This window comes from Zophobas morio, unplaced genomic scaffold (assembly GCF_036711695.1).
Source record: "Zophobas morio isolate AGI-343-1 ecotype UQ-CSIRO unplaced genomic scaffold, CSIRO_AGI_Zmor_V1 ptg000516l, whole genome shotgun sequence".
Taxonomy (NCBI): domain Eukaryota; kingdom Metazoa; phylum Arthropoda; class Insecta; order Coleoptera; family Tenebrionidae; genus Zophobas; species Zophobas morio.
In genome coordinates this window covers 7,894-76,131 of record NW_026972619.1, presented here as the reverse complement: position 1 = coordinate 76,131, position 68,238 = coordinate 7,894, and the positions used below count along the sequence as shown (strand labels likewise).

General features: G+C 35.1%; 8 protein-coding genes and 2 long non-coding RNA genes across 14 annotated transcripts in view; 3 read left to right on the top strand and 7 right to left on the bottom strand.

The window, feature by feature from the left end:
* Positions 1-2,250, bottom strand: part of LOC135121176 (programmed cell death protein 2-like) — a 2,705-nt gene extending 455 nt beyond the window's left edge. Inside the window, exons 1-7 of one of the 2 annotated variants that reach the window (XM_064045484.1) lie at positions 2,113-2,250; positions 1,937-2,020; positions 800-894; positions 480-562; positions 278-433; positions 117-218; positions 1-65 (exon numbers count right to left, since the gene is read on the bottom strand). The exon at positions 1-65 is cut by the window's left edge and continues 38 nt beyond it. In XM_064045484.1, the coding sequence (XP_063901554.1) occupies positions 1-65; positions 117-218; positions 278-433; positions 480-562; positions 800-894; positions 1,937-2,020; positions 2,113-2,217 (690 nt within the window). In that variant the 5' untranslated portion in view covers positions 2,218-2,250. The remainder of the gene's footprint in view (positions 66-116; positions 219-277; positions 434-479; positions 563-799; positions 895-1,936; positions 2,021-2,112) is intronic. The other variant, XM_064045485.1, reaches the window with a different exon arrangement.
* A 3,438-nt stretch (positions 2,251-5,688) lies between these two features.
* LOC135121180 (vesicle-associated membrane protein 3-like) lies at positions 5,689-7,400 on the top strand. The gene is made up of 5 exons (XM_064045490.1): positions 5,689-5,763; positions 5,923-5,966; positions 6,036-6,163; positions 6,220-6,299; positions 7,287-7,400. Exons 1-5 carry the CDS (start codon positions 5,731-5,733, stop codon positions 7,398-7,400), a joined length of 399 nt encoding a protein of 132 aa, XP_063901560.1. The 5' UTR covers positions 5,689-5,730.
* An 11,067-nt stretch (positions 7,401-18,467) lies between these two features.
* On the top strand, positions 18,468-22,018 carry LOC135121179 (uncharacterized). The gene is made up of 15 exons (XM_064045489.1): positions 18,468-19,373; positions 19,432-19,495; positions 19,545-19,681; positions 19,733-19,778; positions 19,835-19,957; positions 20,024-20,144; positions 20,195-20,298; positions 20,356-20,426; positions 20,481-20,574; positions 20,630-20,846; positions 20,905-20,960; positions 21,011-21,115; positions 21,169-21,332; positions 21,390-21,667; positions 21,730-22,018. The coding sequence occupies exons 1-15, from the start codon at positions 18,468-18,470 to the stop codon at positions 21,878-21,880; spliced, it is 2,637 nt and encodes an 878-aa protein (XP_063901559.1). The 3' UTR covers positions 21,881-22,018.
* Positions 22,019-22,101: 83 nt separating this feature from the next.
* On the bottom strand, positions 22,102-22,959 carry LOC135121173 (adenosine 5'-monophosphoramidase HINT2-like). Of its 2 annotated transcripts, XM_064045482.1 has the most exons (5): positions 22,892-22,959; positions 22,751-22,829; positions 22,576-22,689; positions 22,330-22,480; positions 22,102-22,235 (listed from the first exon to the last, which is right to left on the bottom strand). In XM_064045482.1, exons 2-5 carry the CDS (start codon positions 22,778-22,780, stop codon positions 22,144-22,146), a joined length of 387 nt encoding a protein of 128 aa, XP_063901552.1. In that variant the 5' UTR covers positions 22,781-22,829; positions 22,892-22,959; the 3' UTR covers positions 22,102-22,143. The 2 variants fall into 2 exon arrangements, with proteins under 2 accessions (XP_063901552.1, XP_063901551.1); XM_064045481.1 differs by having other exon boundaries at positions 22,751-22,932.
* A 4,981-nt stretch (positions 22,960-27,940) lies between these two features.
* Positions 27,941-30,396, top strand: LOC135121174 (DNA primase large subunit-like). Its single transcript, XM_064045483.1, has 14 exons — positions 27,941-28,073; positions 28,124-28,260; positions 28,342-28,465; positions 28,518-28,565; positions 28,618-28,690; positions 28,908-29,006; positions 29,071-29,208; positions 29,267-29,333; positions 29,388-29,566; positions 29,621-29,677; positions 29,733-29,827; positions 29,880-30,012; positions 30,087-30,155; positions 30,211-30,396. Exons 1-14 carry the CDS (start codon positions 27,991-27,993, stop codon positions 30,331-30,333), a joined length of 1,425 nt encoding a protein of 474 aa, XP_063901553.1. The 5' UTR covers positions 27,941-27,990; the 3' UTR covers positions 30,334-30,396.
* A 511-nt stretch (positions 30,397-30,907) lies between these two features.
* Positions 30,908-31,528, bottom strand: LOC135121170 (uncharacterized). The gene is made up of 3 exons (XR_010278878.1): positions 31,448-31,528; positions 31,046-31,174; positions 30,908-30,991 (listed from the first exon to the last, which is right to left on the bottom strand). It is a non-coding gene; the product is annotated as an uncharacterized LOC135121170 (long non-coding RNA).
* A 1,041-nt stretch (positions 31,529-32,569) lies between these two features.
* LOC135121178 (uncharacterized) lies at positions 32,570-35,361 on the bottom strand. Its single transcript, XM_064045486.1, has 9 exons — positions 35,233-35,361; positions 34,712-35,170; positions 34,386-34,465; positions 34,237-34,318; positions 33,935-34,179; positions 33,537-33,876; positions 33,283-33,454; positions 33,102-33,215; positions 32,570-33,045 (listed from the first exon to the last, which is right to left on the bottom strand). Exons 1-9 carry the CDS (start codon positions 35,359-35,361, stop codon positions 32,768-32,770), a joined length of 1,899 nt encoding a protein of 632 aa, XP_063901556.1. The 3' UTR covers positions 32,570-32,767.
* Positions 35,362-42,829: 7,468 nt separating this feature from the next.
* On the bottom strand, positions 42,830-45,041 carry LOC135121171 (uncharacterized). Of its 3 annotated transcripts, none has more exons than XM_064045478.1 (7): positions 44,967-45,041; positions 44,739-44,816; positions 44,426-44,604; positions 44,186-44,359; positions 43,817-44,129; positions 43,546-43,751; positions 42,830-43,490 (listed from the first exon to the last, which is right to left on the bottom strand). In XM_064045478.1, the coding sequence occupies exons 2-7, from the start codon at positions 44,809-44,811 to the stop codon at positions 42,840-42,842; spliced, it is 1,596 nt and encodes a 531-aa protein (XP_063901548.1). In that variant the 5' UTR covers positions 44,812-44,816; positions 44,967-45,041; the 3' UTR covers positions 42,830-42,839. The 3 variants fall into 3 exon arrangements, with proteins under 3 accessions (XP_063901548.1, XP_063901547.1, XP_063901549.1); XM_064045477.1 differs by having other exon boundaries at positions 44,933-44,997; XM_064045479.1 differs by having other exon boundaries at positions 44,900-44,987.
* A 14,181-nt stretch (positions 45,042-59,222) lies between these two features.
* LOC135121177 (uncharacterized) lies at positions 59,223-59,921 on the bottom strand. The gene is made up of 4 exons (XR_010278879.1): positions 59,831-59,921; positions 59,642-59,770; positions 59,445-59,586; positions 59,223-59,393 (listed from the first exon to the last, which is right to left on the bottom strand). It is a non-coding gene; the product is annotated as an uncharacterized LOC135121177 (long non-coding RNA).
* Positions 59,922-61,402: 1,481 nt separating this feature from the next.
* LOC135121172 (octanoyltransferase-like) overlaps positions 61,403-68,238 on the bottom strand; it is a 10,181-nt gene continuing 3,345 nt past the window's right edge. The window contains exons 6-11 of the mRNA XM_064045480.1: positions 67,731-67,859; positions 67,152-67,232; positions 66,851-66,944; positions 65,282-65,387; positions 62,918-63,011; positions 61,403-61,471 (exon numbers count right to left, since the gene is read on the bottom strand). Of these exons, the coding sequence (XP_063901550.1) occupies positions 61,403-61,471; positions 62,918-63,011; positions 65,282-65,387; positions 66,851-66,944; positions 67,152-67,232; positions 67,731-67,859 (573 nt within the window). The remainder of the gene's footprint in view (positions 61,472-62,917; positions 63,012-65,281; positions 65,388-66,850; positions 66,945-67,151; positions 67,233-67,730; positions 67,860-68,238) is intronic.

Sequence of the window (68,238 nt, the reverse complement as noted above, 5' to 3'; positions counted from 1 at the left end):
AAAATGCAGAAAAAACTTATCCTTTTCGAAATTGCGTTCATCAAAAGGAGGCTTATCGGAAGGGCCTTTTGTTAGTATTGTTACTTCAATTGTAGATATAACATAATAATAATAACTGTATTCTTCTTCAGAATCGGAAGTTAACTCGTTTTCACTAGAAAGAACCTCTTCCGAGCCGATATCCATAGTATATTCGGGCCAGAGGAAAGTATTTTCTTCTTTCATCGATAATATAAATAATAGCACACTTCGCCATTAGCACAATTTTTAGTATTACGAGAATCCGTTAATGGAAAGACATCCTTCAGACAGGTGATTCGGTGTTTATTAATTTTCCAGTCATAGAGCTGATGAGCACGGCAGCAGTATCGCGTGGCCCTGCAGCGACCGCATAGATAATTGCCACGACAACCGCAAACGAAGCATAACGGGCCTTAAAAGGGTTATATGATGTAAAAAATGATAAATAAAAACAATACAAGTTTTGGCCGAAACGTTCACATTCCCGTCAGAAGAATAAAAAACGTTCTCTTTGCTTAACTGATTTCGAAAAACTTGAAAACTTTGACATAAAAATATAAAACTTTAAGAAAAAAAGCAATTTCCCCTTTACCAATGTATTCATTAATATTACTAAAGTATATAAATTATAAAAATTGGGAGGTTTATTTATTTGCATTAGCTAGTAAGGATATATACATACTACTATTCACGTATACAACTTAGGTAATAACACTTTTTAAAAGCATATAAAATATTAAAACAACTTGTTAAATAATAAATAAACAGTTATTTTCACCAGCCCAATCCAGCTAGATGACAACCATAACTTTGGCAGCAAAATATATAGACCGCTCGATGATAGCAATTATCAGAGTCCATCGGCGTATAAATCTTTTTATTAATAATTTAAAATTATAAATGATTGGTTCCGACCGTGCGGAAAAGAGAAATAAACCGCCAAAAAAATATTAAGTCGTGAAAATGATAAATTAAAATTGCAATCTTTCTATAAATTTATGCTCCCCACGCACGTGAGGAGTTACAAGACCCACGGGCTGATAGATGGAGAACAAAAAGATTATTAGCAGGGCGGTATTTGGCGGTGAAGATAATAACTTTTTGTGGTCCAACATCAACAGTATAAAGCGCTAAATTGCTGCGGATAAGCAATATTCTCTTAAGATTGATGGCTGGTCACGCGTTAATCACGTAGCAAACATTAACTAGAAATCTAAAGTTTACGTTTAAAATGACAAACTGATAACTAAATAGCTTAGCTTAAACAAAGTAACTACTTAAATAATTAATTACATAAAAGTCCAATTAACGAATTAATAATAACTTAACTTAGCAAAAAGTTAATACAGTGGTAATTTTAATGGCCCGTTGGCAAAATTATATAGAGAAATCTTTATTAATTAAAGATTTTTTACAGTTTAATAATCTTGAAAAAACTCGTAAGAGTAAGGGTAAAGCTGCTCACTATATACCTGAAAGACAGAACCAGCCATCCTTAACGAAAATAAGTCCCGCTAACACTTTAAATGCAAGTGCGGAGGCTCGAGCATACGCATATAGAAAGATACTTACTTTTACATTATCTTTTAAATTTAAAAGTTTACCTTCAACACAGAAAATAGAATATATAAAGAAAATAAACAGATATTTGCCAAATTTGAATAAAACAATAACCGTTAATAAAATTTAAATAACACTATCAGAGCGATGTAACTTTATAAAAGATATTCTTTTACCCGCTCTTCCCAACTTACTAAATTTAATAAGAAATTGGTAAAATAAAAAACAGTAAGTTATGAAGTTTTAATTATTCATATCTAAATGTTCATAAAACGTATGTGAGTAGTTACTATACTTAAATTCTTTGACTAAAAAATTAAATGTAACGAAATTAATCTAATATTTCATATAAAACCTGCAATAAAAAAGAAGTAGGTTCTTCACAGTATTTACATTTCAACCTATCTGTGGAAGGTATGTTTAGCTTATCCAACCAAACCTAAAATAATGGCACTCAGAAAAAAACTCTTGGGATATAGAAATAAAATAAATAATAAAAAAAGTAAAAATTGTTTAAAAGATATTTTATACCGGTTTTCCTCCAACTTTTGACAAAAAGGGGCAAGAAGAAATGTTTTCATCCTCTGCTAAAGGAGTAAGGAAACCTAAGTCTACATGCCTACAAGCTACTACCATTAGCTATTAAAAAAGAGTTTGCCAAACAGAAAAAATTCTTTAAATTTTTTTTTTAACTTAATATTTATCAAGGTATAATGTGCCCTAAAAGGAATAAGTTAAAAGAAGGAGCACTTGAAAGTTAGAAGGGTTATTTAGAGTAGCAACCAGACAGATTCCCAATTGCGACTGGAAGACACATGTTGTGGAGCGAGACAAACCATTAGATAAAAAGAAGCCGAGTTTTTAGGTGTCACATATAATTATGGGATGATTGTAGAAACTAAACATTCTTAAAAAATTATGTGTTGGAGCACTCGGGCCTCTTGAGGGCTAATAAATAAGTTATTACAGCGCTTTGAGTTTTGATCAACCTTTGTATTATATATTATATTACTATATATATGAGCTGTGTCTTCCCACGAATTCCAGGAGCCCTCAACTTTTGACCCGTATTTCCCTCTTCAAGCCGGGTTACAACATGAACGCAAACCAATGAATTTATAAAAGGAATGCGGAAAACATAAGGATTGGGCTCCTCACATCAGGTCTGATGTGGTGGGAAATCACAAAAACTACTGGTGCGAGAGCAGAAGGCTTACCGATTCCGTCTAAGGGCTTATTAACTCTGGTATACTGTAGCTAATATCTAGAAAAATGGCGCCCACTGTGTTACCCTCTCGAAGGATTATTATGATTGTGATTGTCCGGAAAGACTAGGGGCTGGCGGAGATAAATTAATCCCGGGCACCCAGTATTTTGGTTAATAGTGGTAAGTACCCGCTTGAAACTACCCTCAGGGGGCGGGTACTATACTCGAGACTTCTGATGACACTAATCCACATATCTATTACCCAGAGGATGTATTAATTAAATTTTATATTACATAAAAGCGTTACTGTGGACCTTTTTAAGCACCCTAAATTACAATTTAGAATACTTTTCTTCAGTCTTTTCTATGCGCACTGTCAATTTTAGCCTCCAAAAAGCGCGATTACATTTTAGCGTTTAGCCCAAAATTATGGCAGATAACAAAACAGTTGAGCTAGTCAATGCAGGCGAGGTACAAGTGATTGCCAAAACGCTACCTAAAAGAAAGGCGCCTGACTCAAACGGCATACTAATGGAGCTGCTGAAAAAATGCTTTTAGCAGCAATGGATACCGGTGCCTCCCATTAAATTCAGCGATGACCGTTAGCACTTTTCTAGCAAAAAAAAAAAGGCAGCCAGGGTGATGTTGCCGAAGACATCGAAAGCGGAATCTGCAACCAACAAATACTGACCTATAAGTTTCATGTCAGCGGCGGCAAGGTGGGCGCGGCCGCTTAACTGCACCATTTTGGGGAGATCGTTGAGGCTCCTAACGCTTTGTCGGATTTCGGCAAGGATACTCAACGTCCCAGCGGTTCCTCGCTTAACAGAATGAACTAACAGGCGCAGTCTCCCTTCAACTTAAGGACCTTTGACCAAATTTGGCATGGTCTGCTGCAGAAGCTGCGGTCCATAACCCTCCCTCGCGACTCCTTAAGGCGTATTTAACGGTAGCGTCTTCAGCGCGCTCGTGAGAGATATCCTGTCATCTTAGCGATCAATAACAGCAGGGTGCCTCAGGGCTCTTTCCTGCTGCCCCTACTGCTCGCAATCAATTTGCGATGAGCCTTTGCCATCCAATCCTCACTCGCGGGTCGACTTATACTTAAACAATACCACCATTTACTCGTCCTTCTGTCCAATATCCGCAATGCTATCTGGATTGAGCTCTTTGATGGGAGTCGTAAATGGAAAGTCACTATTTGCGAGGAAAAGCGAAGCCTCCCTAATAACGAAAAACGCATTCCCCTCGTTGGCATCCTTGACCTTGATGGCATGTAGTCCCGTGGTACTCTAGCGAGATACCTGGAAGCGATCCTTGACTAAATTTTCGTGGCTCACTTTGTCTACTTAGTGGCAAAGTGAGGCAGCGACTAATGCACTTTATCCTTTATTATACAGCAAGAGCAAGCTTACAATGCTCGACAATGCTCGACAAACGACAATTGTAGGTGTTTTGTTTCCAGTCAATAACGACATACGCTTGTGCGTCAAGGACCTATGACCCTACGGCAATAGAGTCCGCAATCCAAGCGCGACAAAACAAGCCGCTGCGCATGATGACAAACATGATGTGGTTTGTGGGAAGCGAAGCTCATTACCGGGACCTCCAGCTAGACCCATTATTAAACTATTTTCCATTACAATCTCATTGCTCATAAGAATGGCTAGCCAGGCACATGGGCGGCCTGCTAGTGGAAGAGCTCATTTACGGACTACGGCGCTATAAATCCTACCTCTTTTTGTTTGTGGACTGCGAAGGAAAAAATCGTATATTATCTATCTAGAACTGGAATGTACTTAGCGCGATTACTCCTGATTGAGAACTTAGTATTCGAAGTTTTTCTATATATAAATATATTTGTGTTACAAAACAGAGACCAGAAAAGATTTATTAGAACGCTTACGCTTCACACAATTTATATACCGTTACAAACCGCTTAAGAGGAGCAATACCTACAACTTTTGTTATAACTTGCATATTAGTTACTTACAAAGTTGTAGTAGATTTCTAGTATGATCTCGCAAAATAACTTAGCTCTTGGCAACACTATTTTAATAACTTATAAATTAACGGTTGCATCTGCGTAAATTAAATAAATAAGTGCCTAACTGGCCAACGAAAAATACATTACTCGTTGTCCTACTTCTAATCTAACGCGACATTTTTAGGTCAAAGTTTGTGCTAAAACCATTTTTACATTTTGTGGGGTAAGGGCAGTGTTAGGTTATACAAATGGTGTTGCAGAGATCACTATCCAAGCTAAATCAAAATGTGGTGCAGTAAGCATCAGTTAGTTTCTTAACATAAGCATAATACTTATTTTATTTTTAAATTTTTAGTATAATATTAAACGTCAATATATTATAAATTGGAGTAATCATGAGAGCTGTAAATTATGATGTTTACCAGTTATATACATCCCGCAGCAATTATACCTTACGAAGAAATGTTTTCGTTTGAAAAAACTTACTATAAAGGAATAAAATTTACTGCTATTGATAAGAAAGGAGTATATAAGTGTTGAAGATATAAAAAATAATTTTAAAATTTTGCGGTACTTAATGCTTTTTCGTGACCAATTTACTAGCTTGCAATGAAATTTTACTGGCAGTAAAATTAAAGAGATAATAACTTCGAAATACTGTAAGGCGTCTCCTGAAGAGAAATTAACTATTTTACAATGCTTCCAATTGACTCGGGTTACTAAAACCTATCCATCCAATTTTTTACGTACCCTTTCAAAGTCAACCTCTACATTTACAAAACTGGAAACTGACCGGGTACTTTAATATTTAATTTAGCGCTATTAATCGCGGTAGATCTCCCACCAAACCAAAAAGTGGACGCCCACCTTAAGGTAGGAAGGCATAGAGTTCTAACAAATCGTAAAAGTGGTTTCATGTTTTGAATTAACACCCCTTGTTCTTTCCATCTTTAACATGTTTGATTCTAAAGACAACGAGCGCGATGAGGTCATTTATATATAATAACAAGATGGAGCTTAATATTATAAGAATAATATATGTAACATCAAAAAAACCGTTATGCCTTTAAATCATCTACATATAAACCTAATTAATTAAGACGAATAAACTCTTTATAATTGTTTGTTTGGTGCGTATATATTGCAGAGCCCTCTTTTGGGAAGCTCAACCTTTTATTACGAAGATAAAAGGTTCCTCTCAACTAAAAAATAACTTATGTAAAAATCTCGCCTTATTTTTATTTTTATTTACTTAATTAGTCCCAAACGTTTATCTAATATGGAACAAGTAAAAACTGATCTGACTACCGTAACCACTATTGCGAGGGACAATTTATTTAAAGTAGTTGAACGCGGAGAACAACTTATTGATTTAGAAACCCGCTCTGGTGTAATTTCTTTCATTATTTTTCAATTTAATTTTGGTTTACAAAATGTTGGTAAGAAAATTTAAGTGCTGGAGCTGATTTATTTAATACAAGAGCTCGAGGAGTTAAAAGAAATATGTGGTGGAACAACAAGAAGGTAAATAGTTTATATTATAAAGTGAATAATAAATTTTGTTTCTAATAATTTAACCTCAAAACTTTCTTGGCTGTATAACTATTCATATTAGAATCATATTTAAATTAAGGTAACTTATACACCATTTTATAAATTGCTTTTGTTTAACTCTCGTTATTGTAAAGTAAGTTATTAATTATAGTTATAAATTTCTTTTTTTTTTTACCATAGTTACCCTTTAATTTTCTATATTGAGGGCGCATGTTGGGTGTAATTTTTATAATATTAATTTCCTATAGATAGAGTTTTTAAAGAAGTTTATATAATTACACATGTTTTTCTGTCATTCCAAAGAAAGTTATTTATATTTTTTAGCTTCATATTGTTAGACTCCAGGTAGAAACTAAGCAAAAAATATAAATTATTTTACCGTTTTTGGACACATTTTTCGTATATATCAAATATTGCAGTAATTACATTTAGAAAGCGTAGTAGCGAATAACTTAAAACATTTCCCTCGCTTAAAAAGAAGAAAAAAACTGAAGGATAAACAAAAAACCACCCCGCCTTGTAGTTTCACGAGTAACAAGATTACACTACATGGAGTTACCAGTTACCTGTTACTAAATTTAATTTAAAAATAATAGACCTAGAAGCACTTCTTATTTTATAAAAGTGTTTTTATGCATAAAAAAGAAATATTTACCTGAGCAAAGAGGTTACAATTTTGTTATTTCGACGGTTGAACTTAGACCCCACCGCATCAGGGTAGAGGGATTTGACTAGAAGATTTACTGTTATGACTTAAGTTATTTTGTGACTTTTTATCCCTTTCTCCCCTCTCACTTTTTTTTTATATAGCTTTTATAGGTTTAAAACATTAAAACTTTACTTTTTTATAAGTTTTTATTTTAGAAATGACTTTTTTTTTGTTTCCTTAAAGCCTATAAGTAATTGCCTACAGACTTTTGTTTATTATAATATTACGTATTTATTAATTTATTACAGGGAATAATGATATTTAGTGGAATCTTTCTTTTAATTGTGGTTATCGTCGTCTTCAGTCAAGCTTTATCAGGCGAAAAAAACATTTTAATTCCTACAGATTCCATCACCAACTAATCTTAACCCTTTTTATAATTTTTTATAAACTTTGATATACTTTATGGCCGTTTAACTCTTCATTTCAAATAGTCTCCATTCTTTAGAATATTGAGTTGTGCTTCAAAGAATAAATTATTAAAATAAATGTTTGGAGGACACCGTGTATAAATTTACTTTGCCTAGAACAACGCGATAAGCAAGCACGGAATTGTCTAATTGTATATTTTAAATATTTTCACGTATTAACTAAAGATTAAAACTTAAAAATTAACGTGAGTATAAAAATATATATTTGTAACAGTTACACCTTATATACCAAGGTAAGGGACTGTTAAAGTAGTCGCCATAAAGTAATTTACACAATTGTTTATTAAATATATATGCTGCTAGTCCAAAATCTTAGAGCTTGACAACTTAGCTCTTTTGGGGATCGGACAGTAGAAAAGGTGAGTGCAAGAGGGCAATCGAGAGTAATAACACCACCTATGAATATATTTACGAATGATGATAGCGTTCATAAGGTAGGTTGCAATAAACTTTAAAATAACTTTCAAGATAAAAAAAGAAGTTTTGTCACAAGGACAGCAGTAAGGTCAATAATCTTGTCCGCTTATTAAGTTAGTTAGTATTCACTTTTATTAACAATTAAGCAAGGCATATTGATATCTCAGATAGCAGGTAACTGGGGCATTTACTTACGCAGTAAACGCTTACTGAGCTTGTTGGTAAATAAACGTATTTAGGTTCCAACTAGCTGTTCCCTAATAAGAAATAATTGTGTTTTTTAAGGCAATCACGCTTTATTGTTCGGTTTTCTCATCATGTTTATTTATACCTTTATACCTTTACAAAAGATAAAAAAGTTAGTTCTATGCTTGTGAAAATTATTAACTTTTTTACAGAATAATTTTCATTATTTTTACCTTGTTTAATTTGTTCAAAATAAAAAAATGGTCTAAAGTTAATTGCCTTCATGTTTAAATAACAAATTTCTCATTCTGTTTGTTGGTTTAATTACTGGTTACTAATCGATTTATTTACATCAGTTTTCCTGCGAAAATTTTAATAAGTTTTCTGTTTTGTTGTTTTATTTCTATAAATCTTGTGTTTTTAGTGTGTTCTGCTTATGTTTATTAAGGTCTATTACATTTCATGACAGTATTTTACTATATAACCTTATAAGTAATTTTTTTATCTAGTTTTTGCTCTATGGTAGTTGTGTTTTTTTTGTTAACTATTAGATGTAATAATATTTGATTTAAAAATATTGTAATGAATTGTGTTTTTTTTTAATTGTTTCTTCTTAGTCTCTATTACAGGCATAGGTAACCGTTCGCAGGTCATTATTTTAAAGCGATTATAATTTTTTAAGTTCTCTTGCGAGGTATAAGCCCAGGCGTTCGATATAGTAAACCGATATTGTTCATATGCACGCCATATAGCGGAATAATTAATTACAAAGTAGCTTGCTTGTTCTGTCTTACTGTTCGATACTTTAAAAAAAAATTTCTTCTCCTTTTTGGGTGAGCGTTCACTTTATGGTGTTTATAAGATTCTTATAATCTGCATGAGGTAATACGAACCGGCCTAAACAGCATTGTGCTGGGCATTTTTCAATACTTTCCCTGTTCTGTTAAGCATAGTTAAATTTGATAAAACTTGTCCTGCCGGAAACCTATGTTTATCAGCGCAGGTCTAAACCATTCTAGAAAGATTCTAAAGACTTCAAGCTCGAGAAGCTCTCCTAGGAATGGCCAGATCGGAAGATTTAGTGACGGATACTTTGTGCTTGACATCCTACAGATACGAACTACGCATTCTCAGCCCTTAGAAGCTAAAGCACAGGGGGAGATGGATACCCGACGGCAACTTAGGTGCACTACAAACTATTAGTGATCTTCTCATTTTTTTTAAAAAAGAAGGCGAATATTGTACCTGGCCCCTTCTCCTAATGTCTGGGGCTAATGACTCGGTAGAATGCCTCCATGGCATACCCTTCAACTATATAAAACCAACAGTAGTTTAAAGAAATTCCAAATTTTTGTTGCACTCAGCGACCTTGGAGGTCTTTTCTAAAGCTTTATGTCTACTATTTTTTGATGTATTGCACTTCAATAAATTTGTAATTAAGAGGATATAAGTATATTTGTCTTTAGTGTTATAAGAAGCCTTAACCTCTAAAAAAGTAGTTAATCATATAATGCTGATGAAGAAAGTATTATTTGTTGCTTCCTGTAACTTTTTAATATAATGTTTGGTTATTTATGACTTTTAACTTAGAAATAAAGATAAAGTGGATTTTTTTAATTCCAACTATTTTGCATACATTGTTAAGATGAAGCTGCTTCTAATTGCAAAGTCTATACCGGTTTAACAGTTTTTTTTTAAAAAACGTTTAGCTTAACTAAGCGAAGCAAGGCTAAACAATAAAATATTTAAAAAAAGAAGACGGATTTACAACGATTAATTATTTATTATTTTATAAAAAATTGGCTTGCTACAGTTAGTAAATAAACTTCCTTTCATTGCCGAACCTTATTTTTTAGCAGCAAAGATTGGAGAGTTGCCTCTTTCAAAGATATCAGTTAGTCTCATAGTTATTGAGTTTGATAAGTACAAACTAATTGCAGTTAAATTTGTTAAACTTTGTTTTTTGGGAATAACGTACATGTAACCATTAAGACCAGCAACTACACTAAGGGGTTAAAACAGCAAGATTAATTTGGACGTCAACGCATTAAATAATGAGCTACACGGGACACTTCTCACTCATACATCTTTTTTTAAATTAAGAATATATTTCCGTAATAAGTAGTGGTGAGCGAGGTATTGTGCTATTAGGAAATAGGAGAACTGTCGAAGGCAAATTTAAGGATATGCAGGTGGACGATTAGGCAATGCAGGCGAATTAGTCTAATAATAATACAGCGTGATCTTCTTAGTGGACTGTAAAGCCTTACATATTTTTTTAAAGGTTTCAAAAGCTTTTAAATTATTTAGCATGTCTTCAATGTTTAGAGCTCATTTTATTTAAACAGCTATATTCATCCTTATTAAATGCTTAGTTTATTAATAATTTAATAATAATTTCGTATCTATTATCCACACACATATATATATATTGCTCCTATTAAATAGTACGTGTTAAAGTTAGGGTTAGGATTAGGGTTTTTTCGGTAATAAAGGCGAAAAAAGTAAGATTTCGAATTTTTTCGCTCATTTGTACGGAAACAACAAAGATTAATCATTATTTAAATTTTAAAATCGATTACATATCTTCGCAACCAAAAAACTGCCTATAATTTTTTTTACTGTTTCTTAGAGATTTTTTTTTTCACCCAAACCAATTTTAAAAAAAAGGAAGGAAGTAAAAATAAGGCTGGTGCAAAGGCCTTTCTTTATTAGTACGACCAAAATGCCATTGGGTTATAACCTTCAAATTTTGTCAACACACTTTACGAGGCTATTGGATTTTTGTAACCAGTTCAAAATTAAACAGGTCTGCAAATTAACTTCATGGGATAATTTTACTATTTCTTAAGGATTTTACTCAGTAAAAACTAAAAAAATAGTATAAAAATTCCATCACGTCAATTGCAAAATTCATATTTTTAGTTTAGTTTTGCGTGAAATTTCTCTTCAACTTGAAATCTGGTGACCCATTGTTGATTTTAAAAACCATATTTAATAATTATTTCTTACTTTCAATTAAAATTATAAGAGTGAATTTATAATATAATAATAGTAAATGGGTAATGGGTTTGGGGGTGCGTGGAGCGCAGGGGACTATATCCCCACAATAAAGTTATAGGGATGAGTATAAACAAACCATGTTGTTGGGCAAGGAGGTGGGTTATACAAACATCCCTGCTTATGTTTTTGGGACAATCGAGCCAGAGTCCTTTATAAACAAAAGATGGCTGGCCACTTCGATATGCCTTCACCCCCGGTGGAAAATACGTAATTAATACACCCTTACTTCCTCTTGAGAAGGTTTTATTACCACCTCTTCACACTAAATTAGAGCTCATGAAGCAGTTTGTAAAATCAATACCAGTAGATAATGAATGTTTCCCATTTTTGTGTTCCCAAGTTTCCCAAGCCTGTCTGAGGTCAAGTTGAAAGAGGGAGTTATTACTGGTCCCGGCATACGAAAACTATTAACCGATCCCTCTTTTCGAAATAAAGGAAGAAAAAGAATAAAAAGCATGGGATCACTTCAAAGACGTAGTGCACAAGTTTTTGTGAGTAATTATCAGGAGTAATATATTTATTTAAATATATTAAAATTAGTGGTTTTTTTCATCACTGTTAAAATTTTTTTCATAGTAAACCACCATTACTTTGCAAGAAACCGCACGTGATAGGGGTCCATGGAGTTCATTTTTGGGTTCAGCACCCTAGGAAACATGGTCGGCCGAAAATATACATTGCATTTAAAAAAATGTTTTTCATGTGTTACTTTTTATTTATATTATATATATTATTTATTATTTTATTACTATAATTATTATGATAATTACTTCACTACATCAATTAGCGCTAGAGACCGATTGAGAAGTTAAGGGAGGGGAGTTGCCGATTAAATACCTTCTAAACTGGACAATACGTAACTTTTATTTATATATTATTTTAAAAAATAGAATGTACCCTTGAGAATAATTTAAAAGTATTCATAAATAGTTTTTTAATAACGTTCTTTTAAAAACAAAAGTATATTGAGCACGTTATCTATATGATTTGTAGCACGGTCACAGGGGTTTTTTGAGGGGTCTCTTTCCCTAGAAGTTTTTTATAAAATCTCCTCATTTAGATTCTGTTTTTTATGCAAATGAAATCTATAAGAGCAGGGAATACCAATTCGATATTCTCTCCTATATCAATTAGGAGAGAGGAAGGGAAGGGTAGACCCTTAGTCCTTAAATTTTCTGTTAATTAACGTATAGGATGTGGTTTTTTACTAAATCCGCCTCCCTTAGGCAACGTACATTAATCACATTAAGTAAATGCTGTTTCTAAAATTGGTAATATTATAACTATTATATATCAATCTCCTTTTACCAACTTTATATATTCAATTAACTTATATTCTTTTCTTTCTCTATTCCTCAAAACCCCGAGTGACAAATAGATTAGAAAGAGTATTAAATATACACATGAACTGTAGCTTAATTAAAAATTCACCCCTCTTTCTTTTTCCCTCTCATTTTGTTCTGCCCATATAAGTAAACATTAAATATTTTGTGTATATGTATAATTTAACAGATTAAGAGCCCGATACCATCTTATTTTTTTCTATTTATTTTATTTTATTTTATATTTCAAGTTTTTTCTAAACCTCAAGTCAATTATAGATTTTATTGTAATTGTTAATGTACTTTTTAAAAAAGTAGGTGTAAAACAATAGTTTTTTGGCCTAGGTTACTTGATGATCCTGTTTTGTTATAGCCTCCAAATCTCGTGCCGTGGTCACCCACGCCTCTCTTTGTATCTTCAGACTCTACTAAATTATCTTATACAATTTACAACTTGGTGCTTTGGCTAGCACGCCGGATAAAGAAGCTTTAAGTGTTCACTGATTTTCATTGATGAGGGTCAGAGTGGCGATAACCGGGAAAGTCTGCTCAAAAGAAGAAGCAGGATTACTAGACGCGAAAAAAACCTTCGTTATTGCATTGGCTTTATATGTGGTATGTTTTTTAATAGAGGCCATGCTTGCTCCTGTTATAGAAGACGGGCCTCCGTTGCACGTGTAATAAGTGCGTTATATCCCCTATATGCATAAATAGCGCACTAAGCCTTAATTACAAATAATTAAAGACAGTTATTTTTGTAACGAGTAATATGTTACTTATCAGTAACTTAAGCCTTTTTTGACCTGCAACATTGATAGACCACAACTAATACATAACAACGTTTTAAGAAATGTGTATAGGAGCTCATCGGTATATAGGCTTATTTATTAATGCGTGAAGGCGAACTTGAACCTTTTTGTTTTAATATACCAAGCTCTTAGCCATGAATTGCTTTAAAGCATCTGTATATCATTATAGACTGATGACTAGCTACCTCCTTAAATTACCCTCACTCTCAATTGTTTTAATAAGACGACCGAAACACCTCTTTACTATGTAATTTTAAAGTAAGATTTTAAGAAGGGATGTAATAGAATAGTATCGTGATAATGATAAACAAAGAATAGTATTATTAGTAACAATAGTAATAAGTATATATTAGTGATTATTTTAATATTAACAATTAGTAATAGTTATATAATGACTATATAATAAGCAAATGCTATTCTAGTGGCAAGAATAACATATTAATAAATACTGCTATCATAGCAATAGTGACATAGTATTATAAATATATCTTCAAAAATTGCATCTATTAAATCAGTGAAGGTATCCTTACGGAGGTTTTTTATAATGCTGGCAGTATTACTTTTTTTTTAGATATGCTCCAGAAAAGAGTAGTCTCCTAAACCCACTCACTGTTGGGATTAAAAAAGTAGTTTTTTTTTTATAGTTATTTTACTCTCAACGACTGTAGTATAATAGTACAAGAAATCAATAAATTAAACATTCTGATTGTCCCTTATACCTGCTTGGCGCTCCTTTCTTGCTAAGTGTGCGTCTGAATGCTCAAAGGCTAGATAAGCTTGTAAGCCACGCAAGCCCTATCCAATCTATAGGGGGTATATGCGTAAGCCACTTTGATAAATTCACATCATTGTTGTAGGCTCTAGAGTTTCTTTTAAGATGTAGAAACTAACAAAATTTACAAGCATTTAAATTTATTTGACAATGCGCCGACAGCTTTATTTTATTTGCTCGGATTAATTATATTTGCGACCAATCAATTTTCATAAACGGTCATAATTATACTTGCATTTTTCTGTACGTAACGACTACTTAAGGTTTTTCACCTAAATTAAACTTAATCCCGTTGCCCTCTTAGGTAAAGGCGCCTTTCGCATACTCCTTATTCAAGTTTCCCTTTATCTACCGTAAATAGTTTCTAAGTCCTTTTTCTATCTCAGGCTCTTAGTAATAAATTCTGTTCCCGCCTGGGCAGAGATTTAACATAGTTGTGTCATAGCTCTATCCTCGCTTTAAGCTCTCATTACCCCTACTTAGTTGTTTTATTTTAAGTTGTATATCTTTAGCTATCAAAGAGGTTGATTGTGGTAATTGCGGATGCTTAATATTTTAAGAGAACCTTACAATTCTAGTCATAACAGAAACAGAGTTGTTAATCGTTGTACACTGATGCACACTAGCATGTAATTATTTAAAATTATTGAATTCCTTCTTGATTAAATTAAATTATATTTAAATAATAATTATCCTTTCCATTATTTGTACAAAAATTTAGAGACACTTTTGTTTTAAAAACTCCGAGTAAGTTATGACCAAAAATACAAATTATTTCGTTTATAAACTTTTAAAGGTAATGCTACTCCTTTGTTTACAGTACATATATTAAAATTCACTTAAAAATGTTGTTGCCCTTGAACCCTAATTAGTATTTTATTTTTCTAAGTTAAAAAATATTCCTTCGTTTTATTTAAAAGTTTAAACTATTAAAAGAATACTTTATTAAATGTTATAATTGCTAAAAGCAAATATAAAGTCATTGCAGTTGCTTCTCAACCGATGTATAAAAGAAATTCTAAACTAATCATAAAACCATTGTTAAATATATATAAATAAAACCCCGTAAAAAACCTATACTTACACCTAGTTGAGTAACGGATCCCATAAAAGATCGTTTAGAGATAAATTAAGCAATAACGTTGTTAACACATTTTTTTTTTGGGAGTATATACAAGTACGGTAATAATTGATCTCTAAATTTTTTATGGAAACCAAATAACCATCTAATTCATATGTTTATAGGTGTTTATTTCAAATCTAATTAAATTACATAAATGATTTTGATTTTTACTTTTTGCAAAGGCATGTAACACCGTTTAGTACCTTCTTTCTTATTGGCTTGCAAATTGAATATTAAACTATAGGCTACAAATTTACACGTGCAAATACTTTGTCGAATTATTACAAAACGAAAGACAAGAAAATAAAATTATGTCGAAATAGTGAAAACAGAAAGAATGATTTACCACCATATTATGGTAAATTATTACTAGCTAATTTTTTTTTTTTTAGTTTTAAAACAGTATAAAAATGCCACTTACGGTAAGAGCCGACGTTTATATAGTTTGTTAATAATACAGATTTCCTGCTTCAGCTCTTTGAGTAAAACTAAATTTCGCTAGCAAAAAAAATTAATCTATTGAACGATCCATTGTTACTGTTCTTCTTACTGATATAAGCCTTCTCAGATAAAATTTTGCTGTTGATTTGCTTTTATTAACTTTTATAAAAGAGTTTATAATATTATAAGGCTTTGATGCAGATACTTTCATTTTTCGATGAGGAAGGTTATGTAATTTTTACTTAATTGACTTTTACACATTACGACCTTTTTATAGATATTAACATTGTACTCATTAATAATTTAGTAGAAGAGTTAGGGTTAGGGTTTTGCTTCAAACCTTTTCGGTTCAGCTTTTTAAAATAATTCTTATTAAGAACGATTCTAACAGATTAAATAGGTAAATTCATACCTGAATTAAGAGTTGTAGCCATAGCTAAGCGGTAAAAAGCATTTAGGTGCAACCACCCCACCGCTGTAGCCTCTCTTTATCCGTAGGCCCTCGTAATTTCCAATAGATTTTGTAGGCGTCTTCATAGTAGTGGAAACGTTCTTGTGGAACTTTGAGCGACCCCTATATTTCGTACTATAGCAAGTTCTTAAAACTCGGCTTCTACTAATTTTTATCACACTAACTTTTTACAACCTCTTTAAATAGTATAGTTCTTCTAATGCTTATTAGATTATAAAAGCAGTGGATATGCAAAAAGAAAAACAACACTTTTTCAGGACCAATTTAAAAGAGCAAAAAGCAGGTTATAAAGGTGGCAAGGATGGGTGTGCAAATCCTCAGAATAACAACTCTAATTACGATGTCTACAAAAATTACTTTAAAGGTGCTTACTCCAGCCCAGATAGGTCGAATAGTTCGGATATAAATAAAGATAAAAGAGATAATTTATTAAATACCCCGGGACAAACTTTTAGAAATCTTGGAGGCTCCTACCATAAAATTTCATCTCAATATAGCAGAGATAACTTTTACAGATATACCTCTAATAACCAATATACATCTAGTTCGAACTTTATTTGGGCGAGGCCATCCTTTAACTCTTCTCACTGTTTTCAAGAAAGCCCCCCTTCCTATCACTATAACTCACAGGTTCAAGGCTATGCAAGACAAACTTACTTAATGAACCCAGAGAATTATAAAAGATGCGTTAAAAAAGAAACTATTTTATTAAAAAAGTAACTTGCTTCTTTTTATGTTTTTTGCACATATCATACTTTTATTTATAAGCTCAGTCGGTGCTAAAGAAGTAATAAAAAGTGCAAGAGGTAAAAAACATAAATTTGAGGATAAACGCCAAGGCCATCCTTTGTCCATTCAAGGTTCTATGTGTTATTGTTAAACCTTGTAAATCATTCCTTTTTTATTCATAGAAAATTTTTTTATGTTACTTTACACACTAGTAAAACAAAAAAAACATTTTCCCTCCCTCTATAAAGTATCACGCTAGCTAACAAAAAATTTGGACATCTTTACTAGAAACTGGGCCTCGTTTTGGGGCTACTTCTGTCACACATATCCAAGTTAATGGCGAGCCATCCACCTCTGTATCTCTTCCATCTCTACCAAAGTCCACAGTGACTTCACATTCCGAGCTCGTTCATTCGTCTGCGGATCTCTCATCGGTGGGATCACAAGCCACTGCAGCGCCGGGTATTTCTCTCTTCTCCTCTCTTATTGCCTCTGTCACACTGTTCACTGATTCATAGCAAAGCATCGTGAGAGCCGTTGCGATCCTCGCCTTTTGCCGAACAAAGTCTTCTTTCCTAGTGATCCTGGTATATTTAGTGTCGTCTTTGCCTCTCCCTAAATTTACGTTTTTTATTATGCTTCTAGGCGTACAGGGCGCCAACCCTGCTTACGGTCTCTTTGCGGACGCGCCCTCTGAAGCGCCTTTAGGACAGGCTCATCAAACTACTCCCCTTAATTTAGCCCCTAAAAAGGTCGCTACAGTAGTTGGTAGTTGCGCTCCTTCAAAAAAACCTGTAAAATGTGAAGTACGCCAGACTTTGCGAAGGCAACTTTCTTTTCTCTCCTTATATTCTGTTGTTCCTTTTTTGTAGAAATTTAAGCGGTCATATTCACTGGTCGACGTTCACGAAGCAAAAAAAATAAAACTCTTTTCTGGTAGTGAAAGTAAAAGTTTCACTCAAACACCAACTTTATCGGCGGCATACGAGAGTTCAACTGCTAAAGCTGACACTCTCCCGCCTCGCCTCATGACGGCGGTAGAGGATAGCAACCAAGCAGACTTACCTTCTTTTCTGCCGGTGAGCGCGCTGAACTATATTTACATGCGAGTCTATTAAATACCTGTTCTTTACAAAGTTTGACTCGAGCACACCCGCTTCTAACATAAAGGAAGCTCTCAACACCGCTGGGGCGTCTGCCTTTGCTGAAAGTTTTTTCCGACAGGAAAGGTATATATACTTCGTGTATTGCATTCTCTGCTGCTATGATGGCTCATGCCTTCCAGGAAAACAAAAGAGCCGGAGATTGTTACGGCGGACGATGCAACACATGCGCCGGACGGCCCAAGTATGAGCGGTAACCGACTTTCTTGCAGAAGGTTGGTTTGGGCAGGCAATGATTATTACTAATAAGCAGCATGGAAGGAGTACTACTGGTTACTCCACACACACGAGGTGAATGCTCTGGAACTGGCCAGATTCTTCGCTCTCCAACGGGAAACTGTATTCTATATTTTCTTACCAAAACTACATGCTGGATGCTAATTGTTTTAAATTTATTATTAATAATAGTTTTTCAAAAGAGTTTGCCGTCACTGTACTAACGCAAATGCCTTTATAGAGGAAAAGGAAGCCACAGAATCGTTTAATAAAATTGTAAAGATTATGGATGCTCTCAGAGACACAACTGCTTCCCATTATGAAGATTGCTTGGGCGCGGCCACCTTACTAAGGAAAAATGAAAAAAACGAGATCCCTTCCTTTTTTTCAAAAAGTCAGGTAGGCAACGAAGTTCTACCCTCCCGGGAGTCCGCAAAGAGTTCGCTTTTAAAAGAGAAAAACATCGGAAAGGGCTGCGACCAGACGAGTGGAGCGTGTTTGGATCCCTTATCAAAGCATAACGACCGCCCACCTCACGCAACCAATAAACTTATAAACCCTCGTTTAGTGGAAGGGGCGGCTACGGAAACTATTAGGAACGGCGCTACAGTAAACACCGGCTTTTTTCCGCTCTCGACCCCGTCATTCGCCCTGAGCGATCATGAAAAGGCTTCTGACAACGATAATAACGACTGCAGATTTATAATGAATATGACTGGACGTGCTGACGACGACGTTTCGAACGATAAGCCACATCATATTTTCGATAACTTAAACGAAATAATTGAGCTCTCAGAGGATAACGCTACTAAAAAAGACCCTTTTGAGTCTTCCTCTTCCGCTAATAAGGAGGGATTGACTGATAATAGCTTGATAGTTGCGTTCGACAAAAATATAGAGATTGTTGTTAGTGATGAGGAAATAGACACAGGCATAGCCACTGTCCCCACTCAAGGCTATAGCCCTCCGCAGCTAAATACCTCTCAAGCAATTCCGCATGAGATTACCAGAGGGTATTGGGAGAAATACCTCGAGCAACAGAAAAGAATTGAGCAAAAAAATTTCAATAATGTCAAACGAGAGGCTTTGGAATTTGATTCTAAGATGGAACCTTTACACGGCTTGCTACATCTGGATGAAAAAGTATTATTTTTGAGACTATCGAGGTCGGGGTTGGCCTTTCAGCGCACTGTATGATCCCTCTCTGCTTGTTCGCCTCTACCCTATTACCGATTCTAGTCACTTGTAGAACCCGTCAGCCATAAGCGAACTCTCTGAACATTCAGGCTTCATTACAGGCTGCGCACTGTTGGGTTAGCTAAATTGGCTTATATTTTAACTTGGCTCGTTTTTTACTTGTAGGCGCTGAAGACAATTCCCTTGTTGCCGTGTCATCAAGCGGGAAGTTGTTTGTTTATAAACATCGACCACATTCGTTTGTTTGCATCAAAGAGTTTGATCTCGGGCCCGGTTTTATCTCGTGCCTTTCGGTGTATAAGGTAATTGAAATAACCTGTTCTCTCACAGTCACTGATATATTACTTTTGAAGGATACCATTTTTTGCGGTTCTCAAGATGGCCAAGTCATTTCTCTTCGTTCTTCCAATTTTGAAAGATTGTGTACTTATAGGGGTCCCACTTATCCATATAAGAACGTTTTACTACTTTCTTCGTCTCTGATCCACTAGTTATAGGAAGGCAGACGGTTGCCGTCACGCATGTATATGTTAAGTGTCTATTTCGCTTACCATGGCTTCTAGACAACGTGGTTGTGGGTATCGTTAGTAGCCGTGCTTAAACAAAACTTTATTTTACTCTCTGCCATTCTGGGGGGTTGAAAGGATACTTCAACGGCGTTATTGATTCTTTTGATGGCGCTGGTAATCTGTTCTGGTCACACACTGTAAGTGCCATTGGCGCTCCGATTAGTGCCCTTTTCGTTAGCGAATCGCTCATACTTGGGTAATATTTTGCTCATTGTCGATAACGAACTTTTTAACTATATTATTTAGTGGTACTGAAGATGGCGTTATATACTCCCTGGAGAACTCCACCGGGAAACTGAAGAAATTATATACCCATCATGAGCCTAGAAAACCCATCCACTCGATTCGAGGTTGCATTACCGTCTTCCTATTAAAAACAGCTGCTTAACTTGAGTGCTTGGATCAAGTTATCGACAGTACACTGTATTCTTGTTCAAGCGATGCTACCCTGCAGCTGGTTTCTTTAGAAACAGCAGATGTAAGTTCTTATCAGCGAATCAGCCTTATCAAATAATCCTTAAGATCTTTTTAGGTATTGAGAATTTTGGTTGGCCGTGGCCCTGTAACGTCATTTCATATAGAAAAAGTTCTGAACGATGAAAACAGGGTGACACTCTATTTTGGAGGTGCGAGCTAATGCTTGGGCGCTCCTATACCCTCACGTTGCATTGCAACGCTCAGGACGTACTAAAGAAGTCGAAGCCGTTTATGGTTACCTCGAGAAAGCCACCTTCGCAATCAGTGCGCCATCCCTGCAGTGTTATTGGGTCAATTGCCAGACTGCTAACAAGTGCTCTTTTGTTGGGCCACGTGATCTAGCAGAGCATGTAAACCTGCACTCAAGAAAGTTGAAAGAGGCAACCTCTGCTCCATTCACCTGCGGGTTTGGGCCCTGCAGGTCCTCTTACTCTCGTTACGAACAGTGAAGAGATTAGTGAAGATTGAATTTTTTTAAGATTATCATTTTTGGATTACAAATCTTTTGAGGACCACTTGATCGCACATACTGGAGGTATGCAGCACACTTCGCTAGCCTCATCCACTACAACCAACTGCTTATAGGATTTTCCTGTAGTGCCGGTTGCGTTAACTTTATTGCTGGATCGCGCGAATCTTTGACGTCCCATTACAGCGCTCATCACAACTTTGCTTGCACCTATAATAAGGGTTTTTCCATCCATATCGCGACTTTTACTCTATTTTCTTACTCTCCTGTAAAGAATTTGTCTGCAGAAAAGTCCTCAACAGTGATTTGGAGCTTCGACTCCACTCTGTCAAGCACAAAGGCGGACTTTGCAAATATTGTTTCACCGTTAACGAGAATTTCCACCAGGAGCAGTTACACGAAAAGTTTCACCTAATAAATGGCTATAGGTGTTCTGAGGTATTTTACTAATTCAACTGTATGCGGTTGCGTTTTTGCCGTGACAGCTCCTTATAGTGTGCGGAAGTTTTTTCGAGCGGGGAGGCATTTCTGGAGCACCGCAACTCTCATAAAACATGTACGCAGAGCAAAGGGCGAGAGAATCCCTCTAGCATCCAAGCCGACCAGCCGCCTCTAAAGAAGAAAACGACTCGAAAGGCGGAAGGGCAGAGGCCGCTACGCCCAAAGCCTACCTCCAGCCGTCCTGGCATCCCTGACGACCAAAAAATTTCTTCTGCAGAAACTTTGAGGCTTTTGAAAAGTTCGGATCCCTACTACATATTAGGAGTGAACAAGTACTTTTAAACCTTTTCTTCAGTTTATACCTGTAACAATTGCTCTTTTGTTGTATGCAAAGGGCAGCCCCTTTTTCTATTATAAAGAAGCAGTATCACCGGCTCTGTCTTAAGTGGCATCCCGATAGATGCTTAAACGACAAAGAGGAACAAACTCTAAAATTTCAGAAAATTGCTTGGGCCTACATGCAGTTAAAGAAAACGAAATTTTAAAAATATTAGTTGCACCCTGAGACACTTGAAAATTAATTAGAGTCTTCAGCAAAGATCGATCAAGCCGAAATTGTCCTTTCATCTATTAGACTCAGTGGTTTACGGGTGAACTTTTAGGATCAATGTGTTTTATGGAGGGTTTTTTGTATAGATAAAAAGAGGATAAACTCAAGCTAAATAAAAGAGTAACGCACTTTGGTCATAAAAGTTAGTACAAAAGGCTTTATTAGTTTAAGCAGTTAACAGACACTCTTAGTAGACTTTTATCCTGGCGGCCAAGTCAACTGTCTCCCCCCGAGAATATGCAAGTGGAGATGGTGCACCGACTGAGCACCATCCTTACCATCGTTGATAACTGTCAATAAATAACTTTAACCAAGCTTGAAGGGCAGGCTAGCCAATATAATTATAAAGTCGAGACGTGATTAAAAGATAAACTTAAAACACGCCTAATCTGTAGCCAGTTTCATGTAAGCCCGCTATCTCAGCCACTTTTTTAGCGCGTAACAATAAGTGTCCCAAGAGATCTTTGTCCTTCTCTTCTGCCCGGGAAATTCCAGGTATTGGCTTTCGCGGTATAAGCAGGATGTGGACGGGAGCCTTTAGACTCAAAATATTATCACAAGTAAAATAAGGAAGAATAATCAAAAAAATACATAACCTATAGTGAAGTCTATGAAAATAGGTGATTAAACCTGAGGAATAACATCTTTAAAAGCATAGCATAAGTCGTCCTCGTAAACAGCAGTAGAAGGTATTTCTTTGCTGAGAATCTTGGAAAAAATTGAAGGCCCCGAGTCTTGATTTGACTAACAGCACGCAAGGGACAGTAAAAAAATATATAAAGTCTGTCATAATAATAAAAATTGCCTTTCGTGCTTTTTCCACCTCGTCACTCATGTTGTTAATTTCCTTTTTACTGAAACTTGCGCGGTGAAATCTAACAAATCTAACAAAAGAAAAACAACTCTGTTTAAAGTATGGAAAACTTCTAGTGGTCATTTGAAATACTCAATCAGAATTATGTCCTCCGCAGAAGGGTTAAAGGAAGATGTCGGGGGTTTGTGGAAAAAAAGTTTACAAAGGTGCTCGGCTTAGCGTCAACCATGAATCCCTCTCATAGGTTACTGGTTACTATGTCTACCACTTGTCCGCTAGTTCAGTTTGCAAGAATAGGTCTATGGAAATTGGCCCTAAACGCCGGACCCGGTCTCTAAAACCATCTCTGGTAAGTTTGAGTACCATGTTCTAACGAATTAGGCAGCAGCCAGCAAAACATAAAAATATGGTAAATTAGTTACCAGTGAACGATAAGGTGAGCGTAAGTTGAGCATGTGTTGCTCGATCTTTTTATTGGACAAACAAAGTGTTCATATGGATAAGTTTATTTTGGTTAGATAAATAAACATTTGTTTTACTGTTTTATTTTATAATATTAATTGAAATATAAGAATCAAATTTTGAAAACAATTATTTGGGCTTTAAAGAATTTTAAGCCCCTGAATTTTGCTCGTTAAAGGGTTAATTGGGATATATATAGAATCAAATTTCAACCAATATAGGACTTTAAAGTATAGAAAGTGATTTAGAAGTTAAGCTCCAGGGTTTGCCTGTTAAAGGGTTGGTAAAGAACGTTAGGAAGGTTGAGAATGGTGAGTTATGCAGTAGTCAGTTTTTTAAACGTTCGTAAATATTAATTGTCTAACAGTTGTAAAGTATATAGCCTCGGTAGTGTATAGATTTATTGAAACCTCCACCCCCGTAGTATGAAAGGCTTTTTTTATTTTTTTATTACCTTATATTCCGAAGAGATTTTAGAAGCTTTAATGCCAAAAATAAACTAGTTCTTTTGGTCGCAAGCTATCTCTGAGCAACTATTTCGATTGAATCACACCCAGTTAATTTAAACATTGCACAACACAAACAAGCAAGAAACACCCTGTCTTGTCAACAAAGTTTTTTCAGGTGCTTCTAAATGCTTTATTAAGTCTAAATAAGAATACTTAAATTGTATATTTTTAGTTTTAAGAGAGGCAAGTGATTCCCTCCGACCGGCTTAAGGTTTTTCCTCTAAAGTACGAAGCTTAATTCCTATGGATTCCTGCAACCTTATAACTTAACAAACTTTGTCAAATTATGAAATAAACTTCATTTAGTTGGTATAAAAGTAAGTGTCCTAAATATATACAAGTAAAGGGGACTCTCACTTTAGCTGAGCTAAAGCGCCCTCGTTACGAACTCTAAGATCGTAAAGTTCTATAAAGAGGGTAAATCCCCATAACTAAACTCTGTAAGAGCTAAGGATAGATAAAATATAAAAACAAGTAAAATTAATGAACTTAGAGAAAGAAGGAGCTAAGACAAACCTAAGAGCTTTAAACTAAAGTGAGTGAAGTTAAGGCTTAATTATGTCATTGCTGTGCACAGAGGGGATTACAATCTATAACCATGAGTTTTAAATAGATATAGGGCTTAGAAACTAGAAACAAGGGGGAAATAAGAGCGCTTTATTATTTGTATTGAAATTGCTTTTACTGGTGTTCGGTGGACTTCAACTACTCAAGCTTCAATCAGGAGTAATAGCGCAAAAGTACATTCCAGTTCTTGGTCGAAAATATCCAATTATTTTCCTTCGAGACAAACAACCAAAAAGAGGTAGGGTTTACAGTCCCGTTGCCCGAAAATGAGCTAGTTCTCTAGCAGGCTGCCAATGTACCTGGCTAGCCATTCTTATGCGCGATGGCATTGTAATGGAAAACACCGTTTAATGGGGCTACCTGGGGGTCTCGGTAATGAGTTTCACTTCCCACCCACCATATAGTGTTTGTCATCACGCGCAGCAACTTGTTTTGTTGCGCTTGGAGCGCCGATGCTATTGCTGTAGAAACATAGATCGTTGGTGCACTAGCGTATGTCATTATCAACTGGAAGCAAAACACCTACAATTGTCGTTTATCGGGCATTGTAAGCTTGCTCTTGCTGCATAATAAAGGGTAAAGCGCATTAGTAGCTGCCTCACTTTACCACTAAGTAGACAACTTGAGCCTACCACGAAAATTTAGTCAAGAATGGCTTCCAGGTATTTCGCTGGAGAGCAACACGGGATCTACAACCCATCAAAGTCCAAGGGTGCCGACAAGGGAACGCATTTCTTCGTTATTAGAAAGGCTTTGCTTTTCCTCACAATTTAGTGACTTTTCATTTACAACACCAGTAGGCGAGCCCGTCAAGAAAATACTGCAGATGCTGACACGGAAGAGTAGGCGACTTCGACGACGAGTAAATGGTTATACCGTCGGCGTATAGTCAACCCGCGTGTGAACTGTATGGCAAAGGCATGTCAAGCATATAGATTGCGAGTAGTAGGGCGAGAGGAAAGAGCCCTGAGGGACCCTGCTGTCATTAATCGCTACGATGACAGGATATCTCTCTCACTGGAGCGCTGAAGACGCCACCGTTAAAATAAGAGTTCAGGAAGGCCTCAAGAGGCGGTTAAAGAGAGCAGCTTCTGCAGCAGACCTTCAGGTCAAATTTGGTCAAAGGCCTTCTTAAGGTCAAAGAAGACGACGCCTGTTAGTTCATTCTGTTAAGCGAGAAACCGCTGGGACGTTGAGTGTCCTTGCCGAAATTCCGCAAGGCGTTACCAGCGTCGACGATCTCCCCAGACAGGGCAGCGAAGCGACCTCGCCCACTTTGCCAACCGCTGACAGAAGACTGATAGATCTGTACCTGTTTGTCGCAGGTTATGGTTTTGGTATCTTCGGCAGCATCACAGCAATCCATTAATTGGAAAGGTGCCTATGACCATCGCTGAATATACAAGGAGGTACAGATAACCCATCGTCGCTAAAAGCATTTTTTCATCATCCCGTTAGTAATCGGGGTCGGGCGCCTTTCGTTTGGGTTGTTCTTCGACAGTCGCTTGAATCTCGTCTGATTAACTAGCTCAAGTGGCTCGTCGGTCTCAGCCAGGAATTAATTCCTCCGAAGGGAGCGCGTTCTGGGTAGCTCGATGATTAAAGGAAAGCGTAGCCTTGTCAGTAGCACCCCAGTCACAATATCCCTTTTTTTCACGAAACAGTGGTAGTGGTGCATGTCCGCGATTTCTAACCCGTTTCACAAATTTTAAAAAGGAGAGACGGTGCCCGTCGCCTGACTCCGATAGATGGCTGGTTTTGGCCTCCCATCTACAATTAAAGTGGACCATTAACTTTTTCTAATATACCTGTGCAGTCAATTAAGTGCTAGTTTGTCTTCGAGGCTTTGCGATAGCATGGCCACTCGGATAAGGCGTGGACTTTTTCTAGAGCAGCGTTAGTCTTAAATATCTTTTTGAGCGCTAGAAACGCTAATGATTAGGGGCAATTCAAAAAAGGGCATTGGTTCAATTAAAATTTATCTTACCAATGCATTAAATTTTGAAAGCCCCAAGCTGGCTCATAGCATATAGAAAACTTAGACTGAGGATATGCTTTGGACGGAATAAAGTTTTTCCTCTAAACAAACAGTGTTTAATAAATAAATTAATGCTGTAAAATTTTTTTCTAAAGTTAAACTACGTGCAAGTCATTATTTTACAAGGTTTAGTCTACCGTGGCAAAATCTCTATGTAATTGTACTAGTCTTCTTAATAAACTCAACAGAGCTAAAAATATAACTAGTAATATCTTGGAGACAGTAGAGCTTATTTTAATTATGTCTTATTGTTTAAAAAACTTAAGTAAACTCTTATTGTTAAGGTTCCCTATGAGGCCTTAATGGCCTTGCTTCTATGATTGCAACACTTCCTTTACAAGGGTTAAAAGCGATTTTTAATTTAAGGTGGGTTTTAAATTAACACAATAAGAAAAGCCACTATGCTTGGCTAAGTCTAACGTAGTTAGCATGTACAAGAGCTTATGAATGTATTATCAGCTCAAAGGCTACATTGAAAGCGCATAATTGTTAAAAATTTATAAAATTATTGCCAAGTTTGTAAAGAAGCTAGCCAAACTTTTTCAGTGGTGATGCATAAAATTTCTCGAATTAAAGTTTAAAAAATTAGCGGAGTTATTTCGATTATTGTTCGTATAATATTCAACAAAAAAGTGGTTAAGTTTGGTGAATAGAAGAGGATAACTGAGGTAGTAAGTGATACGAATTAAAAGCTGTGAGGGTGTTATGAACAAATGACGCGCGCAAAAGTTGCTAACCTAATAATAAAAACACAGTTAAAGTGTAAAATAGAATATTAAATTTAATTTATTATAGATAAAATAATTATATATGAAAGAGAAAGGATCAGCTAATAAAATTACGAAACTGAGATCATATTAGAAGAGACGCAAGACGCGCTTCACTATAAAGATTAATGGAGGGCTCACCGGGCAAAAGCCTTTTATCTAAGGGTTTTCCCTAGGGTTATTGAGAATTAGGTCCTCGAGGTAATATGTACTCAATCTTAACAGTAAGTTGCCGCTCTAAATATATGTGTATAGGATGTAGCCGTACACGACACCTCAGAAACCAGATCATTGTTTCTAAACCTTTGAGTAACTTGTCAAGCAACTTTTCACCAACATATTAAGAAACGTTGAAGGACCGTTATGAATTATTTTACAAAGAAAATAACTAAAACTTGAAAAACTCTATACCAGGTAGCTAAGTGAAATAGTTGTAAAAAGAATCTAGACCTCACTATTTTAGTATTAACACGAGTGGTATCGAAAAAAATTTTTTAAATATGAATTACTGTAACCATTTATTCATTATTAACAAATTAAGATAACAATAACGTGGAAACCTGTAGTAAATAACCACAAGTTTCTGAAACACAAATTACAAGACTGCCAAGTCAACAAATTTTTGTATTAACAAAATTTTCTCCCTTTTGATATACCTATATTGCCTTTCTTAGTCGCCTCAAATTGTGCTTGCTTCCACTGGTTAACAAGCAGGTCAGGGCGGAAGGATTCGGTGCTGGGCGGCCCTAGTACGTATAGCGCACCGGGAGAGGGAAGTACCGAATTATTAACAGGTTTTTGTGGTTTAGAGGCTCTGCTTACGTATGAACTTTCAAACTGTTAAAAACACACAGCCATCTTTATGCTTTAATTTGGACTCTTATAAATATGCAAGCGATTGAAAGAAGAATTAAATCTAAACTCTCTGGAAAAATTGTGGATTTAAAGCGATATCCCCTTCGCGTTCAAATGTAACTCTTTAATAGTTGTTCATTCTAGTATACATACTGAAAGAGGATAGGTATGAGCTTCCCCCTTCGGAAGAAATTGACATGGAGGAATTTGAAAATTTGGGTTGGGGACGTTTAAAATTACTAAAAGCAGTCGAAAATTCAAAAATTCGTTTTGCTAAATCGGAGGAGCAAAAGAGATCAATTGGTGAGTTTTTCTTCTTTCTTGTACTCCTTAGCGATAATTTTATTACTGTTTATAAAAAAATTTATAACTTCTATTTAATAGAAGAAGCTTGTAATAAATACTTCCCTCTCTCTCATTTATACAACGCGAACGACGAAAAAGTTTACGAGGAGAGAAGAAGGGATCACATCTCTCACTTTATACTGAAACTTGCTTTTTGCAGAAGGTAAGTTAAGTTTTTCCTCTTGATTATGCTGCTTTTGCATCTTAATTCATAGTGAAGAACTAAGAAGGCGGTTCTTAACATTGGAAACCGAGTTATTTCGGTATTTATTTTTTTAAAATTATGTAAATTCTTATGAATAAGATTTACTTCAGCTTTCGTTTATCTAATGAAGATAGCGAGAGCATTACCAGTTTTCTCTTACATAACAATCTTTATTATAATAAGGTTATGTCTTTGTATCTCAATATTATACACTATATTATTCATGTCTATCTATTCAAGACCCTTTCTGAGTCTGTTTTTTGATCGTTGTGTACACTTTACTTTTAATGTTCACCATTAAATATATTTTTAGTATTATAATTAAAATTAAAACCTTTTAAGTCACAGTTTTAAAATATAAATGAAGTATAAACGATTTGAAACTAATTTTTTTATTTAGATTTTGTTGGAGGAGAAAATGGCTTTAAGTAAAGAGCTAAAAAGTGTGGCTAACAAAGCTTTTAGCCGGGAATCTTTTGATGCTACCGATATTTACAAAGTGTGAGATTGCTTACCTTTTTTGCTTGCTTTTTAAATATCTACATATATATTTATAACAATAGCTGCGCTTTGAACAAGCCATCGATCTCGTACGCGGCCGGCGCGTTTTTTTGAAAGGGGGTTTTGCCTATGTTCCTAAAAAAGACTTGATCACTATTGTAGCTGCTGAGTTTCGTCAGGCTCTTTCGGAGTCGCTTACGGTCCTCCTTCTGGTCTCCTCTTCGTCTCTCTTTTTCTTTTTTATGTCTTGTACTTCAGCTTGCAGCAAAGAGTCTTCCGCTCCTCGAGGAAAACGACCGCATTCTGCCCTTTCTCAAAACTTTAGGTAAACCGACGTCCAGTGCTTTTCCTGCTGTAGCATAGTTGGTTGCTTCTCAAGGAGAGTGTGACACTTCTAACGATTACCGGCCGAAAGAAGTGTCTTCCTCTATCACAGCAGACGACGTCAATGATCTCGTGAAGCATTTTCCTCTGTGCATGAGCCATCTTCACCACTGCCTTCGTCGGGACCACCACTTGAAGCACTGGGGTCGCTTGCAGTACCGTCTCTTTTTAAAGGCACACACATTTTACTTTTATTCCTCAGCAGTTAACACATTTTTTTTTTGCTAGTGGATCGGCCTGTCCGTAGAAGAAGCCATTAAGTTTTGGAAAAAAGAACTTCTCAGGGTTTTTCTCAAAATCTTTTCCGGCGGTTCTGTAATCTTTACTGCTTTTTCCGAAGGTCATGCCGCTGAAGAAGTTTGAAGGAGAGCATCTGTACGGCGTTCGGCATACCTACGGAAAAGAAGGGAAGCACTTGAACTACTCTGCTTACAGGTTTCCCGTTTCTTTCTATTATTATTATGCAGGGAAACTACCAGTTTGACAGTTGTCACAAGATAATCACTACCAATCCCCCGGCCTCAGGGGACCACCACGGCTGCCCTTTTAAGCATTTCGACGCCATTAATTTGCGCACGCTTCTTCTCCAGGGGAAAATATCCAGTGTACAGGTTGAGGAGGTTCTCTATATCCGTTAGACAGAAATAACTGATTTGGTTTTAGCTTATTTTTTTACTTATATAACACTCCACAGATCCTTAAATTAGTAAAAGAAAAGCACTATCAAGTTGCCTGCACCCGCTTTTTTGAGGCCGTTCACAAGGTACTTATGAAAATTATACTTAAATAATACATACGTTTGTTCTTACCACATTTAGGTTGAGCACCCTTCTTTAACCATTATACACCCCAATCAGTTTTATGAAGAAAGTTTGGCCGTAAAAGGTTTACATTCAGGTACTCCTTTTCAAAGCAACTCAATATCAGCTAAAGAGACTTAAGGGAATGTGGAATGCTTAAGCATTGAACTTAGGGTAATTTTTGTAGTATTTACGGAATCGTGTGTTAAAATTTTTAAGCCTCTTTTGGGGTGGGTGGAAAATAATTTTCACTTGTAAAGAAGGCGGAGGTTAAAATATGTGCTTAATAAAAAAACTTTTGTCAGGTCTGCTTGAACTTTTCTGTAATAAAAGAAACACAAACGACGCATCAGGCTTTGCAGGCGCCAATAATATTAAACAAGCCAGCTTATCTTTAAAGTAATTCTTGAAGATAATTAAGTTACACATTCAGATTTAGACTTTTTCTTGATAACCACATTTTTTCTTGATAACTGCAAAGTCAGTTTTTAGTTCAAGTTTTAAACTCCTGCTTTTTCTGTTGTAGTCTTTTCTGAAGTATATAGTTTCCTTAGCTAGCTCTTACTAAATAATCTAACAATTAAGGTAAAAAGCATTTGAAGTAACACAGAAGATTTTAAAATTTAATAAAAGAAACCCCAGCGCGTTAATAATAGCAAGAAAAAATAGTTATAGAAAGGCAAGGCTATAACTTAGCAAAATTTAAAAGGAAAAATAAGAAGAAACTTCTGTTTATTGCATTTTAAAACCAGACGAGCTATTCAAGCTACCCGTCAATCTGAGTAGCTGAACTTTCAACCTAAGAGTTTTATATAAGACTAAGGCCAAATATGTGCATATGTACTCAAACTACTTTTTCGGATGTACTATTAGTTGCCAGCTTGTCTTCTAGTACCTGTATTCTGACCTCATACTTTTTGCATTGCTCCTCAAGAAACTGTACTCTCTGCTGCAGTTTTTGATTTTCAGTTTTTATTTGATCCTTAAAATTAAGGTTTTAAAAAATTCTTATGTAAGTAAAAATATTAATAACGCTGATCACACACATAAAAACAACACGTACCGAACAGTTTACAAGTATGTTAGCAAATATTAATATAAAATAAGCCAATAAAAAATTTAATTTTTTGAAAACCTTCAATTAATATTAAGTCAGTAATAAAATCAATTACTATTTTACCTACAAAACAAAAATTTTATTTTATGATCTTCACTAGTCTTTTAGATGGTGTAAAAAAACTTTAAAACACATTACCATGTCCGCGTCTACAAAGCGAATTGCAAAATCAGGCCTTAAGTCACTTTTCCTGAAAGAAGTGTTGCTCCGTCCTGTTAGTTACGCCAAAGTAGGCGTCCACCCTGGAAGAGGGCACTATTTGCTCTCGCGTAAGTACACTTAATGTGTTGGTCTTAGAGCTCGTGACTTTAAAGGTTTATCCTCGGACCATCCTGCAAGTTTCGAATTCAAATGTTCGGTAAACAATCATTTATTCATTTGAACTTAGTTAAAACACAATTTTTAAGAAGACTTTACTTATAAAACCTTGAACATATATATAACTTGGAGTTGAGTCGTGAATTTTTTCGGGTAACACTAGATTTTAAATATATACTTTCTTCAATCAGTGCTATGGACTACTAACAACTGTTGGGGTTATTAAGCCTGGATGTAGTAAAAGTAGGGATAACTGCAGTTTAAAAATAATTTTTTTTTAATTATAACTTGAAGTTTTTCTTTATGGGTGTTTTTTCGTTACAGCGTATCTGGTACTAAGGCATATTGAAACATTTTTTCAAAGCATAAATAAAAGTGCTGAGTGCACTGTTTTTATTAACCCTGATACGGATGGTTACTAACTACTAAAGTCAATTATGTATATGTGTAATACAATTTTAGATAAAAAATATTGCGATTGTCTAATATTTAAGTTGTGAATTTGCTAAACATACATGAACTTAAATAAAATAAGTTAAAGATATTACTTACCGCGTAATGGTTGGTTTACCAAAAAATTCTTGCTAGTAGGCAAAGATTTCCGTAATTATTTACTGTTTTTGCTTTCCTTGCGGACTACTTCAGTTCCACAATAGTACATATAAAAACCTTTTATCTTCATCTAAGTACAGTTCCCTCTTACACCCCCCTTTTAGCCTAATAAACCCACAGAAGCAAACAATTGTAAACTAGTGTAACATAAAATATCGAAATAAATATAAATATTAAACAAAAACTAAAAAGGCATATGAAAATAACGTCTTTATTCAACTGCTTAATGCAAATAAAAACCTTTGAATCAATTCTGTTACTTAAAAAACACGTAAATATACAGTATTATATATAAAAATTAAAAAAGGGCCAAAGCTTTATTTGGATCCATAAACACCTAACACCCCACTTAACCGAAGTACTGATTAAAAATTATTCAAGGTGTCAGGCAGTTATAAAGGGTTACGATACAAACGGTTGAAGCGAAAGCAAAGTAGTTCTCGTTATCTACTTCTACTATTAACACGAACTTCCAGCAAAGCCCGCATACCCCCACAAGAGAATAGCAACTTATTTTTTTTAAAGCCTCTAAGTCTTCGAAACAACAAAGAAAAGCCACTGAAGTTTTGTCCGGAAGGTGAGGCCGGGTATGTTCTCCCAACTAACAAGTTTTAAACGTCCCGCCCGACTCAAGATAGCGCTAAGCCGCACAAAGGGAAAGGTCTCTTCGGTAGAAAGACAAAGGCTCATAGAGTCTGATTTTTTGCAAAGTTGCATTTGTATTGTGTCAAGATCGGCCGAAAAGCTCCCGGTTCCCACCCAGCCCAAAAGTTCCGCTTCTTTCTTAATCACACGGGCAATGGAAACTGAAGAGTAAAGCGAATAGAAAAGCTTAATGAAAGAGAGAAAATACAATGGTAACCAGCCAGTTGCCCACGAAGGAGATGAAGGAATTCCGCCTCATCTACTTGATGAGTTACGCCTTCGCTAGTTGTGCACCGAATGGAATTTCTGACTACTAAGAAAAGAAGGCCGCCTTGCAATACGTAAGAATAAAACAGCATAAGTCATCTTTGCTTTGACTGGCTTAAAAGTCATTTTACAGTGTTGGTGCGATCTCCCAAAAGAAGGGAAGCGGAACGAAACAGTTAGCTGGGATACAGCAGGCGTCCCGGTGGCCTCCCAATGGGTCACAACACGTGGTTCCACAAAAGCCTTAACAAGAGAGTCAACGCACCGCGTGAGCTTGTGCCTGAGACTGACGTGGGAAGCTGCCTGGATGCTCGGACAAGTCGTATAAGTTGAATGGAACAGAGATGCGACAGAAATAAAAAAGGTATCGGAAAATTGTCATTACGAGATGAATGATCTCTAAGAGCCTAGCACCTTCTTCATTGAAAGAAAGTCTTTTGCTAGGCCGGATAGTATTCTCTAAATGCCGCTTGTAATAGCCAAGTGGTATTTTGCGGTGGAGATGGATCCTTCGCAATTTTTGATGTAGCAAAACACAGAGCATGAATTGGTATATAACGGGCGGCAGTAGAGAATTAGAAAGCCCAGCATCGTCACTACACTCGCCTTCGCTCTGACCTTCTTCTGCCCACTGAAGAATGAGAAATGTACCGCTGCCGAGATCAAGACGCAAAAGTGAAGTGTCATCCGTAGCGGCCAGAATATGAGGACAGTGAAAAAGATCTCTGAAGAGACGTGGCAAAAGGAACAACAGGAGCATAAAAACAAACGGCTAAGTAATACCTTTTCAACAAAAAGAAGATTTCTTTGCAAAACAGGGAAAACTGGACTTCTCGCAGCTTCTCTAAACTGCCCTCGTGCACGAATTTGTAGTAACATAAACTAGAGAAGCTGCAATCTTTGAGAGAAGTGTGACTCGAAAAAGCAATTTTGAGAAGTCTTAAACGATTAAGTTCCCCTGGAAGACCAGCTTCCAGTTTAAAAAAATTAGTTTTACTACTACCAAGTTCGAGTGAGTCCTCGATCAACTACAGAGTTTGATAAAGAAGCAAGGATATATAACAAAATATTTAGTTGACAAGTACCAAAGGAAATTCTGTGGCATACTCAGAACCGCAAGTGTAATAGGAAGGATCTAAGTATATTCGAGATCCTTCCAGCCGTAACCTTAATGAAATAAAGAAAAATAATAGGTAATGCGAGTTGCGCTAAAAGTTAAACCAAAAAGTATTACCTCCACCGTTTTTGAAGATTTTTAATTTCAGTATGAAAAATGTCTTTGTCGACGATGTGCTTCAACTGTGTATAAGCTTTCTACGGAGAGCGATACTTTAATATAATTTTTTAATAATATTGAAGTAAAGTTAACTAATATACAATACTCCTGTTACATGAGGAGTACGTATACAGCATACAACTCAAAAAAATTTAAAATAAGAGAGTGCCAACAATAAAAGATGATGCCATCAACTCACGTGTTTACTAATTTAAATGACTTGAAACGGAGAAAAAAGAAAACTATAAAAACTAAATTTTTTTATATTGAATAATATCATAAACCTTTAAAATATTACTTGATAGGGAAAACAATTTTTTCTTGTTTCTTAAAAGCATTGTATAGTTGGTGGTAGGAGGAAGTAAGTTGGAGTCTACATCAACTTCGCGTTTAATATACTTCTCATGAAGCAGAATTTTAAGTAAATCAGAAGCAATATTCACTTCTTCTCTAGAATAATACAATTCAGTGGCTACAGCTTCAAAAGTTTTAGAGGCATCCATATTAACATCTTCAGTTGGTGTTAGTGGGCCTGTAGGATCTTGACTTTTATAGAAAAGATTCATAGAGTGTTTTTCTTCTGGTGAAGCACTTACATTTTCGGTATTTTCTGAATCTCCTGTATTTTTAAATCTAATATAGTCTTGTACTGCTTTCTCCATCTCTTTTCCTCCAGTGGAAAAATCAAGCAATCTGACTTTATCAAATAGTAACTCCCATGGGGATGGCTCTTCTTTAATCTCCTAGTATGTCATTAAATTTGAACTATACCTGCAACTTAATAGCTAAATAAACGTTATGAAACCTCTTGAATAATTCCATTTTCGTCTTGGAGGATTTGAATGACCTCTGGCTCGTCTAACGGTTTTGGAAATATACAAAGTTGGTTAGAGTTATCCGGGCTATTTTCATAATTTGAAACATGGCCGTCCATTACAAATAAGAAGAACTTACAGATACAACTTTCAAATTAGGAATTGTAACAGAGGAGTTGATAACATACTATCAGTAGTTTTAAAGGCTTGTGTATGAACCAAAAAGAAGTTATTCTTGTAATTTTCTTTAAAAAAGAAACAAATTTAATTCCTAAAAAAAATAGTTATTGCAACCCCTTTTTCTATCCCGGCTCAAAATCTTTATTCATAAAAGACTAGAGTGTGTTGTTCTTTAATATGTTCACCTCGAGACCCCTATCATGAGGCCCCCAGAAAAAAGTAAAGTGCACAGGTTGGGGACTCAAGGTTTCCTAAGCGCACGTGCACTGTGCCCTTACAAAAAAAGAACCACCAGTAAGTCAATGGGTTAAAATTTAAACATTTTTGAAAATATGTAGGTGGACAGTGTTTAAAACCTGCTCGCTGCTTGTTAAGTGAAAGACGGTCTATAAAATGTCAGGGGGTTGTGAAGAAAAAGGAATGAGGCTTCTTGCACCAAGTTGTACAAGTGTGGGTGGCTTTAGAAAAGTTCGTATTAGATGTAAATTTTACGTTAGGGATCTTTTATTTTATTACAACTTAACCTTTAATATTTTAAAAGCCATCAATTAAACATTAACGTATAAAAAATTTTTTCTTTAACCAATATTAAAAACTTGCCATGACACATCACTTTTATATTTTCTTTAATATGGAAATGAAAAAACTATTAAAGACCGAAGTTAAAAAAAGATAGAAAGGTTGAATGTATTTTATGTAAGGTTTTCCTTTATAGTATATTTTGTTCTCCACTAGGGACTGTTGTAGTATTTAGCTGTTTTACATATATTTGGCCACGGTCGATAAGGCTGACCATATAAAAGGTTGTTATTTACTAAATAAACAACTTTTTTTTAAAGAGATCAAAAATTTTTTTTTTAAGAAATTCTTTTGCAAACAGCTCGAATACTCTTTTTCTCAAAAAAAAAATTTAAATGTAATACCTTGTGAAGTATTAACGAAAGATAAATATAGTTATTTTAATGGGTAGATTCAAGTCAGGTCTGGCTAGAAAGAAAGGGAACCTCAAAGATCTCTTATGAGCGTGCGTTATTAATAACATAAAAGAATTAGCTAAGACGCTTTAAATGGTAGTATAGAAAAAAGTCTTTACTCTATATAAGAAAAGTGAAATAGCTAGGAAGGAAGGCTTTAATGACATTTACGAAGAAAATTATTGTCGGACGCAATTGCAGCCACTTGAACGGATAGCTCCTTAAAGTGTAATCTGTGTAAATAAATGTAGTACAGCAAACACGTTATCGAAAAGATAGGCGGGTTTAATGGTTTATTAACAGAATCCGAGACTTATGAAGTGTAACAAATAGAATTAACAATAAAAGTCTTTTTGACAGTCATCACCTTTGACAGTCACCACCGAAAAGTTAAAGAACAAAAGTTTAATGCAAATTGTATAAAGGAAGACAGCTTCCATTTTCTCCCTCGTCCATTTTGAACAAGCGTGATAATATAACACTCAGACTGCAAGTATCACCACAACGCAACTGATTTAATTTAATAGCATAAGTTATAGTAAGGTAAAATGGTAAAAAGACTCTAATTAAAGTAAATGCTTTATATATGTAACAAAATAAACTTAAACGAACACAAAGGCCACACAAGTAGACTTGAGTCAACATAAATTAAATTTCTTGTAAGGAGTCAGTTACACAACTATTTTTCATTACGTTCTCAATAATACAAATATGTTAGTACATTAGTTGACCTCTCAAAATTCGACATCATATGACCGCCAACAAAAATTAAAGGAGTTCTGACGAAAGCAGGAGAAGATTTAGTCACGTAGCTTTATGGCAAAAAAAGATAGTTGTAAAGCCTTATACAAAAGCACTTTTCTAGGTAAGATAAAAATATTATTAGCTACAATGTTAGTTATAATGTTTCATATTACTGGTTGCATAACCATAGTTATTATAGCCATTAAGAATTTTTTTAAACTTAGCTGTTTTTTAATTGGGTAATTGGGTCGACAACTTTAAAAATTAAACCATTCATTAATCATATTGCTCTAGAGTTTTACCGAAAAATACATTATAACTTAAAACTTTTCACTTTTTTACACCAGTAAACTTAAAGTTTTTCTTTACTTACTATAAATTACAGCAGTAACGCATTTTTAAATCTACTTCATAGAGATAGGGCTAAAGTAAAAAAAGGGAGATGTGTACCAATAGTACTGTCTCTTTTATATTTGATTCATGTAGCTTGTATATGATTGGTCAGAAAGTTGGCTCGAGGTGCAGTAAGAAAACGCCGGTTTTTTATAGTACTGCTTTAATAATAATTTAATAAAACTTTTCATATGTATAAAGTGAAAAAAATTGACTTAATACGAGACAATTTTTTCTAATATAGTCTTATAAAATTAATTTTTGTTAGATTAATTGATTCCCCTTTCACTTTAATTTCTGCCTTTAAACGACCAAAGATTAAAATCAAAATGTCTTTCGTAAGCATAAACATTTTAACTATCCCTATACTCATCAAGTTAAATAGAGACATTTTGTATTTCAACGGGTTACTCTTTCAGTCAAGGTGGGATGTAGTTGGTTTGCTAGACCGCGTTACAGAGATAATTCCCGAATTGCCTCCCCTGGAGCTAAACATCCCTACTTTACTTTTTTTTCCGTTTTACTTTAGTAGAACAAACTAGTTATTTTCAGTAACTACTAATGTACTAAGCTTGCTTCCTTTTGTCTATAGCCCACTTCTCAAATAACATGGCTTTAAGGACCCCCTTTCTCTGCCTGGTTGAGCTTAGTATTCGCCTATTTCACGCTCGAAAGATTTAACTGCTTGGCAAATTTCATTTCAGCCTTGACTTCTATTGTACTAGTTTGGTTAACCGTCCCGATTGAGAAAATTAGTTATACTGAAAGGGGGATAAACCTAGATTTAAGAGCCTTAAAGTCACTACCGGTCATCTCCTTCAAATCATTGTTTCAGACTTTGCCAGAAGCTTATATAAACACTTTAATTCGAGACTCTCTTGTTGGGGCATTTGTTTCTTTTAATTAAAATTCAGTATCTTGTTGATGCAGGCTTATTTTTTTAGCACTCTGACTATTCTTTATATGGTAGAAGTCAAAACACCTAGTAACTTGAAGTACTAGCTTTGTGTTAAGGGATAATTTTACCCTAGTAGTAATACCTTAAACCTGACCTTATTTAACGTCAGCCTTTCCAACTCTAAAGGGTGCTGTCAATTCTAAAATACAGCTTCAGGGTAATTAATTCGAGTTAGAGTTATTTCCTTTATTTTAAAAAGACAAGTTCTGTGGTTCTTTTCTCTACACGATACCGAGTGAAGGTTTCTTTACTTAGTGATTTAGATGTAAGGGCTAGTTGTACTTAATTTATGGCATTTAGCGGAAAAATGACAGAGCTTCTAGTAATAATAATCTCTTCCTACTTGTTATCGGCTTATACTTTGTAATGATTATAATTTTATGGGAAAAGGACGAAGTGTTGCAGCAGCATGGACAAATTATGGTCTTTTACTTATTCGATTAGATGTCGTTGATTCGATAATAGCACGCTTAGTTAAGCTATTTTCATCTTAATACTAGTAACAAGTGTAAAACGAGCTAAACTAGAGAGAAGCAGCTAGGTTGAAATAGATTTCGTAGAAATAGTAATATAATTGATCTTCCTTTATTTAAACTGGTGCAGCGAGCTATATTATCAGTTTGTCTTTTAGGACTTCAGCAGGAAGGCTGCTACGTTTAGTAGATCAAGTCGAAAACCTTGATCGGACTGAATCATCTAAGCATAACCTTAGGAGTGCTAAGAACGATCTATTTCTCTTATCAGTCATGCCCGGAGGTCCCGACACTTGTAAGCTTAACCTAGGAATTTTAGGCTAGGACATTTAAGCTAGTAAGTTAAGAGCAGATGTTTTCTTAGCAAATAGCATTTTGTAGCAAGCTAGCATTGACGAGTTCCTTTGGGTTGTTTTATCATTTTGACATAGGCTTTGGGTAGAACTAAAACAGGAGATGCTTTATTTCACCTTGGGTGAGTTATTATTTTTATTGTGAGGGTTACCCCTTACCCCACTACTTCGAGCTGAAATTGCTTTGTTTAATTATATGTAATAGAAATGACTATGCCCAATGCAACCTTAAATTTACGCTCATTAAACCTATTTAAGACGAGGCCTGACTACAGTATTCTTTATTGAAGTGCTATACAAACAACTATAAACGGACTAATCCAAGCTTGAACCGTCGCTCTAACATTATAAAATTAATAGAAGAGTAGCGAAAATGGATTAATACCACCTTAAGCTTAATAAAGTAACGTACAGTTTAGTGTAATTTATCAAAAACCACAAGCATTCTGTCTACCGTGCATACTACTTTCTTCCCGTGCGTTATACAGTTTATAACTTAAGTTCCTAGTAAACCATCTTGGGGGACCCTCCGCAGTACAAGTATAGGTTAACTTTTGATATATGCTAGCAGTTATATGTAAGCTAAAATTCAGAAAAACAATTATTTTAAAATAGTTATTAAGAACACTCTACTTAAGCTTTGGGTTAGTGTTAAAGCTAATACTTCCTTTGACCCCTTTTAGGTTACTGGTTACTTTATTTACAACTTTTTTGTCGCCTGGGTTCAATTTAGTGATTTCGCAGGAAAAAAAAAATCTACTATAAGCTCCAGTTTTGCCCGTTAAAGGGTTAATGGGATATATAGAATCAAATTTTGAAAAAAAATATAAAACTTTAAAGCATAGTTTCAACATAGGAAGTGATTTTGCAGGAAAAAAAATCTATTTCAAGCCCCAGAGTTTTACCCGTTAAAGAGTTGAATATTCAATGCAAGTTTAGTAGACCCAACCTGCACTAGTTTTGAATTCTTTACCCTCTTTTTAGCCATGCGAGGTCATTTAATCTCGCTACTTTCAAACCGGGATCTTCCTTATTTTCAACCGTGCGTAATTTCTTACCAAGGCTCTTATTAATTTATTACTAATCTGTAGAAGTACTAAGTAGCACATTAAATAACCTTTCTCGCACTGGTTTTAGGTGTCTTAAATGCTATTTTTTAAGTCTTCTTTGGCTAAAATGAAAAGTTAGAAAAAGTAATTGCTTGTTTTAAAGCGTAAAAACCCTATTCCTCCCCCCCCCCTCCCCACCAAAAGGATTATTTTTCATAATAAAGGTCTTTAACAGGTCTGTATAAGAGTACAGACCAGCGTTTTTATCTGTCTGTATCTTTTTAGAATCATAATGCTTGTCTTGCACGGCCCCTTCTTTGGGCTGTGGCCACCGATTGATAATCCTTCAATTCTTCAGGGTCCATGTCTACGGTGCAGGTGCTTCATAGAGTGCCTGGAAGTGCTAATGACTTATCCCTTTATGACCTCGCATAATGTTTGTATACTCTTGATTAAAGTAAGGATTATTCACAAAAAAGGTCGTGCCGATAGTAAAAATTCAGGTGTTCTAAGGTATGATAGTTTTCAACAAACTACATGGAACTGCATTGAGCTACCTCCTACTTTGATAAATCCTTTACGCTGGATGTCCTTTCCGTGGAGTTTAGTAACCTAACGACTTGATAATGACCGGAAACTTTCTACTATATTTGTCTTCCTTTAATTTTTGCTAAAGCATTAATGTAAGCTTTTAGTTAGCATCACCTTTATTTAACCTTTAAAGGAATGCTTTAACAATGAGGATCGTGGCTATGGTTGCCTTGCTTTGTTTTTAAGTTATCAAGCTCCTTGCATACCCAGGAGAGCTATAGAATAGCTTTACGCTTGGTTCGGAAGAACTAGTCCCTAAAAATGGTAAAACTTTTTTAAGACAACAGACATGTGTAAGGTGCTCGCTACCTTCTGATCTTCTAGGTTGTGTTAGCCTCCCGTTGCAGTGACTTGATCCTACAAGATTCTAGCGCTAGTGCTCTGTTGCAGACTCACGTCAGTGGTCGATCGTCTGTTAATGCTACTGTTAACGTACTAACCGTATTGCGTCCACACCTGATCTTTGATTCGTCTGCATTGATACGGTGGAGACTGGGCTGGTCCTTCACCTCTTATCTCATCTTATTGATGAGAGAAATCATGGTCTGGGCTAAGTTATGAACAGTGCTGCAACTTAACAAATTGGAATAGTTTCGGACGAGAGCCATGGACGTACTCTTATATCTCTAAAAGCTTTGAGGATATATAATTGATCCTAACCTAACAACACTATTAGCCACTTTATATCGGTGGTTCGTGACCAGTTATAAACTGGTTCTATTCATCAGAGGTGTTATTATATAGTATTGTACTATACTGGTATTTTTAAATGAAATACGGGTCTTCTTTGGCTGAGGTAACTTGGCTAGAGATTAAAGTACTCTTTCTTTCATATATAGGTGCATGTGTAGTATAATACCATATAGGATCACTTTACGATTGCTGTTGTCTACTGGTATACCCTATACTGAGCCCTGCCTCCCATTTATAACTATGTTGGCCAACTAATGACCTAATTATATTTACTAATAAGAAAGTTGTAGCACTGCGCCTTTGCAAGGTTAAACACATACAACACCTTAAATAAAATCTTTTATTTTAAGGCAATACGTATTGTATACTACTCGTGTACCACCTATTATTGCGTCTTGTATGATAATACAAAAAAGGTGATTTGTGCTTTATTGTGGGACAGACTTAAACCAAAAATATTTTTTCTAAATCGAAGCAAAAGCTTAACAGAAGTGTTAATGAAGTTTATGGAGTTGGTGAAACTGAGGCAAAACTGAATTGCAAGCCAAGATTAAAGAAGTTTGGCAGAAATGAGAAACTATAACAGTTTATAGGATATGGCTACGCAAAGTTACTGAGGCAAGATATAAACATTTATATTTAAAACAAGTTTTTGTTGACTGTTACTGAAACCGAAACTACTTAAATCACTTGCCTTTACCTTTACCAGGCTGAGGACAACTTTTTTTTAATCTTACCCAGTGAGATAACTTTTAACAGTGTAACTTACTGTGACAATCAGACGAGGTTATCGCATAACAAAGATATTTTTGTTGCTGCCTTAAAAAAATGACATAACCTCGGAATTTAAAGTGTCCGTTTTAATAAAAACCCCTTACATACTTCGATAGTAAGCTATATAACAAATAAAAGTAACTAGTCTTTACCTTTTATTTTCAAATACAGCAAAATAAGAATAAAACAAAACCTCCCGTTTAAATAATATCCACCAAGTCCGACTATACCGATACAATCTAACCTAGCAAACATATAATTACTCAAAGTTTAAAAACGGCGCAAGGAAATTGCTCAAATATGGAAATAGTTATTATAATAACAGTTAGATATTTCAGACGTTTTAAACTTAAACCCGTGTAAACGAATACGCAAATGGCATGAAAGTTTATATACGATTTCTACTTACAAAAGTTTAGAAACTCTTTAAAAATTCTTCGATTTTTGCGCGAAGATTTTTCTCGGTGTCTCTGGTAAGCTCAGCCTTACTAGCGATATCATCGAGAATGCCTTTGCCACTGGAATGCATGAAGTCCAGAAACTTTTCTTCAAACTCACCCACGCGGTTCAAAGGGAGCTGGTCAAGGAAACCTCGAGTGCCAGCATACACTACCGCCACCATGTCCGGCACCGCCATCGGGCTGTACTGCTTCTGCTTGAGAAGCTCAGTCAGACGAGAGCCGCGGGCCAACTGTGCTCGGGTAGCCGCGTCCAGGTCAGAGCCAAACTGAGAAAAGGCGGCGACTTCGCGGTACTGGGCTAAGTCCAGTTTCATGGTGCCAGACACTTGCTTCATGCACTTCAACTGAGCAGCTGAGCCCACTCTTGAAACCGACAGGCCGACGTTTATGGCCGGACGAACTCCTTTGAAAAATAGTTCGGTTTCCAGAAAGATTTGTCCGTCCGTTATCGAAATGACGTTGGTGGGGATATAAGCGGAGACGTCCCCTCCTTGAGTTTCAATGATAGGAAGAGCAGTGAGAGATCCCCCGCCGTGCTTGTCCGACATTTTCGCTGCTCGTTCTAAAAGCCTAGAGTGGAGATAAAAAACATCTCCTGGATAAGCCTAGAAGTGGAAAAACTGTTAATAGAGCTGATACAACGCTTAATAAAAAAAAGACCTCACGCCCAGGCGGACGGCGTAGTAGTAGTGACATTTGTCGGTACGCCACAGCTTGCTTAGATAAATCATCGAAGACAATTAACGCGTGCTTTCCGTTATCACGGAAATATTCTCCCATAGCCGTCCCCGAGTACGGAGCTAAGTACTGCAACGGAGCGGAATCGGAGGCGGTGGCTGCCACAATCGTGCAGTACTTCAGAGCATCTTCGTATAAGAAGTAATGTAAACCAAAAACTACTAATACCAAAATAGTCGCCAAAGAAAATAACCATTTTTCTTAAGAGCGCTTAAAAACTGTGCCACCGTCGAGCGCTTCTGGCCCACCGCTACGTACACGCAATACAATTTTTTTTTTTCGTCGGCCGCCTCGTTAAACCTCTTTTGGTTTAAAATAGTGTCGAGTGCAACGGCGGTTTTCCCAGTTTGGCGATCGCCTATGATTAGCTCGCGCTGCCCTCGCCCTATTGGTACTAACGTGTCAATGCACTTGAGGCCTGTCTGGACAGGCTCGTGAACAGATTTCCGGGGCATAATTCCAGGAGCTTTGACACCAACTCTCTTGCGTTTTCCAGTTATGGGTGCCTGCGAAGATGTGTTAAAAGAAAGCAGGCATTTTTATGGAGTTTAAACATTTATACTCCGCCATCTATGGGATTGCCAAGAGCATCAACGACACGCCCAAGAAGATTTTCACCCACAGGTACATCCACGATCTGGCCCGTTCGTTTTACAAGATCGCCTTCCTTAATTTCCGTGTCGTTACCGAACACCACAACACCGACACTGTCAGGTTCTAAATTCAACGCCATTCCCTATGTCCATTGAAGTTTTAAGATAAAAAGAAAAGGAAAAATAACTATTCTATCAAACTAAAGCACCTTTAAGCCCGTGGAAAACTCCACCATCTCTTCTGCTTGTACATTTGTTAGACCGTGGATGCGGGCGATACCATCTCCAATAGAGATAACGCGGCCGGTTTCCTCAACGTTGAAAGAAGGTGTTTTATCCAGCAAGCGTTCTTCCAAAATGGACGTAATTTCAGAAGTGGAAGGGGCCGCTATAAAAATTATAATATTATGCATACAACAGAGAAAGCGCTGCGATAAACTAAGCACTTTACATAAACGTTACAAAATGAAGAAAAGAAATATTAACAAAAACTCTACAAAATAGATTTAAAGTAGGAAGCACCTGCTGATAGAGTATAACTAGAGTGATACAGACGAGCGGTAAGCGAAGTAACTCTTCTCAAGGCACGAAACATAATAACTTTAGCAAAAGTAAGAGAAGGGTTAAAGATGGAAAATCAAGTGTAACTCAGTGAGTTATACTAAAATATTCAATAAGCTTACTAATAAAGTGAGAGCGATAAAATTGGTATATACTTATTTATTCAAACGGATGTGGAAAAGAAAATACTATATTGATCTCAAAATCGGCAGAACCCAAGAAAAGAAAAAAAAGGCGGGGAACCAACCGGAAGAAAGAGCTTTGCGGACAATTTTTATAAATTTTAGGAGACCTTTTTCAAACTTAAAACTCGGTACCTATTTAAATGATTTCCTGCCCCCTTCGGAAGGCAGTACACACTTTTTGGTGTGTGGGGAAAACTAACAAAAATAACGTGCAAGCGAAAGATGTATAGAAGTTATGTTGAGAGAGAAAGCAATGAAAGGCAGAGGTAGGGCACGGGGTTTTCCACACATTTATTGTTTTTAATAACTTTTATTTTCTCCCGAAAAAAGTATTAAATCTTAAAATTAACTTTGGTAATTTAATCCACTCTTAAAGAAAAAATTTTTTTTTTCGCGACATGTACAGTTTTCACTATTATTTTTTTTTAATAATTATAATAACGTAATTTTTAAGAACACTATGACGTTTCAATTAGCATCATATAGTATAAACTTTAGTATTATCACCCTGCCACCAAACTAATTTGACGTTTAAAGGAAAAGAAGGAAATAAATTATTTGGGAGACACTCCATTTGCGCGGTTTTATCTGTTCTTTTGCGTTAATAAACTATAAATTTTCAAAGGAAAAAGGCTTCCTCAACTTAATTAAAATTGGTGCCATTTTATTTAAATAAACAGAAAAGCACACCCGTACAAGTTCTATTACTTATCTCTTTTTTTTAAACTAATTTTATTTGGAATACTTTAGCAGTATCACACTAACCAACAACAAGTAACTCAAAATAGCATTTACATAGTCAAAGATTATAACATCCTGAAAGGTTATAAAGTGTTTCGAACATTCTAAACCTTAGTATATCAAGAATGTTCCGGAATAAGAGGAAAATTAAAAATACAAAAATTTTCAACTAAATAAATCAACTAGGCACCACCAAAATGTGCTAACTGGCAGGGTTATCACATTGCAAAGTATAGGGAATATATGTATTATCGGAAAAACATATTTTAGAAAAATGCAACCTATATCCACCACTACTATACCTGAACCAGGCGCACCCCTTAAAAAATCTATTTTTGTCTCCTCACCTAGGTCCGCATTGAAGGAAAAGTTACGGATAACCAATTAAATTTAAGAAATACACTTTTTAAGATTACTAAATTGCCTAATGAACTTCCCAAATCATTCTGGTTGTCCTGCAAAATGCATTGAAGTTCATACGTATTCTATTCTGGAACGCCGATGACTTGCGATCCAAAAGAGAGTAGCTGGAAGAACTTCTTATAAGAGAAAAATCGATATAGTTCTTGTGAGCGAGCACACCTAAAACCCCGAAATATCTTTAAATTGCCCAACTACATAGTACCGTAAAGACAGAATTGATTTTATAAAGGAGTTGTGGCAGTATTGGTCAGAAGACACCTAGCCTACTTGGAGATTTTTGTTTAATCAGTTCACTTTCATCGACGCAACAATTGCAATTAAAATAAGTTCCTGTGGTCAAGCCGAGGTAGCGATTGTCACTGCTTATAAATCTCCGGGAAGGCCCATAGTAACCAATGAACTGGGCCGTTATGAGCTGTCATAACCCCGTAATCTCATATGGCTTTTTAATTGCAAAAATTCATTATAGGATAGCAGAGTGGGGAATCCTAATGGAGAAATTCTCCACTAGTACGCCGAAGATAAGGGGTTAATAGCTTTGGGGCCAACCTACCCAACACACATTCCCTAAGTGGGATACCGCTGATATATTGGACACTGCAGTTATAGAAAATATTAGTTTCGAAATTAAACGAACGATTTTATATGAGCTCTCCTCAGATCTACTACCCGTAGTTCTTGAAATAGGCTCCCAGAAGTCGGCCCTCCGTCTTTAATAAGTAAATTCACCAGTTGGAAATTTTTAAGAATCTTCTAGACTTAAAAAAAAACTTAAAGACAACCTTTAAAGACTAATTCGTCCGCACTTCCTTATGATTCAGTAGCTAACTTTGAAAGCACGATTATTCAACCAATCAAAAGGCCTCTAACACTAAGAAACAATCATATTTAAAACTACATCTACCGACAGAAGTTGAAGTTCTTCCTTCAATCCAATAAGTTTGCATCTCCTGAAGATAAGCGATTACTAAACAACCTTGACAAAAAGTTCAATAAAAGTTTCACACTTCACAAGCGAGAATGGGAGAGTAAGTTTTCTAATCTAGGTAATAATAATAGCCCTCGTTCTTATTGGCAATTCACTAAATCGGTGAAAAACAGCCATAAACAGCACAACTCCCCATTAAAGTCGAAAAAAATCGGGGCTGTTTACGACGAAGAAGAGAAAGCGGAAGACTTAACTCAGTGTTTTCTGTCCCAATACCCACCCTTAACAATTTCTTCAGCTAGGACAACTACCCTCACACAACTTCTATCCTCCTTTAGTAAGCAAGCACCGCTAAAAGATCACACAAACTTCGAAGAGGTACAATCAATTATTGACACCTCAACTAATAGGTCACTAGGACCTGATGACATAACAAATATCATGCTAAAAAAAAAATTTATCTGAGTCAGTCATAAAAACTCTCTCTCACAACTAACGCCACTCTTAGTTTTTCACCTTTTCCAGACCAAGGGAAAGTGGCCACTGCTATTTTTCTACCAAAATTATAAAACCCTTCCTCAAACTCCGCGGGCTATCGCTCAGTTCGTCTACTATTCTGTGCTGGCAAAGTAGCAGAGGCAGTTATACCCATGCGATGGGACCGGCCGTATACATATTTAATACTAGTAAATAAACACTATTTAGTACTATAGCCACCCGCACAAATTTTAAGGCCAGTCGAATGAGTATAGCGCTAACGCCAGTAGAGCCGTATATCTAGCACCAAGTTCAGTTAATTAGCCAAACTTTGCGCTACTTTAACGATTGACAAGCGCTTCTAGAACAGTGGAAAGTGTTATTTGTCATCACTTATTACTAAAAAAGTCCTACAGTGTGCTTTTTCTTTGCTACTTGCATGGTACAAGAGCTTGAATTAGTAACTTAGCAAGTGTCCTCTTAAATTTCACAGGTTCCTCATTCGCTACATCTAAGGGGAAGTAGCTGCAGAACGCAATGGTAGTATTTAACGCTATGTTTTTATAACAAAGTTAAAGAGTAGTTAGCTCTTTGTGTGTTTTCATTATTGTTAAAACAACAAATGTCAGTCAATAGAGCTACAAGTTTCTCGATAACAACACAAAGGCGCCAGGCACAAGGCTTCAGGTCAGCTGAAAAATGAGGCTCCAAGACACAGGGAATGTTGCATTTGCCAAAGAACTCAAGCTGCCGCCGACTTTTTACTAAGTTTAAGAGTAGTTCTTTCGAACCGGGCGTAAATTACCGCCTTTGACTCCCCGGGGTAACATAGTATTCACGACTCAGAGCTTGAATCAGGAAGGTATCATAGTCATGCTTCACTGGGTTTCATAGTTATTTAGCTATTTGCGTCAAAAAGTAACTTTAAGTATCAAATCGGATACTAGCCATGTTTTGCTAAGGATGTTAATTAACAAACAGAGAGCTTACTGGAAAACTGCACAGTTGACTCCTTTAAAGAGTAGAAGGTGACATGACCCTATACAAGATAAATCTACTATGAATGTTATTTCACCTCCGGTTGTAAACCTATTGACCCGCCCTAGATTGAAACCATCGGGCAGCCGCTAGGGCTAAGAGCGACGGCAGACGCGAATTTTATATATAGGCCTGTCAGTTAAGAGCAATTGACGAAATGAACCCAGGGACAATGCAATCCTCGCTTCCATGAAGAAAAGAACTAAACCACCGCGAGGTTCCGAAGTTTGAACCATCAGTACTGAGATTCATTATACCAGCATCTGCACGATTGACACTAAAATATTTCTTTAAGGATTGCCGACGCGTACTTCGCCGTGGTGGCAACGAGAGAATAGGTTGCTTACACAAGACAAGCTTGTAAACAAGAGTAAAATAAAAGTATCTAAAAGATAAGATACAAGATTCGGTACAAGGGCCAGCAACGAGACGAGAAGAATCTCTTATCTCTTATACAGTGCTTTTAGGAACCATAATTATGGTTAAAAGTCCTAAAAAAGGTCAAAAATAGTCCTAATACCCAGAGAATGATAACATATTGCAAGGAGTTTCTGGGTTAATGGCACTTGAATATATTAAATAATATTCTTATTAAATATCTTCCTGTTAGTAAATAATCGCTAGACTACTACTAGTTAGCGCAGTAGCAGAGCAGCAGAGACTAGGTTAGAAGGACAATGTAAATCTTTAAGTTAAAATAGATTTCTTCATTCAATAAGGTCGTTATGGGTTTCTTTTGTTGTTGATAATGAATTAAAAATATATACTAGTAAATAAACGTTATTAGTAACAGCGCACAGTACTGGTTATCCTTTTAGATAAATAGCAGTCTACACTATTACACATGCATTGACCAAACATTAGTTATGTTAGAGGTTATGTTCAGTCGCACCCATGACTCCGGAATCAGAGTAGAATGTTATTTATGTCCTTATTCCATAAGCCTTTTCAAGCGAAAGCTTTCGGACGTGCTTAGTAGCTGTACAGTAGTACTTTTAGAACTTCTCTATTTCTACCAAGATTGTTAATTTACGTATACGTTTAGTTTACATAGCTCTGTTCCATTGCCTATAAGAACGGACAAGTTACACAGGTAACGCTAGTATACCACGCGTAAACTTTTAATTAAAAAGCCCTCGGTTATTTAGCCGATCACTAGAATAAAATTAAGTTACAGAAGCCTTCGTTTCAAACCTGACAACGTCATGCTCTAGTTTTCGTAAATTTTAGCTTACTAAATTTAAATCAGCCTGAGTCAATGCTACAGATTTGTATGATACAAGTAATATAGAACTTGCCTCAGGGCCAACGCCACCGACGCCTTTGTACCATTTTTAAGAGCTTGTTTTTCAACACGGGCACTATCAATTCATATATCAGGCGCCCTCTGTCACTCTTTGAAGTTCAAGACAACCTTAGAATAGAGTCGAACTCAGGAAGTTAACATAATAAATTTTTAGGTTTTATCATAAAGGTGAAAGGTAGTTAGCCCTTCGTGATAATTTATTTGTCAGTCATGAGTCCGGATAGATTGTCATTAGTTAGATTTTTGATTTTTGAGTTTCGTTTCGTAACAACAAGGGATAACACAGAGGATGCCACCGAATCATAGGGAATAGGGAACCGAGACGGATATTCTTGCATTTATTTTGTAATCCACCTCGGATGGCACTCACTTGTCAACTATCAATATTTTTCTACCCACCGGAAGCCGCACGGAATAAGAGTGCTGGCAGACGCGCATTTCTATGGAGGCACGATATTGTTCGCGCGCTTGTACGACATGAACCTGGCGACATAACCAGATCGTTACGTCACATGAAGAGTGTACAGTGCTGGACGAAGGCTACAAAATATAGCCAATTATCGCGTCCATCCTGCTAAGAAAGTAACCTACTCAGTTGACGGATTAGATCGATAAGATGTGGCCCCAACATGTCTAACTTGTTGCGGTCAGAACCCAGCACAGGTTGCTAGCGAAAGCAAAGAGAACTTGTAAAATTTTTCATTCTCTTTATAAAGTTACACTTTAAAGTGATAAAACCAAGTTTTCGCCGACTAATTTCTATCTCTTTTATTCTATTTTAGCTAAAGTTAAAGTTGAAGTTTTGAAGTAGGTTCTGTCGCCTTGGAAAAGTCAAGAATCTTTTACTTTGTACTCTTTTACTGGAGCTTTTAATAGTTGGTAAAATGTTGAAAAAGTTCTACTTTAATAGAACAAAATAACTAACTAACAGTCTAGAAATGTTAGCCAATTAAAACGCTCTACAAAAGTAGAACGAAAAAAGGGTAAAAGTTTTGTTTCTCCCATTGTGCTTCGTATCAGGTGATATGCTTCATATTTCCTGCTCGAGCGAGGTCCTTATTAAACTAATTACTTGTTGAATAAGGACCGTAAAGGGAGAAACATAATTATATCTTTGGTTGGTTTAAACGTGTAATGTGTTTGCGAACTAACCTTATGATGTTTAGTAACCCTCTAGGAGTTAAGGTTTTCGTGACTTTGACTGAAATTAAATAAAGTAAGCTTAAGGTATTTGCTCTGAACTTCTAATTAAAAGTTTATTCACTAGACGATTTAACCTGATATCCTGAATATGGTAGTCCTATGAGGGGGAATGGCGACGAGTGTGCAACGTTTACCGAGGAGAGCGCTAACTAAGATCTTAGTACCCTGTGAGCTTTTCTGTAGCTTTAGGAAACATGTTGAACTTGAAATAATCTTTTACATCCAACTATGAAGCTGAAAGTTAGCCTAACTGTAATCAAAGCAGACAATCAAAACAAAAAAATATATATCTCGGGGTTGGCTTATTAACTTTATTACCCACTGTACGCATTTAGCCTGTCTAAATGATTAGGTAAATACTTTCTAACTAACTTAAAACTAGTCTGAGTGACTAAGTTGATATAATCCGGGATGGATTCGTGCACACCTAAGCCAATATCGTCTTGGTAATGTTAATGGGTGGTACTAAACTTTATTATTTGCATCCATTGAAAGTGCTTTCTGACCAGCTTTAACAATAGTATATATATGATGTATTTTATCACCATTATGTACAATAGTACCAATAGAATGCTAATCTTTCCTAATAAGCACTATAGAAGCTTTGTAGGTAAAGTCACTAAGGTAAACGTTTTTTTGCAACAAACATCGATAATTAAATGATATTATCAAAAAGCTGACACACTGAGGCTAAAAGTAGTTATGGAATCCATTATAGTGATTTTATGCAAAAACTTTACTAGTGTATTTTAACATCATTACCAAGAAGCGATCTTAAGAATAAAAAAGATATAAATATAATAATGATTATTATCAGTAACTTAATAAATATATTAATAAAACTAAATCAATAATTCAATACTTTAATTAATACAAAAAATGTAATAAACCTTAAATTTTAATAACGATTAATAGTTAACATTACTGGGTATTGATACTATTTTAAACTAAAAATGGGTCGTTTTGGTTATTTTAGGGCTTCAAACCCCCTGTATAAGAGATACGAAATTAGTTTCGTACCTCGTTGCTTTGCGGTTGTCGCAGATGCTAATGTTTTATCTTCGTATCTTAACCTTTGTGCAAGATTACCCAAGCAACCTAAACTCGGCTGTGGCTGCAGCAAGTAAATCCTTTGTAGTTAAAGTGCATTGGCGACTGCATAGCTCGGCTTCTCAATGGGAAGACTTAGTCATTGATTTTGATTCTGACTGTTTACTCGGATTTTTTAAGTCTTCGTTAAGTTTAGTACAGTCTTCATTGGTGCGTAAGGGTTCCTGCTACGTCCTCAGGCTCATGTCAAGCGCACGAAAAAGACCGCACATATATATATAATTCCTGCCTGACTTGGATGTTAATCCCCGCTGCTTCCCGATGGTTCGATCTAGGGCGGTCGCCATCTTATAGTGGATTGCACCGAAAATGTAATGATACCTATCTTGGGTCATGTACTCTCTACGGCGAATAAAGGTCTTCCTTGGTTCTTTCGGCTAATACAGCTACACATTGGTCCTTGGGTCTCTTATCAAACTTTCTCTTATGGTTATGGTACCCTCCTGAGTTCAGCTCTATTAAGAGAGTTACGTTGTACTTAGGAAGGCTGAACAATGGAAAGATATGCTTTGAAAACAGGCAAAAACTCCCAGTTGGCTCAGGTGCTTAGGAAGGTTCTAACTTACTGGTATTCTGTGGCGCAAGTTTAACTACCAACATGCCTTGTGTCTGGTACTTTCATGGTGTGAACAAGAAACTTGTAGCTCTATGAGATTGACTTTGGTTGTATTAAGTATCACGCTAATTAACTTGAATGCTTAAGCTTCGCGGTGAGTAATAGCATTGCCTTCTGCAGCTATTTCTTCTTAGACGTAGTGGATGAAGAGCGTTTGGCATGCGAATCTCATAACTATAAAACGATTAGCTTAAGAATACCAGATTACCTCCTCTCCCCTTATTGAATCATTTTCGCACTGAGAAAGTTTTTTTACTAAAATTGGAAAGGCCCATAGTTTAAAGGAACTCAGGGAAGGCGCACCCCAAGGTTCCTACCTTCGTCCATCCTTATTTCGATTTGCATGGCAGACATACCCAGACCGACAAATCATCATTTTTTTCACAATTCGTTGATGCACTACAATCTTTGCTATATCTAAGTCAGCTCCGCTCGCAATAAAACATGGGCAAACATACATTGAAAGGGTAGAGTTTTGGTTTGCCCAGTGGCACCTTACTATTTTAACCCTTCAAAGAGCGCAACCATTATCATTACTAAAAAGGGAAAAGACTAAATGTTCAACCAATAGTCATTAAAGGTACATCAGTCCCTGGCGCACTAACCTAAACTATCTGGGCGTCCTCATAGAAAACAGACTCTCTTGACGCAATCACTTGAACATATCACGAGAAAGGCTAAAAAACTAAGATCAAACTACTTATCCTCTAATCTGCCGGAAAAGTCGCCTCTTTAAAGGCATCAAGCTTCAATTTTATCTCACCGTTATTAGACCAAAGATAAGCTACGCAACTGTGGCATGGTCATATTGTCCCCCAGCTTTTATTCAGCCACTCAGGTTATACAAAACTCTATACTGAAAACTATTCTAGGTGCACCATGGTTTATTTCAAGCTTTATTCTTTACTGCAACTTAAATACTGAAGCTCTACCACAATTTTTTTCCACGTACAGCCAAAGAGGATTATGAGCAGTTTTTGATTTATTCTAATTGGCTATTTAATTCAAGAAGTAATTAACTATACGAGTTTATTCAAGAAATACAGGAAACCTTGGCATCAACTTGATTGCGTTTGATGCTCGGGGACCAACTAATTAATCTGACTACCCTATCAGCCGATGTTACGACGCAAAAAATTTAGATTTAGAGCAGTATTTGAGGCTTTATAAAAATAGAGGCCTGACTGTAGCATGCCAGACTTATAAATAATTAAAAAAAATTAATTAGCTCTACAACAGCGATCATGGAAGTTCGCGAGTTTCAATACTTAACATATCAGTTATCTGGGGAAAAGTCTTAAATTTTTTTGTTCTTGGGATTAACTATGAACTCGGTCTTTCAACCATTGAGGAGGGTTAGCACGCTCAGGCATCCCACCCTTTCAAGTAGCGCGAATGCACACGGAGGACAGTGTCAATAGCACATGTAAGAAGATTCGTTACCACTAATTTTATTACATATACCCAAAAGTGAAGACTATCTCTCGTCTTCAAATATAAACGGAGGCGCTTTGGAAGAGTGATCGCTTTGCTGCCATCGTGTTCACATCTTTTGACCACCGCAAGCTTTTGTACTCCAGCCCCCTAATACATTAATGTGGCGAGAATCACTTCACAGCTCTATGCACGAAAGCAATGAGATAGTCCTGCTACTTGTGCAAATTGCGGTGATGAGCACACTAATTATTAAGGCTGAAAATATTATCCGCGGAAGGCAGCCAGTCAATTCGCAAAATTCACTCCATCCGTGCTATTTCGTTACCCTGGGGGCCTCCTCATCAAGACTTGCCCACCATTCTATTAATTACTAAAGCTCCTGGCCACGCTTCTACTACGAAAAAAAACTGCTCGGCAACAGCAACAATTACAGCCGATTACGATAGCTGCTAGCAATATTAACGACGACTTATTTCCGCATGCTTGAAACTGTGAAAAAAACTAGAATCTATGTTTGCAACGGTTTCTTAACCAAAGAGGCGCCGCAACATTCGAATACTATTCTAAAATGCAAATGGTATTCAGAGTAAGAAGCATGAAATTCTGAAGCTGTTACAACGTAAAAGAAATATGTGTGTGCCCTCATCTAGATACACCTTCTTCCAACGTCGCATTTAACCTGTGCAACTTAGTAACGCGTCTCCAAAACCGGGTATATGCCCTGCGGTGCCTGGTTTTCTTGGTAAAACGGAGCATTTAACATTACCCGAAATCTGCTAGCTTTACAAATATCGAGTTAGTGGGAATTTCCCTATGTATGACCGACCAGAGACACGTGCTTGTGATCACTGTCTACAAACCCCCTTGGAAGCTACTACCTCCCTCCGATATGAACGCCATCCTAAAGAATGAATTCACTACTGTTTTGTGCGGAATCTCAATAGCAAGCACCCTACATGGAACAGCCGGATCTATAACCCGAAGAACCACATCCTCGAAGCCTATGAGCATGGACTGTGCATACTCGGTCAAACAGCTACCTAACATTTAGCGACTATAAGTGCCATGGATGTACTGGATATCGCTAAAAAAAAAAAAAGATATACTTCTCTTAAAGGCAACTGTCGCGCTCCACGAGCTGTCCTCCGGTAAACTTCTAGTTATTTTCGAATTAGACGAGGAGAAGGACACACCCGAAGAATATCACCCGCTTTTGTACCATCTGTGACAAATATGCAGAATTTTTAGAAACTATGCTCTCTCCCAATCAATGTAAGGCTACCTACACACTCCCTGCCGGTTGGTGCTGTTGCCTTATTCGAAAACGCACTGAACATGGCTCACACTACTGCCGCAACAACTCATGAAGTAACGTACCGCTCAGCTCGTTCTGCCTGACGTACTATAGGCGCTTATCGGTCAACTTCGACGTCTTATTCGAGTAGCTATGTTGTCGCAGAGCGCCTAAGACAAACTTGCTTTTAATCGACTGCCCAGTGGCATAAGAAAGTAGCTAATGGCTCATCTTAACAATAAATGGAGGACAAGCTACACCATATAACCAAAATCGGGCAGCAGCAGACGCTATTCATTTTAAAAATTTGTTTAAAAGATTGAAAATCGGGGACTTGCACCACTACCGCCCCTTCGTGAGGAAATTTATTGGCCGAGAGTGATGGAAACAAAGCTATGCTTTTTTCTAATCTCCTTGCTACCTAAACGTGCCTGCTGTTTGCTTAACTGCCACTGGTGCGTTCCAATAGCAGAGCTTATCCCCCCTCCTCCCAATGTCTACAAACCACTTAAGCTTGTCAACGTTGGCGTATTTCAGGCAACTGCCGAAGCGCTACCCAAGGGAGAAACAATTGGCCCCGATAACATTACTAATGAAATACTGAAGAAAATGCAGTTAACAGGGATTCATTATCCGTACCTCCTATTAAAATCTGCGAAGTCCTTGGCGCCTATCGATCCGATGGAAGACGGCGACCGATGTGATGCTGCTAAAGACACTTAATCGGTATCAGCATTTAGCAAGCACCAGTCTAACAGTCTTCTGTCAGCAGTCAGCAAAAGGTGTGAGGTCGCTTTACTGCGCAGTCTTAAAGGAGTCGTTGACGCTCGGAACGCCTTGCCGGAGGTTTGAAATGGACTTCGGCAAGGACACTCAACGACCCTGCAGCTTCTTCGCTTAACTAAATGAACCGCTTGCTGTTTAAGTAAAGAAGGCAATAGGCGCTGTCTTCCTTGATGTTAAAAATGCATTTGATCAAGTTTAGCATGAAGGTCTGCAGCACAAACTTCGCATGTTATCCATTTCTCATGACTTTTACAACGTGCTGAAGTCATATCTAATTGGGCGCGTCTTCAGCCTGCGCGTGGGAGATACACAGGCGCCGCTGCGATCCCTCTATGCAAGTATCTACAGCGCTATCTTGACGCCCTTGTTGACTGGTGCCGTAGTTGGGAAGTTTCTATAAAAGCGATGAAGAAAATAGCGCTCTTAATTTCTAAGCAATGCACTCATTTATTAACGTCCTAAACTTTTGATGGCGTAAAGATTCTGTGGTGTTCTCAAGCGAAATACAGGGGAGTCATACGTAATTTCTCGACCGAAGATATGAGCCGTCCCCGTATCTCAGTGGTTAAAGCTTGGTCGCGTAATCTTATGGTCGCGGTTTGATCCCGTCGGTGCAATGCGCATTATTCTGATTTGGCGATTACGTGTACAACTTCCTTATAAACAAAATGTTGATAAACTTTTAACTAAACACCTTATAGACTATCAACTTTTAAAAAAGATAATCAGAATACTATTTTAATTTTCTTAAAATCCACAATTCGACGAGGCAGAAAGCAGTCATTGATGTTTGTGTTAGAGTTGTAAGCCTTGTATATAATAGGGAAGCGTGACTAGAACCATGCAAACGGTTGGGTATTAGTCCCTTTAGATTTAGTATTTGAACCCTCATAGGTTACTGGTTACTATGTCTACCACTTGTCGCCTAGGTTCAATTTGCAAGAGTAGGTCTATTGAAATTGACCCTAAACAGCAGTCTCGGTCTCTAAAACTACCTCTAGTAAGTTTGAGTACCATGTTCTAAAGGATAAGGCCGCAGCCAGCAAAACATATAAAATCGGTAAACTTAATTACCAGTGAACGTAAAACAATCTATTTTAAGCTCCAGAATTTTGCCTGTTAAAGGGTTTTAAAAATAATTTAAGGCATTTAAAGTCATACCTGCCATAGATATATAAATACAGTGCGCAAACTATAATTCTTCCAACTACGGTTCTTGGATCTTTAATTAGCCATATCTCATCAATCACTATGCCAAAGAAAACTTGTTTAGCACTTGCAGGGTATCATTCTCGATAAAATTTGCTGTTTACATACACCTCGATTGGCAACGAAGTTATCAGACACGTAGAGCTTTGAGAATCAATTCCCGGACAGTTCCCACCACAGCTTCAAAAAATTTTTTAATTTTTACATTTAATCCATTTAAGTATACAGAAAAAGTACTCCTGCCTATCAAAGTGCTTTATTAATTTTTACAACGGTTATTCCTTAATCTTTTAAGCTTAGTTAACCAGATTTAAAGTATAGCGCTTGCTGGCAAAATAGGTTGAAATTGAATAAGGGATTTATTAACTTAACCTGCGCTTGCACCAGGACTTGAAATTGCTTTGGTGGGCAGAACTTCCAAATAACGTAAACATAAGATTAAAAACTTGCCCACAGGTAGTTTAGATTCCAAGATAGAAGGCAAACCACAGTACGTTAGTATGTATCCTGTCTAGTCTCTTTACAGTTGGCTGCAATTTAGAGAGATTTTTCTATTGAATACAGTTGCGCACGCCTCTCCAACACATTTGAAAACTATATAACTTTAACAATTAGTTTGTATGAATACAAAAGTGTATCAAGCTTTGTGGAGGATACGTTGAGTTGAGCAGTCATGTTCGACTGGGTAGTCACTTCCAGTTAAGGCCTTTAAGGGTTGCCCTGTTTACGTTAATCTTCGAGTTATTACAGCTCACTAATTTCTAAAAATATTAATTTATTTTATAAAAATTTTAAACAAAATTTGAACTGCTTCGGCCAGTCATTAGGCTTAAGACTACTTATTAAATCCACAAATTATTTTTTATAAGCAATAAATATAAAACCCAAAATATTTATTAAAAATCGGCTCCGCGAACTTTGGAGAGATTAGAGGCCACATTACCCTTTCTTTCTTTTTAGAAAGGAGCTAATAAACTTCAAAAAAAAATATTGCATAGAATTTCACTGGTCATATAAAATATTATGCTACTGCCACCCAGCTAATTTTAGAACGCTTTTTGTATATTGTCTTAAAAGGTTTCATCCCAGCAATCCTGAATAAAAACTGTTACAATTATAAAACTTAACATTCTGCTTTTAGAGTGTATATAGTTGGATTTTAAAAAAATATATTTTCTCTTATTAAGAACACTTGCCAAAAAAAAATTCGATAATTTCAGACGCAGAATTGCTTAAGCACAAGTGCTAACCAGTACTACTCTTGCCTGAGGATTTACTGGAGGCGAGTGTAATAAAAAAATTTACGCATTGCCTCCTTTAAAAATTAGCTTAACCAACGATAGATGCGACGCAGTTAATAAAGTTATGAAAATGGACTTGTTAGAATAGAAAAGTGGGTACGAAACGGACATTAAAAAATATATAAATAGAATACAAACTACATAAAACCAGAAATTGGTTTTTATTGAGGAAGATACAGGAAAAACTATTATAAAATTAGAGGCCATACTTAAGTTTATATTGCAAAAGTTATAACTTAGCAGACAACAAACTTCTTAGTCGACTTAATAATATATAATACGACGACTGTTTAGAAAAAAACCACAAAGTAATCTGTTTAATATATAAAGCTAGCAAAAACAATAACATTACATAACGTAACATGCTTTACGAAAAGCTACAGGTAACTTTATTATAACTCAGAGTTTGACTTAGCGCGTTGGGTAAGAAGCTCTTTGACTTTAGCAACAAATTCTGATTTCTCTAAGCAACCCTTGCAGTCCTCGCCCCAATCCAATAAAACTTTCTTTAAATCTCCGATGCGTAGTTTATTAAGATCACCCGTCAAGTCGATGGGTTTATCTAAACAAAAAATGTTTAAGCTAAAGAAACGGCAAGATATAAGGGCTTTACCAAACTTAAGTTCGCAAATTACAGGATTCGATTTTTTCAAACGTTCACAAATCTTAGACGAGGGTATGTAATTTTTTAAAGGCATAGTTAAATCTCTCAACATTTTCGTTGCAGAAGTAGCCAAACCGCCTATATAATAACACTACAACAAAAGTTAACCAGAAAAAATATTCAAAGTGAAATTAAAAAAAACATACGAATTTTTCCTCTTTTCCTTTTGCTTTGGAGCACCAGTTTTTAACAAAGTCATCAAGCTCCTCTATAGTGCCTTTGTCTCTAAGTTTATCGACAGCATTTTCAATTTTTTTCCAAAGCAGACATACAAACTACACAGCGTTAAAAAAAGAATAGTTTATTTAAATATGCAATTCAAAAAAAAGGCAAACCTGCACAATCCCCCTGCTTTAATGGCCTGCCGAAGCGGAAACAAAAGATAAGAAGCAGGCCAAAGACAATAAGAGAGGACCTCATAGGAAAGCTAAGGGGACTGGAGAGGGTCGTGGCGCAGAGATAATATAAAAAAGATTTTTTTGCACGCGCTGTCCACCTGATTATATTGATCGCAGATATTTTGTATCTTTTTGCCCTGCTAAGCTTCGTGGGGGCAGTCCTCCTTGCGTGCAAATTGTTTAACTCTCGAGTATTTCCATTTCTCTTTATTGAAATAAAAGTCATTCTATTATAATAGTCTACTAAATAACTAGTGAACACGGACGCCAATAGTAAAATTAAGGTTTTTTTCTTAAATATGGAGAAAGTTTAAGTACAATTAAGAAACTTTATGAAAGGTGCTTTTTAAAAAGGTTGGAATATTTTTTGAAGGAGTTCAATAAATTTTGATGCACACGAAATTATATAATTAATGTTGCGTCCGTAATAGGTGAGTTTGTGTTTATAACTTAAGCAAGGTAACGATAATTACGGTATAGGTGGGGTGGGGGGGTTTCAATTCGTTTGATAACCTTAAGTCCACTTGGTGTTTCAGCAGAAGTCAATGAAAACCCGAATAGTAGAAGGTTACTAACCATCGCAAAGTCGACAGGTTACTACAATTCTCGTGCAATCAGCCCTAAGATGGTCATTAAGCTTGACGGATCATGCTACGATAAAAACCGATATATGAGTCAGTTCAAGGACCTAAAAACACCAAAAAGTTAGCTCGAAACTACCTTGCGACTATATGCTTAATTTTTATCTAGGATCTATCTTTTTAGGTCGCTTTACGATAACGTCCTGGCGGTAAAAAGCAACCATTATTCCGTTGAAGAGTGTACAATCATTGGAAGAATGTACCGAGAATTGCTATCAGTCGTATGCACCAAAAAACGCAAAATACCTCCACTCAACATACCAACCTATACAGCTGAGGTTAATGTACCTAACTTTAAACGATGGCCTCAGTACAACCTGTCGCTGTGGTCTAAGTTCAATGAGGGTTGTCCGTGCATTTTTTTTCCGCAAAAAGTTAAAATAAGTTACTAAGTTTCGCATGCAAGAACACGAGCCGAACCTCCTATCTCTTATACGTCATTTGGAGAGATCTTAAATGACCCAAATGACACTTTACAGTGGAAATACCCAGTAAAATTGGGAGACAAAATTACTGGTATAATTGCATCAGTGGCTCCGGAAGAGAGCGATAGCTTAGGAGCATATTCCGCACTAAGGTAAGATAAAAGATAAATAAAGGTAGCATACGGGACATGCTCAGTAACCAAGATTACTTCCTAATTGATAAGAACATTACTATTTTCTATAAGTTTTTACTCTATTGTTTCACCTTGGTTTCTCCAACCCTAACACAGGAACTAAAAGTGAATACAGAGATATTCTAAATTTTACGAATATTGCTTACCTCTGTATAAGCCTTGTTAAAAACTAAGACTTCGGTGTACTAGCTTATAACGAGCTAGAAAGCTTCACTTAGAGCCCTTGGCTACAAAGTTCATAAAAATGCATCAGATAGCCACTTGAAGTAGTTGCCCCAAGGCAGCTATGCTTACGAATAGATTTGAACACTGATCTTTCTGTAAAGAAGTAAGGTTATACCACTTAACCACTTAAGCAATTTGCTAATAAAGTTCTACTTTAGTAGAACACAAGAATGAACTAACAGTCTAGGGATGTTAGCTCAGTGAAATGCTCTACTAAAGTAGAACGGGAAAAAAAAGTAAAAACTAGTAGTTTTCCCCTTCACGGTCGGCCCTGGCAACCGAGTAGTTTACCACTCATCAGTTTTCCAGGACCGCGCCGCAGGGGCGGAATCAAGACTACATCGTAAGCTGCCTGAAAGGAGAAAACTACTAGTTTTCACTTTTTTTTCCCGTTCTACTTTAGTAGAACATTTTAGGTTGAACAAGAGTTTAAAGGGAGCAGAATTCAAACTTTATTGAGTATAAATCCCTCTTCTGCTCTTTAACTAGTGGCTGAAAGTTTTCCTTTTTTCTATTATTTTTAAAACTCTCAACTGTAAAAACTATTGAGTACTTAGCGTTTTCCTGGGGAAGAAACTTAGTTGAATTCTTTTGCTATAATTCACAAAAGTTTAGTCATGGCTTTCTTTATTTTCAACTTTTTTTTTTATAATAAGCACGTTTTATTTCATATTTTATGCTTTATTAACTTAATGTTTCTGTATGTTCACCTCTTTTTTTTTGGTAAATGAGAAGCACGCAGGAACCCGTTTGGTTAACTTAACGTCTTTACCTTTCTTGAGGTAAAAATAGTTTTATTTTAAGCGGCTTTAACTTTGCAACGGAGCTATCCCCTTTGGTAAGGCACAGTTACAGCTGTACATTACGCTATTAATCCCAGCTTACAAGAAAGCGAGAAGCTTTTGATTGACTCTTTACGCAGTCTTTTAAGATAAAAATTATGGCTTAGTTCTTTGTGGGCTATTAACATACGTTACAATAGTATAGGTATCGTAAAATAACTAAGCTATGAAGCAAAGAAAACGCAGCATCTAAATAATTGCAAATGCTTAAAAGTAATAATCAAAAGGCGCAAAAAAGAATAAACTTAACAGCTTATTACTTTAAAAAAAAGAACGCCAAACACAGTTACCTTCTTTATAATTCTTATCCAAGTTATTATGTTTCTTAAAATTACCAAAGAATATAATCTTGCGATAATTTTATATAAAAATTCCAATCACTATTTTTTTAAATTGTAATTTTTTTTTTTTAAGATCATTGATAGTGTAAATGTAGTTATTATATTTTCATAAAAAACACAAAAATATATTTTCTAGCAATAATATTATTATAATTTAGTTTTAAATCACTTTAATTTCTTTACACAGAAACTATTTTTAAAAATATAAAAAACTTTTATTTACTGTTTAGCTTTAAAAAATTCTCTTAGAGTAATAATAACTATTACAAATAACTTTTCTCAAAACTCTAATCTTCGCTTTTAAGAACTTTACACTTAAACTTTTTTTCAAAGTGTTTAATAACAGAAGGGATCACCTTTTCAACCGAAACGACATTCGCTCCGCTTAATTCATCTTTTAAGGAAGTAATTTTTTTTCCTTCAAGGCCGCAAGGGATTATATGCTGAAACCTTAAAATTTATAACTTTTAACAGATATAAATCGGATTAAAAAATTATATATATATTATATGACCTTAAATTAAAAAAATTAAAAAATATAAATTTTTATTGAAAGTAACTTTGTTTATAAATTATTTTCTATAAAACTTAATTAATTATTAAATTTTTTAGTACAACGGAATAATTTTGTGAGACAAAAAATAATCGTAACTTCATATTTACTTGATAGTATAATTGTATTAAATCTTTATTATAAATAAATTTAAATTTATTATAAACAAATCACGGCTTCGCGGACCACTCTTTAGTAAAATTAAAGAATAGAATGATTTTCTCTAAAATTTTTAAATTTAGCGAAAACTTTTGTTATAAATTATTCTGTTTTTTATTATTATCGTTATTTGTTACTATAATTCTCCTACGCTATCCAGGGCGGCAGTCTGCGAGGGTTGCAGAGTCGCATGCAAAAACTACGCACATATAAAAAGGATTTCTTTGAAAAAGATATTAAAAGTTATTCTACTTTTTCATTATTAATATATAATATATAAAATTAAAATTATAACTGCACGCATGTAGAAGTAATTGCGTAGTCAAAATACACTTTATAAAATTTTAGTACTATTTTTCTATTTTTTTCTATATAAAAAACTTTTATAATTATTATAATTCTATTTAAAAATATAATAGTAATGCTTACGTATTTATATATATCAATTATTATACTTTATAGAATAATAAAATTTAAAAACAAAACTATTAATACTAGTACACTTAATTAAGGTTTTTTTTAATTATCTTAAACAAGTATATTTAAATTTTTTTTGATATATTTTATTAAATATTGAATTATTAAAAAATTCCCTTTAAGTTTGAATCGTAAATAAACATATAAAATATAAAAAAGATATCTTTAAACAAAACAAAAAATGAAATTTGTATTAATAATTATAAAAAATTATAATGAAGCAAATCGTAAAAATTTTTTATTTATAATAAAAAAATAAATTAATGTTATGAATTGGTGTATCCGAATTAAACGGATCATCATTTTTTATTGATAAATACAAAAAAAAATTAATATAGAAATAAAGAATACTATAATAAAAAAGTTTAAATATATAATCGAAAGAAAAATTCTATAAAAAATATATAATATATTGTTTGTAATTTTTTATAAAAAAATATATTAAAATAATTTTTTTTATTGAAATTCTTATAAAAGCTAAAAAATTATCAAAAAATAACTAAAAATATATTCGGAATCCATAAAAGTAAAATTAATGAATATAATAACAATTAAAATTTTTTTAACAATATATATATATAATAAAAGTTAGCAAAAGTATACTTCTATACAGAGTTAGATTTTATTATAAATAAAAAAAAGCTTTAATAAATTAACATATTTTTATTTATACAAAAGTAGAATTTACAAATAATAGAAAAAAGGAAATTTTATATTAAAGTAAAAAAATACTTTTAGTGTAAAAGAAATTATTAAAGTACAAACAAATCTCTTTAAACTACTTAAAGAAACCAAGTGATCAATTTTTGTTATGAAAGTTTATATCAAAATTTTTTTTTCGTTCAGTAGCAAAAAATATTATAATAAAAAACTTTATGTTTAATAATCTTTCTGTAAAAAGTATTTAGTTTGTTTTTTTTAAAAAAATATATAAAAGTGGGCACACTAAAAAGTATAAGATATGACACGTCAGTCGAGCTGTTTCCCTTTTTTTGCTTATAAATACTTGAAGATAACAAATAGTTTTAAAAATCCGATTTAATATAATTGTGCCAAGTTGCTCGTCTTAATATATGCACGTAGCCTCGTTTTTCAAGCACGTGGAAAGAAGTTAGCTCGCCTTCGGCTTCATTTTTAACTTGATCGAAAATTTGCTGCTTCACAAGCGCTCAAGCAAAAAATACCAAATGTGAACCACGTGCACGCGGTAAACATTGCACGTGAGTACAGCACGGCATGACGTGCATTGCGTACGGTGCCACATGATTGATGACAGCGGAACGAAAAGTAAATTGCCAGTGTAAATAGTTATAGTTTACAAAAACAATATTTTTATATTTTTAAAAAAGTTCAAATACTTTGGGAAACAAAAATAATTAAAGCATGAAATAAATTTTTCCATTAAGTAAATAATACTACCTTACGGAAAATAAATAAAAATATAATACTATTTGGGCCTTCATAAATAATACTACAATCAATACATACAAAATACAGTATAAACCAATGAAGTATAATAAAAACATCCAACCAAAACTGATCCACGTCGACGTTCAACGCAAAGCCGTGTGATGTGATCCAATTGGAGAGCGCAATCCCAACAGACGCAATTTTCTTGGTGTCATCTATCCATACGCCTTATATATTTTTTTTAATGATTGGTATCAGTAAAAAAAAAAGAGGGAGTGCGGGTTCCATTATAAACTTTTTTTAGTTTTATATTAAAAATGCAACGCAGAAAATGTTACTTTTTTATACAAAACATAGATATGTATAATGCGAAGGAACGGTAATACAAAAGTGATACGCCTTCAGCTTTATTTTTTTGGGCTTGAAAAAAAATAAAAGAAAACAATGCTAACCGGATTTACCAGAGAAGTCGGTCAGCCTGTGTGTATTTTTTATTTTTTATAAATCGAGAAAAACACATTCTTGTAGGTGATTTAAATATATATATAATAGTAATTATAGTAATAATATTCTATTGATAACTCTAAAAGTCGTAAGCTGTCCACTGTAAAAGCACAGAAAGCGTGAAAGGCAGAGTATGGCACTCAAGTTAAACTTACCTTAAAAAGTACCAAATTAACAGTTGAACTCAATAACACGTGTTATATACAAAAGCGAACTTTCTAATTGTTTTCTAATATGAGTTTTATTTTATATAACAGTTTACAGGCTCGGAAAATGTTTATAAATTTAAATTTAAAAATTAAGAAAACAGTTTTCAATGGGACGTTAGTAAATTTATAAGAAATAATAATATAAGAAATTTATGTTCGTAATAGAAAATAAAATTGGTGAAAAAAGAAATTAACAGAGGCCCTACCACTTATATGTGCTAAAAGTTATTAAACAATATCATTATAGATGTATATAAAATATATTAGAGGAAAGTATCAAATATTCATTAAAAAAAAATTTAAAAAAAAATATTTTAGAAAACATTCACAAATTTTTGTTTTTTAAAAAAATTTTTTTTTAAATTTAAGTTAAGCCTTTTTTAAATTTAAAATAAAAACCCAAGAACTTCGCTAGATAAAAATGTTGAAGAAACCATAAAAAAGATTAAATTACCACTAGAATGCAAATCGACTATGTTTAAACTTAACTATGAAGCTTATTAATTCAAAAAATTATACAACAAAAAATGCGCCGTAATAAATAAAAGTAACACTTAAAAAAGTATTAGACTATGGCACTTTAATAATTTTATAAGCAAACTATTAGAATTTAATAATTTAGTTAATAAAAATTAATTTATTAATTAACCATGGGATTATAAAAAAAGCGAAGAAACAAAGATCAGACACCCCTTTTCATAAAGTATAATGATTTAAATATAAAGGGCACTGCCTAGCAAGAAGCCTCTGTTTTTTTTACTTTAAAAAAATTAAAATTATTAACTTGAATCTAAAAATATAGGATAAAGTTTTTAATAAGTTAATTTCAGTAATCTTTAGTAACTATTAAAAAGGTATAAATTATAACAATTTTTATAAATGATTATATAAGAAAAAAGGAACTAAACGCACGTGACAAGCAAAATGATGGATTCGCTTTTATATATACAACGCACAGACACAAGTAACGTGCGTACCGGGATGTTCTGTCCTCCTTGATTCAACATTAAAATCTTTGCACGTGTCAATAACGACTTGCTCGATCGCATTGACGTACCACTTCACGTTCTTCTATAGAAAATAATATATTAAACTAAATCTTTTTAAGATAAATATTATTAGTAAAAAGTAAGAAACGATTAATTATATAACTATTAATACTGTGAGGGAAAATATAAATAATATAATAGGAACTAAAAGGAATCAAAATTAGAGTTTATATAAAATTAATATATAATAAGCTCGTAAAATATATTTTTAACAAAGAAAAAATTATACCTTAAAAAAACTTAAATCCAGTATTGGATAGCAAATTAACTGACCAGGCCCGTGAAAAGTTATGCCACCGCCCCGATTTGTCTAAAAGTAAAACGTATAAAACAAAGTAAAGTTATTAATAAAAAATTACTTTCTAAAATTAATAATCTAAGGATTACATAAAAATTAAGTAAAAAGATAATTTCTTAAACAAAAGATTTTATTAAATTTTTAAAGCTAGAAAGGAATTTCCTATTTAGTTGCACTGATGCAATTAGAGAGTATCAAATCCTTTACGGTTGTAGCAGTAAAAAATAATAAAAGCTTACTCTTAATTTACATAAGCTAATGTGAAAAATAGAGGATCAAAACTCCACCTTAAAATAAGTTTCCTATGATAAATTTTATATTATTTTGGAAATTTTCTTGCACTATTTTCCTTTTACAAACAGCATAAATTCAAAATAAATTATAAATTTTGTTATAAAACGCATTATTTATTTCTTTAATGAATTGATAAAATGAACGTTTAACTACAAATATTTAATAAAATTTTATAATATTTTATTATATATAACATTTCATATATACAAATCAAACTTTGTAATAGCAAGCTCCGAGTTTCTTGAGCCGCTGCGCGTCTGAAATATTATAAATACCTTTCCTTCCGATAGTGTAAGTCGGCGGATGCTGAAGGAAAATCAAGGTGTGACAAGTTTCCTTGTTTATCTATATAAAAGTGAAATCATATTTGTGAATAAGTATAAGAATATATTTATTATACTAAAGCTTTAACTATCCTCTCTTGAAGAGAAAGCGCTTCACAATAGTCTACTAGTGAAAAAATTTTGTTTTTTACCTAAAAAGGAGTAAAAGCTTTAAAAACTATGACATAACAAACAAATAAAAAATGTACTTTTATGAATTGGCACATTGACACAGTATAGTGAAGGCTTAGGCTTATATGTTAGAGTTGCGAAAAACCCTAATAACTATACGTGCATTGATAAAAGAAAAAGTAGTTCACCAAGTTAATATTAAAACTTTTTAAGAAAAATAGAACCCTAATCCTTCAAAATAGAAAGATATGTTACTCTAGAAGGTGGAT

Excerpts from the sequence above, each read along its gene's own strand:
- LOC135121180 (XM_064045490.1), top strand. The coding sequence starts at position 5,731 with ATGTTTGATTCTAAAGACAACGAGCGCGATGAG. Across the intron at positions 6,164-6,219 it reads TGATTTAGAAACCCGCTCTG|AAAATTTAAGTGCTGGAGCT; the intron begins GTGTAATTTCTT and ends AATGTTGGTAAG. Across the intron at positions 6,300-7,286 it reads TGTGGTGGAACAACAAGAAG|GGAATAATGATATTTAGTGG; the intron begins GTAAATAGTTTA and ends AATTTATTACAG.
- LOC135121179 (XM_064045489.1), top strand. The coding sequence starts at position 18,468 with ATGGATGCTCTCAGAGACACAACTGCTTCCCATTATGAAGATTGCTTG. Across the intron at positions 20,961-21,010 it reads CTTGATCGCACATACTGGAG|GATTTTCCTGTAGTGCCGGT; the intron begins GTATGCAGCACA and ends AACTGCTTATAG. Across the intron at positions 21,333-21,389 it reads ATGGCTATAGGTGTTCTGAG|TGTGCGGAAGTTTTTTCGAG; the intron begins GTATTTTACTAA and ends AGCTCCTTATAG.
- LOC135121173 (XM_064045481.1), bottom strand. The coding sequence starts at position 22,882 with ATGACCACTAGAAGTTTTCCATACTTTAAACAGAGTTGTTTTTCTTTT. Across the intron at positions 22,690-22,750 it reads AGGTGGAAAAAGCACGAAAG|TCAAATCAAGACTCGGGGCC; the intron begins GCAATTTTTATT and ends GCGTGCTGTTAG. Across the intron at positions 22,481-22,575 it reads TTAAAGATGTTATTCCTCAG|GCTCCCGTCCACATCCTGCT; the intron begins GTTTAATCACCT and ends TTGAGTCTAAAG.
- LOC135121174 (XM_064045483.1), top strand. The coding sequence starts at position 27,991 with ATGCAAGCGATTGAAAGAAGAATTAAATCTAAACTCTCTGGAAAAATT. Across the intron at positions 28,261-28,341 it reads GGAGCAAAAGAGATCAATTG|AAGAAGCTTGTAATAAATAC; the intron begins GTGAGTTTTTCT and ends TCTATTTAATAG. Across the intron at positions 30,013-30,086 it reads CCAGTGTACAGGTTGAGGAG|ATCCTTAAATTAGTAAAAGA; the intron begins GTTCTCTATATC and ends AACACTCCACAG.
- LOC135121178 (XM_064045486.1), bottom strand. The coding sequence starts at position 35,361 with ATGGACGGCCATGTTTCAAATTATGAAAATAGCCCGGATAACTCTAAC. Across the intron at positions 35,171-35,232 it reads AAAATGGAATTATTCAAGAG|GAGATTAAAGAAGAGCCATC; the intron begins GTTTCATAACGT and ends ATGACATACTAG. Across the intron at positions 33,216-33,282 it reads TGGGAGATCGCACCAACACT|GCGGCCTTCTTTTCTTAGTA; the intron begins GTAAAATGACTT and ends ACGTATTGCAAG.
- LOC135121171 (XM_064045478.1), bottom strand. The coding sequence starts at position 44,811 with ATGTTTCGTGCCTTGAGAAGAGTTACTTCGCTTACCGCTCGTCTGTAT. Across the intron at positions 43,752-43,816 it reads AAGCGCTCTTAAGAAAAATG|ATGCTCTGAAGTACTGCACG; the intron begins GTTATTTTCTTT and ends TCTTATACGAAG. Across the intron at positions 43,491-43,545 it reads GCCGTCCGCCTGGGCGTGAG|GCTTATCCAGGAGATGTTTT; the intron begins GTCTTTTTTTTA and ends TTCCACTTCTAG.